Here is a 62,477-nt window from a genome sequence, read left to right as displayed (position 1 = left end):
AAGTAAAATAAAGGAAAAAACCAATGCTGATAGTTGCTTCAACTATTTTTCACCTGCTTCTGGTTTGATGACATCACTTACAAAGAGCTCTTTGTAAACTTCCTCAAGCCCAAGTATAAACTTTTACTCTTCTCAAAGCCTCTGTGGCCAAGCCTCACACTAACTATCCACTCTCATCCCACACGGAAACATCAGTTCTATCTACCACTTAGAAAGGGAACCATCACCTGCTAGTTCAGTTTTTAATGAAATGCTTTCATTCTTTCACAACAGATAGTTGGTTTTTGAGAGTACTGATTTATTAGCAGCCTTCAAAATCCTCTGTATTGTCTCCTTCATGAAGCTACAAAAATAAACAAACAAACCCACCCAGAATAAATAAAAATAACTCACAAAACCAACCCAAATCCCACAACACACACTAGCAGCCCATCTGCTTTGGTATTTAAAAGAATGCAAAAATCTCCTCGTTTCCTCATGTTTCTTCATTAAGCTCTCATTCATCTTTTACTAAAACTGTAAACACCTTATGGAAGAATCAGCCATTTTCACTGCATGCACTTCAGACATTCTGGTTGTTCAATCAGCAAGCAGAAGAACAGTAGCCATTGCTACCCGCCCACAACACTGACAGTCTTGCAGAACACAGCACACAGTTCCTGATCACCTGGGCCTTTTAGCCACTGTCCATTACTTCTTGCAGACTTCCAGAATAGAGATCTCTTTGCTATGTTCTGTAGCAAGTATTTCTTGAACTTGCTCAAGTTGCTCTTTGACAACGCAGTTCACCTGAAATGCTTTCACATATGAAAGTTTAAAGAAAGAACTGATGTCCTGTGTGTAGGTCCGAAAATAGTCAGTTTCCTAGGGAGTATTTCAGATCAAAGAACAGTTGTTTTATCTGATGTTATTTTGTTTGGTAGCTGGTAGTTACATAGCTGACCTACAGGATCACATCTGTTCAAGCTGGGAACATGTTGCTCAGAGTTTGTGCAGTTGCTGTCTGAGGTGGATTTAAATATCCAGCTGGATAAAGCCCTAACCAGCTTAGTCTGACCTTACAGCTAACCATTTTGAGCAGGAAGTTGAACTAGAGACTTTCTGACAGCTCTTCCAACCTGAATTATCATAGGACCATACAATCTTACTGTGCAGCTAATGCTCAGTAGTCCTACCAGCTGACAGTGATGCTATCATCTCATTGCTTCAATAGGAAGAAGTCAGACATGGTTAGAAAAGAGATAATTAACCCCGCTTGGATTTTTCAGTGCCATTCTAGACATAGCTTGTTTACTCAAGATTACATTATCACACAAATTCAACACAGACCACCCCATTTTTTCTTACTTTCACTTAACACACATTAGAATACAGAACCAAGGTAGCTTGTGCACATACCTTTTAGAAAAGAGTATTTCAGCTGGAAGGGACCTACAACGGTCATCTAGCCCAACTGCCTGGCCCCTCCAGGGCTGACCAAAAGTTAAAACATGTTGTCAAGAGCATTGTCCAAATGCTTCTTAAACACTGACAGGCTTGGGGCATCGACCACCTCTCCAGTAAGCCTGTTCCAGGGTTCGAGCACCCTCTTAGTAAAGAAATGCTTCTTCACATCCAGTCTGAACCTCCCCATGCACAGCTTTGAGCCATTCCCAGGCACCCTGTCCCTGGAACCCAGGGAAAAGAGCTCAGCACCTCCCTCTCCACATCCCCTCCTCGGGAAGCTGCAGAGAGCAATGAAGTTGCCCCTCAGCCTCTCTCTCTCCAAACTAGACAAGCCCAGAGTCCTCAGCCGCTCCTCACAGGACATGCCTTCCAGCCCTTCACCAGCTTTGCCCTTCTCTAGAGGCATCAGAGTACCTGAACATCCTTCTTGAAATTGTGGGGCCCAGAACTGCACACAGTGCTCAAGGTGAGGCCGCATCAATGCTACATACAACTACAGAATTGCCCCTCTTGACCCACTGGTTCTGCTGTGTTTGATGCACCCCAAGATGCAGTTTGCCCTCATCGCTGGCTCATATTGAGCCTGCCATCATCCAGCACCCCCAGGTCAGGTCCCTTTCTGCAGGAATCCTCTCCCCATTAATATTTTTGTCCAGCATTACTCTGTCCTAGGTACAGAATCTGGCATTTGGACTTGTTCAATTTCATGCCATTGATGATTGCCCAATGCTCCAGTCTATCTAGATCCCTCTGCAATGCCTCTTGTCCCTTGAGTCAACAGAACCTCCCAGTTTAGTATTATCAAAAAACTTGCTAACGGTACATTCAGCTGCATCCAGATCACTGATAAAAATGCTGAACAGCACTGCATCCAGAATTGAGCCCTGAGAAATGCCACTAGCAAACCATGGCTCTCTAATTTTCCTGCAAAGCCTGGCCTAGCTTCCAGAGATCATCCAAGAGGATTCCCTGTTCAGCCAAGCTGGTTGTCTGCCCCAATTCCTTTATTTTTGACACAATGGGATTACCTGATCCTGTTCAAGTATCTAAAGTTAAAAAAAAAAAAAAAAAAAAAAGAGGGGGGGTGTGTCGTGACGGAGGGAAGACACAGTCACTCAATATGAGCGATCAGCAGACTTCGTTTATTGTCCCTTACAGTCACCTTTTATGCCTTGTTATAATTAGCTCATACATATTACAAAAGTTAAGCTCATTATTGGTTAGTTGCCTAAATATCAAGCCCGCCCCTAGTTTCTCTTCTGTAGTTATCTGTTCCCACCAGCAACATTCTTTTCCCACCAAAATCTTCCTGTTATTGTGTAACAAGAACAGCCAAAGACAGTGTATTTTGCTTTACTTCAGATAAGCTGAGAGCAATGTGCATTTTTGTCCAGCCAGCTGGACTATGTCTATGTGAACTTTTTCAGCTAGCCAGTTATCCACAGGGGTGGTCTTAAAAAAGCTGGTTCTTAAAAACTGACCAACACTCATTGACCCCCCATGAGCCCTCAAAGGTAGTTTCTCAAGGGACGCTACTAACTAGCTCCCTGGTAGCTTAAACTTTGCTCTCTTGAAATCCAGGGTAGCAACTCTGCTGACCATTTTTCTTATTACAACAAAAACTTTAAAGTCTTCCATTTCATGATCACTGTGGCCAAGACAGCCACCTACCATCACAACTCCCATGAGTCTTACTCCATTCACAAAGAACGCATTTCCTAGCTGCCTCACTGAGTACTTGTGATGAGAAACAATCTTCAATGAACTTCAGGAATTTCCCAGACTTGCTTGTCACAGCAGTATGGTACTAGCACCTGGTCAAGTTGCTCACCAATCCTAAATTAAAATGGGACTTGATGTTCCACTAGCATTTAAGAATTGTGAAACAAACTGAATCTTTCTCCACAAGCCACTTAGTCTCATGATTTGCCCCAGAGTGTTTGTTCATTTACCTGAAGCTGGAACAGATCACTGGCTTACTGCTTACAGAAGGCTGATAAGAATGATTAATATTTAACATTCTCAAGTTCACATAAGTGAACTAGCTCCAACAAGATACCCAGGAGAATATTTCACCTTAATTCACCAGTCACACTGGAAACGCACATGCATTTTCTCCACCAGAAGGCATATTTCACAACACTAAAACACATGCTCTTCTCTCCATCAGTGACCACGCAGTCTTAGAGCATACCTCAGTTTAGCACACCATCAGTCTGCCAAGAGAGTCCGAGCAATCGCAGTTACAACCCCTTTTATCCCAGAGGTATCAAAGAACAGCATTGTGCTCGTAAAACCTAACAGCCTCAAACAGCTGCAAGAGAACAGGCTTCCAGCCACCCAACCTGTTGACAGGCATTGAAACCACAATGAATTTTTCTGGAGAACAGACCTTGCCAAATGCCACCCTGAGAAATGAAGCCCTATCACAAGGGTAAACAACACTCCAGACTGACAAGTCCTAGAGAAATAACACCCACAGTAGTAATCAAGTCTAAGAGAAGGCTTGCACTTGATACATTTCAGACCAAGTAATCTTTAACAAAGCCAGACTCGATGGAAATGGTCTGTTCTGGCCCCAGAGCAGCCCAGGCAATCTGTGACTTTGGCAGAGCAGATACAAGCACCACCTTTGTACAGTGCCATTCTGATCACACAACGCTAAAGGCAGCTGCATAACACAGACAGTAGGATAACATTCTAATGTAAGTTGGAAAAACATCAGTTAATACCTGGAGGAGATTATCCCCAGTAGAAAGTGTCTTAAGATTAAGCTTAATTTGTATACATGATATTTTGGTTTTTTTCCAGTGATAATACACTTCCACAGAAGAAAAACAAGTTTCCAGGAGTATTCTAGGAACAGCAGGTGAGTTCTAAATTTCATTTTGTAGAGAATTTATCCTGCAAGCATAAAATTAATTTTTTTAAAAAATGGTGAGCAGAGAAATTTCTGAAACTCTGAATAAGACTTGAAAGTATATAATGTTGAAATGACTGCAAATTGCACACTTTAAAAGGCTTCACTTGAACATGAAAATAACCAATTTTTACTTATCTTTATATGAACTCAAGCCTATCTTCTATTTAATAAAAATTCACTGAGATCACCAAAACGAGAATTGCCTGTGTTGACTTCATTTCCAATACAAACAGAAAAACAAGTGTTATTTTAGTGCCACTAGAAAGTTTTAGCTTTTAAAATTAAAAAAGTTAATAAAAAAAGAAAATTCAGGCTTCTTCAGCTGAAGAAAACTCCTCTGGGACTAAATGTGTATTTTAGAGTTCATGTGACAGAGAAAAATCAGTTTAGATACACGGTTTGTATTCCGAGAAACAACAGTAAGATGATAGCAATGATTCAGCAAAAGAGGGGTATCATAGCACATTATGGGGACTATACAGTGGCTATGAAATATAATCCCTATAGAAGCTACTATAGACTAATAGAGCAGATACCTTGGTCAAAAAAAATAATAATTTACGGAAACATCTCAGAAGTGCCTCCAAATAAAAATGTTCGAGACATAAAGTAGGCATTTGTTGCAAGCCAAAGAGAATTTTCCTCCCTCTTTCACAAGTGGATCTTCATGTCTCAATTTAAGAAAGAAAAAGAAAATTAGTTTGACCAGCAAATCAGTTCCTTCTTTCTCAAACACTAATACCAACACAATGAGATATTAAGAGAAGCACAGGAAAAAGGAAGTCCTAACTTCATTTTTCTTTAAACTGTATTCTGCGCACAACATTGTATAACCTGGAAAACTAGTGAGATCACAGCAATAGATTTAAAGCTCTGGTCATCTGAATTGGTATGTGATTACATAGACAGCTAATTTCTATTTGCATCCAAATCCTAACAGCTTCAAAAAAGGTAGGTGTTTTTCTTAAAGAGCTCATGCATTTGACCATTTATCTCCCCTCACCACCCAATGCAGCCATGAGAAACTCTTACACTGAGCTCAAGCGTCTTTTGAAAACAAGCCCACATATCAATGGTGTATTATAAGAATATGCACAAGGAACTACAATTATACATTATGGAATGTTCTTCTATCAATGCATATGCTAGCATAAACATCAAATGGGTATTTAGTATGGTCTTGGCACAGACAAGTGATTTGGGATAAGTCACAAAGAATCACCACCAATGGTATGAGTAAAAAAGTTTTAATAGGAATTTGTGGGAGTGTTCTATTACTTACACATAGATAAGTCACACAAAGAAGAATCAAAGTAAAATTAAGCTGGAATGATTTACACTGAGAATAAAAATTTTTAAAAAGGTAAAGGGAGACCCTCCCGTTGAGTCACAAGGTTCAGAATGGACACCCTTGCTTTCTAAACTCTTAATAGAATTTAGGTGCAGCTAGATCCAATCCTAGTCTCAGACATGGTCAACAGTTTATGTCTAAAGGATATAAGGAATAGTCACAGTTTAAGGCTGATAATAGGATTTTAGAGCAATTAATCATCAACAAATTTCTCATTTACAAAGCAAATCAAATAGGATTTATTTAAATTATAGAAGTGCCTTAAATAGGGATTCAAAATGGTAATACTTATACTATACTTATTATGAAGTTATTAAATCAATTCACACACAGAGAGATACAAAGGAATAGAAGTATAGAGATACATGTACAAAGACATACCTGTTAAAAGTTCCCCTCAGGTCAGTGAAATACTCATGTCAGATGCCTTCACATTTTTCAATGGGCAAAGGGTTGAGCCTCGAGAAGCAGGAAAATCAGCCCAGGCCCCGTCTCAGCTTTCAGCAATGGTCCCCCTCGTATCACAATTTGGGATTTTGCAAGCTCCTAGAGGCATCCCACTGAGGGAGATGCTGTTCACAGCCCACAGCAGTCCAGGAAAGCTTGAAGGGTCTCACTTATGACTGCTGTTTATAGGTTTGGAGATGACTGGCTTTAGTCACCTATGCTGGCTGCAGAGTTGGTAATTAATGGAATTTTTCTGAGAATTCCATTGACAGTAGTATTGTACCACTTGGAGTCATAATAAAGAGTGTTCTCCAGCTTGTCAGGGATCTCATGGACCAAATAAAGAGCCCTCCAAGGCTAGCAGGTGGAGGTGGTGTGCAGATAAGGGTTGTTTTTGGTACAGCCAATGCAGTTTCCCACCTCAGCCACACAAGAGCTGCTTGTATGGTCAAGGGACACTTAATCACCCAATTCATTACACAGAGGCTAAGGCCTAACAGGGATTCCCAAGATCATAAAGTGGCCCAGGGGAGGGGGCAAGGTGCACCACCACAGGCCTAGACCTTCTAACTTGCTGGGCCATGAACATCTCAGCCTAGTCCATCAGCACTGTCTTTGGGATTACACCTCAACAAAATATTTTGGGGAGCTCTGTGCCACACTACTTACTTCATAGACTGCAAACACACCCTTTTCCAAGGGCTGGTTTTGAAAAGGCCCTGTTATTCTGTCCTGAATGACCTCACCCAGAACACCCCCCTCCCACTCAGAACACAAAACCCACAGAAGTGGCAGGGACTCAGACACCATCACACTTGCTCAGGCCATCCAGAGGCCAAAACCCAAAGCCACCTCTGATTCCATGAACTACACCCATCTTTTATTGTACCCTCAGGGTAGCAAGAAGATTGAGGTTGGGGGGCAGGGGTACAAGTTTTCTGGCAATTTACTCCTGATCCAACTCATGCCCCATAGATGTCCATTCTATAAAAAGCATTCCCTCCCCCCCAGCCCAGGAACAACACCTCCTACTTTAATTGCTGAGTACTGGAACCTCAGTCATCTCATTAAAACCAAAGATTAGAAGTCTACTTACTTGTCAGTTGTAACCTTACTTGCTCCTCCTGAGTCAGTCTAGAAGAGCAGTCTCAAGAACTCCGAAGCCATTACTATCTAATAAATTTAATATCCAGTGCAATAGGTAAGCTTCTCCAATTTAGCTGAAACTGTTCTGAAGACGTAACCACACCAAGTCTCACTTTACAGACTGAAAAGCCTCTAGAACAGGGGTCCTCAAACTACAGCCCACAGACTGGATACAGCCCCCCAGGATCCTCAATCCAGCCCCGGTATTTACAGAACCCCCCCTACCAGGGGTTGGGGGAACCAGGCAGCTGCAGATGACTTCCTGCCACTTCATCTGTACGCTAGCCCTCTGGTTAAAAAGTTTGAGGACCCCTGCTCTAGAAAAGTCCCTGGAGCCAGCCTCACACCTGACCTTAATGAAGACTGACTGATTTCCTCTTTGGCTAAACACCTGTGTAACTCTCAGCACTGTTGCTACAGCCTGTAAGGCAGATTAATAATTCCTCAGTCAATATTTTTGTTCAATAATGTTGCAATTCTCAGTGCTAGGCCAGGAATTGCTACCACTTCACTTTATCTTGAGCTCAAGATGAGTATTTCCCTCACCTGTTGTTTCTATATGCAAGTTATCTGCACCACATGAACTGCTTGTAGTCATCACTAGCCGGTTAACAAATGCTACAGCCATTCAAGCTTACAGCTGCAAACTGGCTTCTGCTTTCCATAGCATTCTCCAGTTAACAATTTAACAAATTACATTTTCTTTTTGAAAGGAGAGAGTTCGTCAACTCTTTTACAGGACCAGCTGCCTTCCTTTTCTCCTTGCTTTTGTCCTCTCTCTTTTCACTGTAGAAACCTCTTTTAACACACAAATAGAATTTATGATGCCCTGATGCTCAGCACCTGCATTAATCTAAGCAAAAAAGACAAGATGCACCTGAGAAGCCTATAACCAGCCCTACAGACACATTCTATTGGCGTCTATTGCAGCCATTACCCATAGAAACAGACTAGAAAAAGAAACAGTAAATTCATTTTCTCCGAGGTCTTGAAATCAGGATTTTGTGAAAAACATTTCAGCAGAGTTACGGCATCCAGGACTGGAATAGCCATGTGAAATTCAATTTTGTGCTGCATAAGATAGTAAATGAGTTAGCAAACTATCTGATTAGACTAAGTATGCTATCTGTGTAAAGTTTACATTTAGCAAGTGTTACTGCAATGTCATATAAAACACTTGATAACTAATTTTTTGTCACTACTCTTGTCTCCAAAACATTGATATTATAGCTACACTATATTTCTGTTTAACTGGGAAAATAGGTGCAGAGAAATACAGAAAAGAAAAAAAAAGAAAGAAACCCTACCAAACTGTATTTAAGTAGCCTTATCTTGGCTAACTCTTAGCTTTTACTTAATGCACTTTTAGTGCATAGGCCAGCTGTAGGGAGCTCTTTTTCCAGTCAGCATCTGGCAAGAGCCAGGTCAAACTGGTTATAATCCTATGTTGACATGTTAAAAACTTTGCCTTCATAATTCTTCAAGAGGCCAAACCAATTTTTACATCTGCATTTTTATCAAAAGAGCTAAAAATAATAAAGCTTGTGGAAGTCTGTACTGAATCCCTTTTCATTGTGTAAGCTGAAAGGTTTCACCTGAAGCACAACGGGGGAGGGGGGAGCACATTGCAACTACTCGCACCTAGAATGAACTTCAGCAATGACTGAGGAGTTTAAATAGATAATGATCAATTACAGCTGGCTACAGCAAGCAAGAGGCACTGAGCACGGTTTCCACCCTACTTCCCACACTCTCTACCACAGCCTTTCCACTAACTGCCCCGGTGCTGGCTGCAGGTGTCAAACGCACGGCAGCAAAGCTGCATCCCACAGACAGCCTGACCTTCCCTTCCAGAAAGGGACATTCTGGCTTCAGCCAGGCTGGCAGAGACGGTGCTACCCACCCACCTTCCCACAGCATTCCCCGCTCCTGTCAGGACTGGCTTCTCCTCAGTGGCACCCGGCCCCTTCCAGAAGGTTCTGCTGACCCTGCCTGGCCTGCCCCCTGCTGCTGGGCACCGCCCACCTGCCGAGCCAGAGGCGGGAGGGGAGGCGGGGGGTCCCGCCCCGCCGGTGCCTGGGCTCTGCGGCCCCCTGAGGTGATTACACCGGTGGTTAAAGCGCTTCAGGCTGCTGGAGGTTCCTGGGGTCTGAGAAGAGGGCTTAAACAGCTTTTTTGCTTGTAAAGATAAAAAATTAATAAAGTTGCTTATCCTTGCTGTGCCAGAGACTCTCGTGCTGTGCTCCATCTGCTCGGGTTGGTACACAGCTGGCATGGCATTAAAGTAAAGGTGGTGGATGCTCCCCTCACATCCCCCTCAGTGCATCCATCACATTGTGGCTACTGGGGGGTAAATCCTGCAGGGAAAGCTCTGGGCACCCTCTACTGAATGCAGAGCTGCCACACAGATCATGATACTTGAACGCATAGGAGCAGAAGTTAGTAAGATATTAATTAATTAAGACCAGAGGAGGTAGCAAATGCTGAGTGGATTTTTTTTGTCTCTTCTGAGGCAGGCGGCACAGCTCATTGCTGAGCAAAGGTTTGATTTACCGTGGCAATTATGAGACAATAATACCTAATGGAGGTATGTGGACTCCAAAATGCTTTAGGGAAACAGTCTTAAAATGACTAGCCCTTATTTACTGTTCCAATATTAAGCTGTCTGTATCACACGTGTGTGTCATGTCAGCACCGAATGTGGTATGGAGAGACTGAAGTCACGGACAAGAGAGTTTGTGATACACATTTCTCTAGTCAGAGACCCATTTATGGCATACCAGCTGAATCCCGTGCATTTAATGGATGCCAGAAAACAAAAAAATCACTATACAGCAGCATATTAATTGCCCCAAATTCAGAAAAATACTGTATATACTGATGCCACTCAGCACTTGCAGCCGGCAATATGTGGAGAGGGAGACCTGTCGACCTCCTGGTAAAACATAGGTAGGAAGGGAAGTTACAAAATTCTTACGTTCTTTGTAAATGTCCATTACCAAGTAGTTTGCTTTGCTGTGGCTTGTGATTCATAAGATTAATGCTTTGCCTGAAGTGTGTAGGCTGCAGCAGCAGTTGACAGGAAGAAGGAAGTTCTGTGCCTTTGAGAACTGTTGATGGCCAGTCAGTTCCTCTGGCTAATGGAAGCGGCATGGCTGCCCTGGGCAAAAGGCTGGGCAGTAGGGAGCCAAGGAGCAGCGGCTGCAGAGGGAGTAGCTTTCCTGGGGAGTGGGGAGTCCCCACTAGGAAGAGGTAAGTAAACATAAAGTTTTACCTGCTAGCCATCTGCTTACACCAAAATTGCTTAAATTCTCTCCACAGCTATTTTTCTGGGGAAAGAGAAATTTCATGGATGGTACATTGTCAGTCAGACTTTACACCCTTAATCTGAAGATAATCCTTAACCTGAATTCTTTGTCAGGTTTGTCAAATGGTGAATTGTTACGGGGAATGCCAGGATGATCAAGAACTGTTATAATGAGTTTGATGATTGGGAAACTCAAATAAATTTCATTTACTGAGCCCCAATAGAAATCAGAAGAGATCATGGTTTCCAGGTTAAATACCTTTGCTCTACTTTATACTGCTCCAGGTTAATTTTTCTCTATCTAGTAGTTAGGATGACCAGAATAGGTAATCTTTAACCACTAGCCATTGACTTACAAGGGTCACAAAATTTTCTCTTCTGTGATCTAAATTATCCTAGCACTGCATATGCCTCACCTTTGTCTATTATACTATGGTATTAGCTCTGGTAAATGCGCTTCCCTGAATGTTTGTGAAGGTTGATGCCCCTTGAATACTGTAGTAATCTGGGATAAACAGATAAATACCAGCTTTGTGCACTTTGAGCCCAAGAATTCCTGTAGCAAGTTCCTCTCAAAAATTATATTGATCATACTCTAAACTGATGCATGTCAGCATAGATTCACAAAATCACAGAATCACTGAAATTAATAGGTCACACAAAAGGGATAAATTCCGTTACATTGTTGAATATGTGTCAGTTTTCTCCATAAAAAGATCCAGCCTAAGTCTTTGACCCAGATTTGTCTGAATGTTTTAAATTAAGTAAGCCCACAGCTGGTGGACTGTAACAGGATTTATCCACAGACAAAATAAATAACTCTGAATCAGTTTAAGAGTATTGATTATATGCTTATTAAAGATAGAGCTGGAGTAAAGCCTATAGATACAACTCAAGTTTGCCTATATGAATGGCCATCAGTGCAACAGTTCTGAGGCTGGAACCTAGGGAAGGAAAATCATTAAATATCAGGATTCCAGAGGACTGCAGAAGTGGGGTCTCCCTGGACTCATACCTCAGTAGTTCCTTTTTAAACCTCTGTACCTTATAGCATCAGATTTCTCAGATTGGAATCTTTTGTTCTAACTCCCTCCTCAGCTGAGGGTCTAGTTTCCCATCTCCCTCAAAACTGCAACTGACTTTAACCTGAGGTTTGTGATAAATTAGCTCTGGGTAATGTGAGGTCTTAGGCCATCCAAATGGGGAAGAGAAAGCTCTTCCTAATCCACTTGCTTCTCCCCACTTACTCTACATGTGCACTATGATCCTTCTCTGTGTTATTTTTCTTTTCATATATTCAATTTCTGATTTCAAGTATACAGAAAGAGAAAAAAAAAGAGAATGAGAACAAATTCAGGTGAGCCTCTTTCAGGCCATGTAAATGAACCCTGATTTGAAAGTCATCAGTCTGAACTGAATGGTGAAATTTGACTTTTGAAATCTACTCTAAATAAACTAATTGTGTTTTTTAAGCCCTTTCAAACAGGCTTTCTAAAAGAGCTTTGTTGGACATATAATGTATTCATGATCAAAACTAACCAGCTGCAAAGAGTGTTTATTCCTCCAAAGGGATTTATACCACTCACAAACACTTGTAGGCCTGTATCATTTTGAAACAGAGTAAAGCAATTCTCCTAATAAATTAATAAGATCTTTGTGCACAGAATATTTAAGCCCTTTTTTTGCCAAAATTGTTGTTCTTAATTGAAGAATTTAATAATTACGGTTTTGCAGAGCCAAATCATAGCTTCTTACTGTTCGTTAAATCTTCCCAGTGTGAAGAAGTTCCTTAACATAGCCTGATTTTTGCCCCTGTGGTAAGTTATTAGTCCTTCTGTTGTTCTTTCCCTTTTCCACACAGAAAAGACTCCATTCCTCAGATTTCTGTTTCACTCTTTGTATCCTCCACATTTTATATAAGAAAAATAGTAGGAAAGAACACTCATACAAATCAAATTTTGTCCTTTGTATAGTGGCACCTTAGTCAACAGGAGCTATGCACAGAAATCACAGAATCAGAGAGTAATTTAGGTTGGAAGGGACCTTTGGAAGTCACAAGACCCAGTCCTCTGCTCTGAGCAGTGCCAGCTTCAAAGGCAGACAATTTTGCTTGGGGTCATATCTACATATATTCAAGGGAAGAATTTGGCCCTCAGATGAATGTGCAACGTGTATTGCATTATGTGTCCTTATGTCACCTTTAGTAACATTTAAACAAAACAGTCCTTTTTTTTTTAGGCATTTCCAAATAATTTGGCATTTAATTTCAAAGAATTGGACCCAAACCAGTCTTCAACAGTAATGAATGTTGCAATGCTGTTTCAGACTCTCACCAGTGGCTTCATGTGTAGTGGGCAGTACTTAAAATGGTGATCTGCAATTATAAATTGAGGAAAACAGCTTTTTTCCAGAAACACAACCCCAGAAATACCAAGTGGTGTTTCCTCTGTGATTAAAAGTAGCACATTTTAGTCTTTCTCTGCTTTTTTTGGACATATGGCATTCTATGTTGTTGTTGTTTTTTAATTTGAGGTCTTTTGCCCTCTTTTTATGATTAAGCAAATTGTCAGATACCTTCTGTAGACTTAAAATGCACATCCATATTTTCAGAATGGCATATGGAGTTTGCACCCAGGATTCTGGTATACTTGTACAGGTAATTTTTAAGTAAATATTTTCCCCAAACCTTGTTCTACTAATATGGGCAGACTGAACTAGTAGTAGTAGTAACTGTCATCTTTATACTGTGTGCACATACACGTCCCAGATGAGACACTTTTCACCAAAAACCAGCAGTATCAACACCAATTGAAAAGCAGTCCCTGCTTCAGTAGGGTTTTCTAAATAGGTCGAGGGCAGAAGGTAACACTGAGGTTAAGAGCACCATTGGAAAGCCCTAACCACTGGGACTCTAACCAAAGAAAACAGCTCTAACTGGGGGTATATTCTTCCTAATATTAAAGGAAGTCTATTAGTAGTAGCAATCATGGCACAATTGGGCCCCACTGTGCAATATGTCTGCATACACTAAAAATATTCAGACATGTAATGCTATCCTGGTCTTTCAGAAGTCAGTGGAAATGTTTCTTTTGACTTCGATAGATCCTGGTTTTGTCTGACATGTAGTGATCAGGCAGACAGTGATTCATTCCAGAATTTCCCCAGTCATCTTCCTGTTAAGGTCTTTATAAGCATAATAAATGACACTGTATCAGTGCATCCGCATGGCTGCATAACCAGCTGAGATTGACACGTAGCCATGGTCTCCCTTCTTGTACAGCACCTGAAGTCAGGTAGCACAGACTGCTGGCACTTTTAACCTAAAAGCAAGTGACTAGGATTGTGTTGTTACAAAACCTTTAATTTCACTATGTTTCTCCAATACCCTGTTACACAGCACAGAATCTGAAAGTTAAAACTCATTCATGTGCTCTTTTTCTTTTCCTATCTCATTTAATTCCCTGCTTCCTTATTAAATGTTACCTGTTAGCATTATTAATTTTTGCTTTGTGCTAATTAAAGTCTTTAACAAAACTGGAAAGGGTACAGCGGAGGGGTTGGATCATCTACATTAGGCAAATAACATTGCTTTTTCAACTAAGGTTATAAAAATGTGTCTTTAAATCCCTGAGAATTATAAATTCTGGAGTTTTTCATAAGGGGAAAAAACTACTATTGAACTGTATATGCAGTGATAAGACTGCTAAGAACCTATAAATGCAGCTTCATTATTGCTGTTTCATGGAAAGCACAGTTCAGCGCCTTCTTTTATTCATGACTGCTGTCATTATTATTTGTATTACTGGTGCATTTGAGACTGGAGCTACACTGTGATTAGAAAACGGCATTTTAGGAAACAGTAGGTGATAGTTCTTGCCATGACAAATTTGCAGTCCAAATACATGACAACCTAAAGGAGAAAAGACATGCCATAAACTGGTAAAGATGAGGGTGTTCTAGTGACTTTGTATTTCATGGGTTTTTTTCCATTACACATTATTGTACTATGTGTTTGAATCTATTATGTGCAGGACCCTTCTCACAAAAGGGGAGCTCTGATTCTTGGAGCTGGCCTGTTTCATCTCCCCTGGCAGTGGTGAGGGAAGTCCTTATATTAACAAGGACAGAAGCTGCATTTGTGTTCTATCGAAGGTCTAGTCACACTAAAACTGGAAAATAAGGAGAGTGCAAGACTTATTTTTTTCCAGATTTGATTTCACAGTGGTTTTCTACTGCTGGATAGACGCATCCATACAGCCAAAACCAGTAAAGTGACCTGGTTCCTCACTTTTCTGAAACGTTACATTAAGAACTTTGCTTTTCAAAAAAAAAAAAAATACTGTTAATTAAGACCATTACAAAATATTTATGTTCTAATGGAATAGAAGCACAGTAATGGAAGTAAGCAATGAAATACTATTTACTTAACTATCAGGAAGGTTATTGTACTGAAGGTGTGACTTCAATTTATGTTCAGAGAAATCTCAAGTTCAAATCCCTTACTAGCCTTCACAAAAAATATTAAATTTATCATGCCCTAAATTTGGGGTTTATGCAACAGTCTAGTTGTTGATTTTCTGGATGAGGTCCTGAAACATGTGTGTAGTTCCTGGTTTTGCCATTGGTGTTCAGAAAGGCTTAACTGAAGTCCTACTTTTTCCCCCTTCTCATAGTTGTGCTGGAAAGTAAAACCTGTTAAAAATGTGACAGGATCTTTGAGAATTCTGAAATTTCCTGAGCAGAAAAGACTGCTAAAAAACTGAAAAATGAAAAAAAGATTGGTAAGACCCAGCAGTGAACAGTAAGATTAGCACTGTGATATGAGGAACTGATGAAATTAGTCTTGCTGGAAGAAGTAAGCAATTAATATGAAGACTCATCTCAGGGTTAAGCAGAACAGGCAGCTGAAAAAAACCCTATATTTTACATTACTCTCTACCCACATACGCTTTCTCTGAAGGGACAGAGAAAATTGAGATTTCAGAGCTTTTTTCCATTCCTTAGTCTGTTTGACTAAAGGTGACTGGTTCTGTGCAGTGAGGGCCATCTCCCTCCCCCAGATCAATATTTTAATATGACTTATCAGAAAGAGAATGAATTGTTTACTTTAAAACCCCAGGATCCCATAAAGGGCGAGGGAAAGGTGTCCAGTGGAAACAGAGGCTTTCAACAGCTGACCACTGCTGGGCACTCGTCAAAGCAATACAAGACCTCCAAAGATCCGAATACAGTGACATTCAGCAGAATGTCATGCAAGAGAATCTTAGTTCTGACAAGTCCTAACAACACACCAGAGGATCATTTAGCAGCTGTGTCAGATGGTAAGTGCTTTCCTGTGCTTGATTCATGTGAGGAAAAGGAAATGCTAAAATGTATTAACAAAAATAAAATAGTGTAGGTGAATTTTGAATAATACACATTTCAGCATACCAAAATATCCACCAATGCCTGTCACCTGCCTGTATAACAGGATTTAATGTCTTGTACATAGTGATCTCTGTCTGCACTTTTTTAAAGAGATAAGGCTTTTATTACTGTCAATGAGCAAGCCACCCTAAATTGTTTATTGTTTAAAAAAAAAAGGGGGGGGGGGCAGGAGGTGGCAAAGCTGAGAGTAAGTCTGGTTAGACTTCACTGGGGTTACTGGAATGCTTCCAAGTCCAGATACACAAAAAGGACAGGTTCTGTGATCCATCAAGATACTTCCTGAAAAACCCTCTTGGTTGTCACAATGATCTTCTGAACTGGAACATTCCAGTAATATTCTTTATACAAATGTCTAGCAGAAGAGAAGTAAAAACTGGATATTTTTTTTCTCTGATGTTTACACTTTGCTCTCTCCCTGTACTGACATGTAACTTTCCCATTGTTTCCATTACAGTATTAAAAATTAGTGGCCATTTCTCTTTCTTTCATTACCTTTTGTCTTGGAAATACTCCTGTTGAATTGCTGGAAGCTTCCATGTAGTTGTGGAACTATAGAACTACCTGCTTGCAGCTGCATCATTTGCCTGCCTATATACTGTCATATACATCTTACAGTAAAGTCTACAGGCACTTCTGCCAGGACACTACTGCTCTTTGCACTGTACCTGCCAGTGATTGTCAGATTTTTCCTCAGAGAGCTTAATTAGAGTAGGATCTTGCCTGACCCTTCTTCTCTGCTGCAGAGAGAAAGCTGAGTAAAATGTGCGTGGGGAAAGGTAAGGGGGGGAAACCCTAATATTGTGATGAATTGGAAAGCAATGTACAGCACATGTTCCTTTGGCATTCATTTCTCATTTTCAGCAGGTATAGAATAGGCACTTTTATTAAAAATAGCCTCATGGACCTCAGGTCTACAGCTGCAAGCTGCATCCTGTCTAGGCAGGTACGTTCAGGGTGTGACTGTGTACTTGCTATCATTATTTCAAAAGACTCAGTGCCACTTTGATGCACAGGGTGTGCTGCAGCTACTTTCCTTCCTTTAGAGATGTCTCCTTCATAGCTGTAATTGCACAGTGGCCTGACCTATGGATCTGCAAATCTGCCTGGCAGTTCTGTGTATGTGTTCAAATGCACAACTCCTTCCCTCTGCAGCACGTGCAGACTCAAAACACAGACAAAATAAGTGAAAGTTGAAAGGCACTTGGAAAAGTTTCAGCCCTGCCCAAGCACCTACAGGTTTGCTTCCTTGACAAGGGTGGGAATGACAGAGCAGTAGTAATAATCATGTTTGAAATACAGAACAGTCTGACCTGGTAACCAGTCAGTGAAGGTTCATTCGTCTGCTATTTACCAGCCAAGGGCCACTCAGGACTCAGCTGAGCTACTGCCAGTTCATACTTCCACTGAGGTTTGATTAGATGTACTTGCAAATGAGTAGTTAAATTGGTCCAGAGCCTTAATGAGTCTGCAGTGACTGATCAACACTGGTTGAATTAGATTACATTTAAGAAAAAGATCCAGAAAATACACAAAGTTGGATCAAAAGGTAAGGATTGGAGAGGAAATGCCTGTTATGCTGTGCAGGTATGCTGGTGGTTCAGGTGTATTCAGTACATGTAGGCAGTCAGCTCGTTTGTGTGCATTAATGTCTCCTCTCTCCTGGCACTTCAACTTTTGGTGCTGTAGAATAGAATGAGCTAAATTTCCCTACCTGATAGTCTGCATATAAACATCTGTATTCGAGAGCCCTATGCCTTTATCTGTAATAATTTCCTGTTACAGCTCCTTCCACTGTCTGAAACCAGAGCTGCTGTTTCTGCAGTTGCCCTCAACCTGCACCTCATCTGGAGAGCAGATTCTTCCCTGGATCATTTCCTTCAGAGAGCCATGTTCTACTCCCCACAAGCTCCAGTGCTTCAGCTGACCTAGTGGTAGCTGCCTATACACAGTCTCTTACTTTGGGGCATGCAGAGCTGCTGCACATCTCACAAATTGCAGCACGCCCTGACTCAAGCTAGGGACTGTATCTCCTACTCACAAAAGCTGGTATTTAAGATGGCAACCACTTAGTCTCAACAAGTACAGAAAGGTGACTTTCCTCCATAGCTGTACCGCATTCAGCATACATACCTGATACGTTTAGATTTTACAAACAGCTGATGATAGAGATTTGTGGCGCTCGCTCTTGTTTCTCAGCTTGAATGCATGATGGGAGTGCTGACAGCAGACTGAGAATAAAGCAGAGGCAGTAAGGCTATTAATGTGTGGCAGTGACACATCACCAGGGCAGTGAATTAGGGAAGATACAAAATGAGACTGACAGGAAGGCTAAACCCATAGGAGGAGCTCTCAGAGGATCTGAAAGTCTACCTTTTTGAATGCTTTAACTTGCTTAATAGTCTTTGCTAAAATGCAACCAGATCCAGAAGACTATTGGAGAGTCTAGTTTTATTACATATGGGTAGCAAATGCTCCCGAATATGTAAAAATGGGAGCTCATTTACTCAGCTTAAAAAAAAATAAATGAGAGGGATAGTTGAAAAGCGTTATAGCAAGACATTCCATCCTCATCTCTTGGCACAAAAAGACAAATCCATCCCCTCCCATGATGCTTCTAACCAGTCCATACAGCATTCTTTTTAAAGTCAGAAAGTTCAAGTTTTCAGTAGCTACAAAAAACATTTCAGTACTCAGTATATATAAAATCTACCCCAAATCAGGCAAAATGGAACATTAATGTTTAACATACTCTGCTCTCCTTGAAAGATTTTTACCAATTCCAGGGGAGTAAAGGAACTTCATTCTGTGGTCTGTCTCATGTTCTTTTTCTTTTTTTTCTTTCTTCAAGTTAGACAACTTCATTACCATTATCTATTAGTTACTAATATTATTTTGTCATTCCTATTAATGAACATTCACAAGCTGGCTTGCACTTTCACAAAGCTACATTCTACCTGCACAGGTCGGTGTTCTTCCAGTTAATATCCAATATGATCTTTTATAGATGATCACACTAGTTGACAGTCTTTATAGACTGAGGAAAACCCAGACACACGGAAGAGTAAGAGACAAAGGCTACTACTATTCACCCAAGCACCCAAGGTTTCTAACCTCCTTTGTTCCCTGTGCTCCCCTTTCTCTGTTTGCTCTGCTTCTCTGCAGCATTCAGATGTGAAGATGGCACATAACTGAATTTCCATGGCTTTGCAAATCACTGTGCATCATGGAATCCTCAGTTACCGTTTGTGCGCTCTTAGTCCACTCCTGATGAACAGGATCTTTTACAGATTTTTTTATACTCACTGAGGATGTGCAGAAAAGTTATTAGACTTGCAGACTAAACACAGAAACATGCTCTATCCTATTAAACTGAAAAAACTGTCCTGGGAAGAAATGAAACACCAGAGTGACATATGTTAGTTAAAGTGCTTAATTCACTGTCACATAGGTGTTGACATGTGATAGAAGAACTTGCATTGAATAAAACAGGTGAAGTGGGACTATGGGTACAGACCAACTTGCTGTAAGCAGGCTAGCTCTAGAATGCTGGTAAAAACAAGTATATGGAAAACAAATACAATCTTTAGCATCATGATTCCTCAGATCTAAGACAGCTCTATAAAGTCAGGCTGAGCCATCTCTAATAAGAGAAAGACACCAGTCCTTGCAGAGAATGAATTGTCCCTCCTTTCATAAATTTTTCCCTTAGGACAGGAACTGATTACTTTCTCAAGGTGCCTGCCCATCTCCTTTGCCTACTTAGCTTTTAGATTACTACAGCTAGCTGCAACAAAATATTCACCTCAAAGAAATTCAGAATCCTGTCTCCCACTTCCTGATGAGAATCCTGATTTCCCATGTATAAATATGCATAAACATGGTCTTTTCTCTGTGTTTTGCAGATCTTTGAAGCCCCCATGCTGAAGTCTGGAATGTGTGTATATTAATTCTTCCATGGACTAATGATCTACTACTACCAGAGCTGTGGAGTGTGACAATGGTGTTTGTGTCCAGTCTATCAAACGCCATTATCACACTAAATAGCTACAAGTAGACAAGACATCAAATCAAAAAAGTATGTGAACTGTAGCAATACGTTTTCCTACTGTGCTGAGTTATAAATAACCTTTTTACATGTATGTCCGGATGACTGCTCTGTCTTTTGTGAGCAAAAGCACCATAATATGTGGGAAATACATAGTCCACTACAAATGATTCCAGATTCCCATTGCAAAGCACGAGTCATCTTAAGGAATCATCATTATAATGTCATCATTAGGAACGTGGATTTCATTGGAATCAACGGGGTTGTGATTACCTCTGAAAAACAAGGCCAGCTTGGGGTTTTCTTTTTCCTGTTGAATTGATCAGGACAATAGAATACTGAAGCCAATTAGCTGATGTAGTGAAACTGGCTCTTATTTTGGCACCAAATTAAACTGTACGTTTGGAACATTAATTGACTGAGATGTCATGACATTTTTCAATTGGAACACTTTCCAAAGTTCTGATAAAAAGCTATTACCTCTAACTTGAAACATCATTTATTCAGGTTTCAACTGCATTCGGCTTTGCTCCCTTTCGTGTCACAACTGTATGTATTTGAGCATCACGCTCAAGTCCATTGTCTTATATTCTAAACCTACTACTGTTTTCGGAATGGTCACAATTTCCTCATAGAAATTCTTCTGAAAACTACTGTAAAAAATAGGAATCACCTGTAGGAACTTTCAAAGGGCTTAATGAAAGCCATGCACCAACACTGCACTAAGAAGCCTAAATCCCATTGAATAATCCAGGATTTAGGCTCACAGAATGTTGCACTCCGATTTGCAATGAGAGTGGTAACCTTAATATTCACCAGCACGTTCCAAACTCCACCTTTCCTCTTACTTCTAGTGCTAAGTAACCAGTCATGCATAATAAATAGAAAGCTTCCTCTGGCTGTGACATGTAGCGTGCTGCTGAAAGAAAGCATACACAAATATGTGAAATTTATCATTTGTAGATTATACAAACTGATTTTGTTACACAGTGTCTCCCACATCTTCAGTGAATTAATTACTTAATTTTATTCCCTAAACCTTGTTTTCTTCCATGAGTTATTGCCATGGAACAGTCATTAGCAATGTTCACTGCTGCAAATTAATGGAAGAACTACAGTGTTGTATATTAAAACTGAGTTCCAGTCTAGATATTTTAAACAGAATTCTCAGTACTTCAAATTATAATAACACAACAGGTCTTCACAGAGGAAGCCAGAATCGGTTTCCTAAACCTTGTATGTATCCTAATCACTCTTTGCATTCACAATTTCCTCTTGCAACCATCTGTTCTGAAAACCTGCACTGTCCTTCTGTGCAGGTATCTGATACAGCAATAAAAGGTGACTGAATAGAGAGTAATCCAGTAGCCTTGTGATAAATTAGTGCAGAATAGCTTTTGCAAGAAGAAGATAAAGCTCACTACCTAGAAAAAGTTCCCTCTTCCAACCCTGCTGCCCCAAATAAACATCAGGCACAGTAAGAGAGAAGGGGAAGGAGCAGGGGCAATGGTAGAGGAGGCGGAAGAGAGGTGGAAGTGCAACAGTGGACACATGAGCGCTGGGACAAAGCAAGTGGTATTGGAAGGTGAGACCTTGAGCATGGCACCAGCTATGCAGCCAGTCATTCACCTGTTCAATTCATCTCCTTTTTCTCAAACCCCTTTCTCTAACTGGGAGGGTAGAGGAGACCACCACCTGTGCTCCTGATCCCTTTAACATTGTTCCAAGAGACACAAAGTTTCTTTTGAGAGACTTGTGCCAGATGCTTATCCACCACTTTACCACTTCCCTGACCTCATCCTTCCAGTAGTATTACACCCATTCGCCTCTACTTCCCTGGTCCAGTTTTGCCTTCAGGAACAATAAATCTTAATGTTGGTTTGTAGATAAAGCATGAACGGATGGACAGAAACATCCTGATGTTATTCCTCCATTCTGATGTTTCCTACATTTTATAGGAAGCTCATTCAAACACCTTTCTGTAGGACCAGTACCAGCTTTTTGGTCTGTGCCATGAAGGCTTTCTGCTGGGTCCTGATGACAAGCCCATCCCTGTTATGTCAGTCAATACGGACCTGTCACATCACCGAATTGCAGCTGTGATACACTGTGCTGCCATGTACATGGCACAAATGTATCCAGAGCAAACAAGCAGCTCTCATCATCTGATCCCGTGGGCACCCATACCACAAGACCAAATGTATATCTGCTGTGTGTTTGGGGGAAAGTGAATATGGTCCATGTAGTGACCTTTTAGCTGTATAAAAAGAAAAAGGCTGCAGGTTCTTGTGAAAAGGGTGAAAAGGGAAGGCTGAGGGCTGGGCTGCCCCATAGCATAAGGTTGAGCCCTATTCTTTGTCTGAAAGGAGCAAATAAATGAATTGGAAAGAATGAGGTAGTGGGCCAGATCCAAAACATCTGGCACAGACTGGGCATCTGTAAGACCACTAAGCATGAACACTAACAAGGGACATTGTTCTTCCACCATTGCAAAACAAGCAGCCTCAGTCACCCATAAACACAGCCAGAATCCAGCAGCAATAGAAAGGCCCCCAAAGCCAATATTCTTCTGCTGTCCAAGACTCAGTAAATCATAGTAATTTCACACCCACAATATTTTATGGCAGACTCACAGTGAAATCAGCACAACTGCAGAGAATTGTGGCTTATTTTTCAAAAGGTCTTTGCTGAGAATGAGCTTCTAGCTGAAGGAATCTTTCTGCAGGTGAGTTGTGGGGCAGGGGTGGGCAAAAGTGCTGGAACTCTTTTCTCTGGCTTTGCAGGAGGAAAGCAAAAGTGACCTTGTCTGCAAGGACCCCTGTGGAATGTTTTTGGAGCAGCTACTTTTCTTCTCAACCTTTGATTAAGAGAGACATTGAGTCCCTTCCCTCCCTCACCACACCCACAGTGCTTTCTGGGGAGCCTGTACCAGTCTTGCTTGCCCTTCTCCTGATTGCTGGCACTGTGATTTTTCTTATTTGAAGAACATCTTATGCTGTTTCTCTCCTCCCATTCACTAAGACTCATGTGATGCTTGCCTGAGTACAATATCCATATTGTACCAACAGAAAGAGCTGGAGATCAGGTCTGGCATTTTGGACTAGCTCTATAATTTGCAATGTCGTCACAGCTTTTTCCATCCACATCATTCACTCTTTTAGAGATGCAAAACATGAATAGCCATTGCTGGTACTCCAGTGGTGGAATGGCAGTACAGGCTCCTCAGCTTCTACTGGTAACGTCATTAAAGCAAAATCCATTTAAAATATTCAGTAAAACTTCCATGTGGGCAAACAGTTCCTAAACTTCCCCTGGTGCTCTGTGGCAGGATAGCAGTGTAGATTAATTCTCTCTCCCTATTACTTTTTTACTGCTGTGCTCTTAAAATTAAAAAATGAAAGTTATTTACTGAAGCTTATATTGCAGAGCAACATGACCTTTACAACTCCCACATAAGTATTAGATACACTGAAGTTTCTTGAAGAGAAAAAAAAGAAATTAAGGCATAATGGAGCTGCATCCCTGCAGTTCACTGTTAGGTTAAGTGATGTTAATCTGCGGGAGTTATACTAAAAAGCTCCTCCAATAAGAACTGCATACAATTTTCTCTTGCTATGTGGTATAATTAATGGATTGGGAAACACACTGCCTGTTTTCTAATGGGGTCCTCCATCTTACTTCTCCTTAAAGTGGATAAATATTCAAGGCACAGCATTCAAAATATATCAGCTGCCTTCTGAAGCTGCACCCTCTGGAGACCTGGGGCTGAGCAATTTGTAAAGCAGGTGTATGCATAAGGACTGGGAATACGTATCATGGCGCTGCAATGATCTTCTCATCCAAGACTAGTCAGTCACAGGTTCAAATCCTAAAACTCAGAAGTCTGGCTTTTTTAATTTGGAAACTTGAAATGAAGACTAATCTAACTTCTGAGGCAAGGATCTATCTTCCCGCACAGATTAAAAAATGCTGCAGACATTTTGGTTAAAAGTTTCTCAGTTTTCCAGTTCTAGAGACAATCCTGCACTCCAGACACACCTCCTCATATTTCAGGACCAGGCTGACCGTTTTCTATACCCACTGACTTTCTCCTTGTGGGTGAGATTGTTATTTAAGACCTAAAGCTGGAACCAGAGTCTACAGCTGATTCCCAGCAACTGTGTACTGGTTTTCAAAACTGCAAGCTGTCTTCTTGAATCTGTGGAGGACTGATGTACTCTGATTCATTTACTGCTACTATTGAATACTTCCAAGTTCAGTTTGTCATTTTCAAATCTACTGAAGGTTCTGTTTCAAAAGGGACTGAGGATGCCAGCTTCCACTAAGCTAGAAGTTCTAAGGGTTACAGACAATTTTTTGAAAAAAGGTAAACTCAAGAGTTATGTGTCTAATATTTTGTGAGTATGGACTTACACACTGAAATTACTTAGGTCTTTTTGAAAAAACATTACCACTGGAGCTCATATGGTTTTTAAAGCACTTAGAAACTGTGAAAGAGTAGACACAATTATCAGTTTATATATAGGGACACATACATCTAAAAAGCCAATACCTATAGGCCATTCATGGGATTAGTTACTTTTGAACAAGAAGAAACATCCTGTAGAAGCTTTATTGACTCAATTCTTGAGTGTTTTATCATTGCTAGTCTGTGTAACAGAAATTAAATCACAAAGCATTAGTGCTTCAGCCTAAATTACAGTGGTGCCCTACGAAAAGCATAACTTTTTAAAATTGCTGTCAGGACACAGTGCAATTCATTCATTTTGTGTGTGCTTAATAATATTTATTAATATAATAACACAATTGCTAGCAGCAAGAATTAATCTCTAAGTGCTCCTTCAAGAAAGGGGTTCCAGTTTCTGCTTTGCTGATGTGTCTGCTGAGATTAGAATACATATTTATTTGACTTGTTCACAAAAACATGCTTTGGTTCCCTTACATAAAAGGCAAAATCAAACTTTGGCTCAGATTAAAACACTGTCTGTAAAACAGGTAGCTGTTTCTCTCATTCATCTCAGTGCACCATTAAATCTAGAGCCCAGTGAGAATAGTGTTTACCCTACTGATAATTATTATTTCACTGCTTATGATTTTGCAGACATCCAGCTGATGCATATTGGTAACACAGATACAGCAAGGAAAACCATAGTTCTACCAGGTGAATCTTTCTTCTGCCATTGAAGTCAATCAACAAAAATAGGACCAAACTTTCTTTCTACCAGTCTGACTTTGTATGAAGTTGAGTTTAGATGCACTCAGCTTTCATTTTTTTTCAGATAACCAGGAAATACTTCCTTATACAGTGTATATACATATTTTCTGTAACAGCAAGACTAAGGTGGGTGAAGTGGCTAGTTATTGGTCTACAAAGAATAGCAATTATTAGCAAAATATTTTTTTTTAAATTATGACATGAAAATTTAGACATGGGCAGACAAACAGTCTGTTAATCAGCATTTCCCATCAGTTTCTGTCATGCACACTGGAGCTCTCTCTCTGTCACTATCAGACTATATAAATTTTAAATTCTTTCTATGATGGCTCAGAAACATCAGTAAGGAATTGCAGATGTTTTTGAGAGGGACCTGCATAGACATGATATTCCTCCCACAGGGTCCCTGCATGTCAAACAAGACAGACAGGAGGGCAGAACAGACAGCTCAGCAAGTATAAAAGAGGATGGGGCAACAAGGAAACAAGTAAAAGGCAAAGACTTGATTCTTTACTTCCCTTAGATATGCCAAAGAGCAATCATCTGAGTACCACAACTGAGCAAGGTTAAAATTTGTCAAGATGGCTTTAACCTGAGGTAATCAGTCAAGCATTTTCTACTTTTGATAGCTATTTATGTATAATTATTTCAATGTAATTGCACATGTAGCTGAAATCAAGGGCAATGACTGAATTTTAACAGGATCATGTGACATTATTATAATTGAAGCTTTTGTTCTATTACAGAAAAATGACTGCTTTAAACCAGTGTATTTCCAGGGTTTCCTATTATCATCAGTTAGACTTTCTACTGACAGAAATTCAGGAATTGTGACTCACACAGTGTTGTAATATATCAGCAATGTAATATGTCTATTAACAAACAAAATATGTTCAATAAAATCCTGAGCAGTGGAAAAGCATGCATTTTATATGGGTCTATGTCTATTAAATCCAAACATGATATCTTGTTATGATATAATGCTCCAGGTACACATTTACCCTGTGAGATCAGTAAGAAAATTAAAATTAGCTTTTGAGTACAGATCTCAAGTCTAGTTGAAAGATGAATGAAAAATTTTAAATCCCTCAAAACAGGGTTGAAAGGGACCTTAAAAGATTATCTAATTCCAACCCCCTGCCATGGGCAGGGACACCTTCCACCAGACCAGGTGGCTCCAAGGCCTGTCTAGCCTGGCTTTGGACTCTGCCAGGGATGGGGCACCCACAGCTGCTCTGGGCAACCTCTGCCAGCGCCTCATCACCCTCACAGTGAAGAATTTCTTCTTACTATCTAATTTAAATGTACCCTCTTTTTGTTTAAAACCATTTCCCCTTGTCCTATCACTACATGCCCTTGTAAAAAGTCCCTCTCCAGCTTTCTTGTAGGCCTCCCTTTAGGTACTGGAAGGTCTTCCTGGAGCCATCTCTTCTCCAGGCTGAACAACCCCAACTCTTTCAGCCTGTCTTCATAAGAGAGGTGCTCCGACCTCTGATCATCTCCATGGCCTCTTCTGGACTCACTCCAACAGGACCATGTCCTTCATATGTTGCGGGCCCCAGAGCCAAACACAGTACTGCAGGTGGGGGTCTCACCAGGGCAGAGTAGAATCACTTCCCTCAGCCTGCTGGTCACGCTTCTTTTGATGCAGTCCAGGATATGGTTGGCATATATGATGAATAGTGGCTTACCAACTTCATCCACCAGTTCCCTCAGGACCCATGGATGCGTCTCATGAGGTCCCATGGACTTGTGCACCTTCGGCTTCCTTAGATAGTCACAAACCTGATCTCTTACAGTAGGCAGTTCTTTGTTCTTCTAGTCCCTGTCTTCACCTTCTGTGACTTGGGCGGTGTGGCTGGAACATTTGCCAGTAGAGACTGAGGCAAAAAAGTCATTAGTTACCTCAGCCTTCTCCATATCCTGGGTAACCAGATCTACTGTTTCCTTCCAGAGAGGGACCACACTTTCCCTAGTCTTCCTTTTACCACCTATAGAAGCTTTTCTTGTTGCATTTGATGTCCCTGGCCAGGTTTAATTCTATCAGGGCTTTAGCTTTGCTAACCTGATCCCTGGCTGCTCGGACAATTTCTCTGTATTCCTCCCGGCTACTCTTCTCTGCTTCCACCCTCTGTAGGCTTCCTTTTTGTGTTAGGCTTTGTCCAGGAGCTCCTTCTTCACGCATGCAGGCCTCCTTTTTGTGTTTGGCTTTGTCCAGGAGCTCCTTCTTCACCCATCCAGGCCTCCTTTTAGTGTTTAGCTTTGTCCAGGAGCAACTTCTTCACTCATGCAGGCCTCTTTTTGTGTTTGGCTTTGTCCGGAGCTCCTTCTTCATCCATGCAGGCCTCCTGGTGGTTTTGCCCAACTTCCTCTTGGATGGGACACATCTCTCCTGAGCTTGGAGGAGGTGATCCTTGCATATTAACCAGCTTTCTTGAGCCCCTCTTCCCTCCAGGGCTTTATTCCATGGTACTCTACCAAGCAGATCCCTGAAGAGGCCAAAGTCTTCTCCCCTGAAGTCCAGGGTAGTGAGCTTGCTGTGTGCCCTCCTTGCTGCCCTAAGGATCTTGAACTCCAGTTCTTAATTAATGCTCCATCAGTGAGCTTGGAGGACAGTTCCTCACAGAGGAAGATTCACTTATGCTCACTGCCAGAGGACAAGAACATCATCATATTTTCTTTAGAGGGCAAAACAGGGCACAGAGCCTTTCATTGTATTGTGTTCCATGGACACATGGAGCATAAAAATCCTCATTCAGATCTATGGTTTCTGCTGTGCTTATTTTGGCCAACAGGTGTAAACTACTTCTTCTCCAAGTTTTTGATTAATGAATAAAGATTAAAGTTATGACTCGATTCTGCAAACTGCAGGGATGGAATATGGTCACAGATGGGTGCTCTGCTCTGAGAATCGATCTGAGCTTAGTCCCTTGCATCATCCAGACCTCCATCTTTCCAGACAAGGATAATATTCATTGTCAACAGTACTGAATACACTAGGTTAATGGAGTAAGGTGATGTTTTACACAGGCATGAAATATCAACAAAACTAATTCTCAGGAGTTGTGGGGGTGGGGGACCATTGGTTTCCCAATGCCCTGTCTCTTAGAGATGAGAAATATCAGGAAGCAGAACACTTAACAGGGGAAATGGGAGCAAATTTCCTTCCCAAAGATGCTATGTGCCACTATCAAGAAACTTGGTATTTCTTGAACAACCAGAAACTGTCTACTTCAAAAAGCTAGGGAACCACTTTTCAGGTCCCACATGACAGACAGACAGGAGTACCTTATGTAAAGTAAGGGTGGCCTGCAAACATACATACATGCAGCATCTACATCAGGAAATAATCCCCAAGTGAGTCTTCTCTAGTTTTAGCGTTTTTTGATTTAGAGGGAATTTGAGTGCAATAGCTACACCAGACCTCACTTTTTTTATGCAGGCTTCTTACACCATCCCTTGGCTTTGATGAGCAAGCAGGCTCATAACTGGGGCGTGTTACATTGTCCAGCCCACTACTGACATCCATGGCTACAGAAGAGCTGGAAAGACCTGTGGTAAACTGTCCTTCCCATATTGGCACTCTCCATTGATGGAAAGCTGTCAGGAGCAGAGCTGTTGTAGAGACCATCTGTTGCAGAATGGCTGTGTGATCATGGCCATGACTCCCTTAAAGATCTTTGTGAAACAAAGTTAGCGTAAGTTAGCTGAAGCAGGCCTTGCAGCTATGCTGAGGCATGCTGATAAGGAAGCTGAGAAAAACACTGACCTTGTGCCTAATGTTGTAAATAACTTTGAGGAATTCGCGTAGACAAGAGAGGAAAAAAAAAATATGTAGCTAGCTATCCGCAGAAACCGCAAGTAGGAGGACGTATGAAAATGTAACCCTTTAGAGCTTAGCCAATCAGCAGATGACTAGTAGGCATAATTAACTGGAACTGTATATAAGACATAATCGCGCCATAATAAATCGAAGCTTGCTTTATCACTCATATTGAGTCAGCCGCGTGCTTCCCCTCGCTCGTCAACCATCTCCCACCACCACAGAAGAGGAAAGGACTACTGAGCTAGGCCCACTGACCCACAGTGTTGGCCTAACAGTCTCCCAGGCTGGGTGGCCAGCTTCATGCTGACTGCCTGGCACTGATGTTCATGCCTCTGACTGACACAACAGTTCCAGCTGCAATGTGACGGAATGCCTGATATGCCCCATTCCTAACATCTTCTCTTCCCCACCAAAGCTAGCCAGAAGTGCAAGAAGCAATAAGCATCAGCAGAGTACAGAATCTAGGCTCAAATAAATGATGCACTGATGATTGTCAAGTGGTAGTGGAAACTGGCTTACTGCCATCCCCATCGTGAGGTGTGCTGTCTGGCCATGCATGGTGTCTTGTTCTCTCACATGCAACAACTTCCTTTTGGCTGAGCAAGAGATGTGGGTAAACTCAGAGTGACCCTGGTTTGAACAACTGAGACACCAGAACAGTGGGACTTCCCTGGGGAAACCTCCTCCCTACAGCACAGCCAGTATCAGCAAGACCATCTGCTTCATCTGTGCCACATCTCCTTCTGCCTGCTTTTTTTTGATAACTCCTTCAAAACTTCTTCTCTGTATACTTTTCTGCTTCCGTTCTCTCATGATACTTCAGATTCTCTGCAGCACCATGGCATTGTCATTCATTTTTATTTTAAAATGAATGGCTTCCCATCCTCAGTACACTGTAAGTGTTTTGTAAAGGTTTCATTCTCAATGTTTTGACCCAGATTTCAGTCACACTCAAAGTTTTCACCTTTCTTTGGCATTTTCTAATTAAAACCTCATATTTCAAGTAGTCTTTCAAACATTTAATTTTACTTGGACTACAATATCATCCTAATTTCTGCAATATCATTTTGTAGTTAGCCTCCTCCACCTAAGTTAGCAGGAAACTATTAAAAACTCAAATGCTTCTGAACAAGTTCGGAGTACTTCATCCCATGTAACAGTAGGAATTTAAAATGCAGATGTCTGTCTGACACTGCTTCCTTTTCCCTCAATGGAGAGACATAGGCCCTTTTTTGGCACAGTTAATCTAACCTATTTCTAAATGTTTGTTTTTCAGATGACCTGCACTTTGCTCTAAATTCCATTGAGAAGACCTCCATTAGCTGTAAAGGGAGCCCAGGATGACAAGCCTATATGTTACATCAGCATTGCAGTCAGATGACTTTCTGTCCCTAATGTCAGCTAGTCCCCAACAGTTTATCTCTTATTTGGCACCCACTGCTTATCAGTACAAAGCAGAACCTAGTCTGAGATCACTTTTATCTTCCTTAGCACTGAGGGGACTCTTACACACAGGTACTGGTTTCTGGCACTACCTGTTATTTAGTAATCACACAGGGATAAGAAGTCAACAATGTTCAGTGTCTGTATGCTGTGTTATGCACTGCAGGTTGGGTTTTCAACTACCATCTCCAGTAAACTTGTTGCAGCCCTCTGACATGCCTAGTTCCCTTCTCGGGCTGCAAATTTCCACATAAGCTACACTTAAGTTTAATAGAGGACAGTATCTTTTTTCAATTTTTGCCCTGCCTAGCCATTTTGGATAAATCAGGACTCCAGTAGACAGGTACTGGCCCAGGGCACCTGTCATGTTCCTTCAAAAAACAAAGCTATGCTACACAGACAAGTCATTGTACTTATTCTAGTTGAAATTGCTGCAATGTACTGAAATACCCTCTGTATGTAATGGCTTATTTCAGATGATAGCTGTTTGGCAACATGCAAACTCCAAACCTTTATACTGCAATAGGATTGGTGCAAGCACAACAGTACCATGCCATGGGGTTAACTGTAGATTCAAGGAAGCTTGTGTGGAAAGCAAGGAAAGCAAGAATCACACAAGTTGCCCATCTTTAAGCTGATGGCATCCTTTTGTGAAGACCTTAAAAGATGCTAGCTAATTTTGTGGGGGGCAGAAGATAGATATGTCCAATCATGAATGGTCTTGTCCTGTATTAAAAGACATGTAAGTGGGAGAAAAAAACCACAAGATTAGGATTATAGTAGGATCACAATACGCAAAAATCTGGGAAAGAAAACAATTTTTCTATAGCAGCTTGAGCAAGAACACTGCAAAATTTTTAGTAAGTGGCATCTTAAATATATTGATGTTTACGTAGCAGCTGAACCCACAGGGTCACAGGCACAGAAACATAGAAGGGATGATGTTCTCCAGTGACCTGTGGGGTACTCAATGTCCATGACTCAAAATGTGCAGATACCGGTATATAGAAAGGTTGTAAGATAATCCAGGCAGATGGTTGGCTTTGTCTTCAAAACCTTGTCCCAGTGTTAAATCTCAGGTACCAAGACCATAGAATCAGCTCCCTTTTTTTGTTGCTGACATCAGCATCAGGATGACTTCAAAATAATGTCATAAGGCAAAAGACTAAAGTTATCTCCTCACCAGGTCGCTGGTGCCTATCACTACTACATGTCCTTGAGAGTTTCCACAAGATGGACAGTGCAACTCAGTACTCTGAAGAAATGAAGTCTCTAGGTTCTCTTGCCTTCTTGGGCACTGTTTTCTTTACAGTTGATGAGTTTGGTGGATTTTTGCTTTTCATGGATGTTGCTTTCTTCTGTTTTTGATGAGTGGTTCGGAGACATTTCAGCCCCAGCATCTCACAGTACTTATTGCACTGGTGGAGGGCTCTGAACTGCTCAGTGAAGGATATTGAGCAGTTGCCTTTAAAACCTTTGTATCTGTAGCAACAAAGAAAAAAAAAAAGCCAAATGCAATTTCAAGATTCATTGTCAGCATAGGGAGGCAGAGTATGACTGTTGACTCCTAAGCAATTTGAAAACATTAGGCAAGTCTCTTCTATCCATGTTGTTTTGAGAAGCACTAACTGTCACAGAAAATCAAACTGAGCCATTCAGAGGTCTAGGAAACCAGGTAATAAGTAGTGATAGAAGAGGGAAAAGGGTTAAAGAGGCATAGTTCTGTGGTCTGTGTCCTGGCTACTATTTTTCATTTCATTTAGTTGGGAATATAATTGCCTGCTGGCTCATTTTGTCTCAATAATACATGAACTAAATCCACTCTACTTCATTCTCTATAAGCAGTTCTTTACCATGAAGAGTCAAGGTTGCCACATGAGGTGTTGTCAAAACCAGAAGGGGTTTTCATCCAAACACATACAGAGAAGCAAACTTCTGTGCTACACTCCTCCCTCCCTCAGGCTTACAACATCTCAAGGAACCAAGCCTCTTGGGGAAGAAGATGTAAGGACCATTCCTGAGGAAGGCAGTCTCACCCAGCCTTCACAGCTCCCAAGCCACCACCATATCTCCCACTGCTACCTCCCCCTTCTTCAGTGGGCTAGCAAAGCCAGGGAATAGGCAGAGCATGTACATCCCTCTTCTTCTCACCATGCCACTGGTTGCTGACATTCCTTCTGGTGCTTGCTTTTTAAGCTGCAACAGCTTTTTTCAAAAGCTGCACCTGCTTTTTAAAGAAGTAATTTTTGGTCAGATTACTAGGATGGAAGAGTGAGAAGAAAGGCCAGGGTGCTCCTCTCCTTTTTCGGTAACCTTGATAAGTGCATGTTCTACCTTATTCTCTTGGTTCACTGGACATACAATGTCCTCAGATGTGAACTGTGAGTTATCACTGCATGAAAAACAAACAAGAGTTAGCAGTGAAATTAACACACGTTCGTTGCACAGCATTCCAGGGAACATCTTTCCTCATGCAGATTGCACAGTGCTAAAGAAAAACACTGTTGCTCTGAGAAGGTGAAACTCAATTCTAACAGATAAGCATCTTTATTGCAACATGGTTTGCCAAATTTTCTTCTACAAAAGAATGGTGCCAGTGGTGAAAATATAACAAAATCCTTGCAACAAAAGGGAAAATATCTGCCCCCATTTATATCTAACTGTCCTATTTTGCATCTCTAGTGTTCCTCTACAGAGAAGAAATAGAAAAGTTGAAACCTCAGGCTGACTGCTTTCCTAGTATCAGTAATTCCACCCTAGGAGAAAGAAATCTCTTTGGTAGATAATGCGAATCTGAAAGTTTCTCTAATATATCTAAAAGGTAATATTTATTGCTTATTCAGGCACATACCAAAATGGTAACATACATTGTTAGTCCTCCTTACAGCCAAAAAAAGTCATCTATACATTTTGCTGCTGCTTTTAAACACTGTCATAATTGCCTACCCATGGAGGATGGATCCCAAATGATTTCAGGCAAGCTATTGCAGCCATGATGATGAAGCTCTGCAGATAAGTGCAAGGTGAACAGCAGACCTTAGTCTTCTAAGGAATGAAATTATTGCTGTTGGTTAACTTCAATAAGGAAAACTACTTTGGAGTTCAACTTTTACATCATAAGTATTTAGCAGTCCTTTTTATCTTCTCATACCAATATTTTATTTTCAGATTCTTCTTTGAAGTCAGAGTTTTTGAATGTTAATTATGTATTTCAAGGAAATAAATCTCCAAAGGTATTTTATTATTCGTCATGTGAAGCTGTTCATACCAGACAAGGTTACCCTCTAAGTTAAATAGGTAATAAACCTGCTCTGCTCTAGAGAAACCATTCAGCTAGCTTGCTATAAACAGCCAGATGAACCTCAAAGGGTTAAGAATTTTTTTCCTCTCCTTTCCAAGTAAGTTATGTGCTTCTTTACCCAAAGGAAGTTTATGAGGAGTGCCATTGTTACTTCAGGACTATACCCTGAAGCTCAGTAAGATAATGAACTGTTCTCTCACTCCTTTGGAGAAACAATAGACTTGAGCTCCTTTACCAGAGCCAATGGATGTATGCTCCAGACACATTGGCAGAACATGTTCCACAAGCAAACATGCCTGTCCTCAGCAAGAAAATCTCTATATCAAGCATTGATCCTGACTCCAGAAACTAGTTAAAGCAGAGTAATGCACTGCCAGGAAAGAGCATTAACTTCTACTGAAATATTTTTATTAATTTATCATGACTATTCACTTAACCATTGGAATTTCCCAGTGAATGCCGGTGGCAGCAACAGCTGTTTTTGCAGCACTTTCCACTGTCACGGTGCATCACTGCTGCAGCAGTGTGTGTAACACAGATGCAGCTGCTGATGTCTGAGGAGATAGGTGCAGACAGCCTTGAAGTAGCATCTGCTTACTCTGGTGTCTGAACTTCTCCATTTCTGCTGCAACACTGATTGAGAGGCTTTTCTCCTGCACATTGGGTGAGTGTGTTCTGGCAGAAATATTAATGATAAGTAACCTCCAGGACTATCAATTAGGTGAGAAGTTTCACTGCACTGAATGCTGACTATTTTAATTCGTGGCTGCAAAATGACCGCACATTCTTTCTCTTGCTCTCGTTCTCTTTTTCTCCCTAGGTAGCCATTTTGTTGCAGCTAAAGAAAATTTCGTGTCTTTTTCTCATGCTATAAAAGTCTGATAATACTCATTTCTTTGTGGAAATAATCTTGGAATGAAAAAGTTGAATAAAAAAAATCCACTTTTCTCATGAAGTAAATAAAAGACTGTCTAAAAGGCTTTCCTATCTGTATTTGATATTTGTCACTTACTGTATGTCTTTGAAGGAACATCTGAACAAAGAGCAGAAACAGTAGCATTTGCTCAGATGATACTACGAGTAAGAGCCACTTTAAATGAATAATTGAATGCTCTGCTAACTGTAGCTTTAGAATTCACCAAATGCCAGATATGTTTGCAGTAAAAATAAGAGCATAAATTTCTTGTGAACAGGAGACAGAACATTTACATTAAAAACGTGATTTATTTATATTTTACTAGCTTTGTTCCTAAATCAAGACACCTTTCCCTTCTCTTAAAATAATAGGTTTGCATTTGATCTTGTGGCTACAGATGTGGCCTAGGTGACACTCCTTGTCAATTTTGGAAGTTGAGAAGCATGAATGAGCCTAGTTTGGGTCTGCACTGTGCAGACAGCCCCAGGTCTTATAGTGGGCCATAGGAAAACTAATCTACAGATGTGAGACCAAAATTTTGCATCAGAGTTCTCCCAGCTGTTTGCTGTTTGTTCATCACTGCTTCCACAGAGCTCCCCTTGTGTGCTTCCAGACTGCATCATTTGTTCTGGACAGACCTAATGACCACAGCTATGGTGTAATTTGGCAGGACATCTGAGCTTAATTCAAACCATTTGGTGCTGTTATAGCTTCTGGTACGTGTAACTGAGGGAAGGTCTCCATTATGATTGGTTTCTAAATTTTACAGTCTGTATCACTCTCATATGTTTTGTGTTCAGTAATACCAAACTATTGACCATTCCAAGCCTTGAAAAATATAAACCGTTTATTTTGCACAGCATGCACTACTAATTCACTGACTAGATAACTGGTAAATAAAACCAAGACAGAATTCTATCTGCCAAACGACAACTGGGACTTGGCCCAAACCAATCTTCCTTAAATCTGAAGGGGGAATGCTGCATTTGTCCCCAGCCCTAAACTCCCCGATGCCTCTTGTTGCCATGTTGAGTAAAACTAGATTTCTCAATGCCCTGAAACCAGACAGACTTTCAGCTCCACGTTTGGCAAACAGCACTCCTGTTCACCACCATGACGGTGGGTCACAGCGTTTCTGATTCCTTCATCTTTGTGTTTACCATTCTTGCATAAATACCTGGGCACTTGTGCACCGCTTCTAAACTGGCTCACTGTTTGCACTTAGAAGCTGTAGAAGAATGGCTGCAGAAGAGTAGCCTTAGAATCTCTGAAGATCTGCACAATCCAGGCCTGGTATTAGAATAGGCCTGTAATTAGAATTGTGCTGAAGTTGCTGTGCTGAAGTTAACAAGAAAGGTAGCCTTGAGCTATTCTTGAATCCTGAGACCAAGTAATTATGTTGTGCCAACAGGCCGTGGCTGTAACAAGCTACAGCTGCTGGGAAAGCAGGTGCAAGGCCAAGAGAGAGAGGGAGCGGTATGGGAATATAGGGAGTAGCAAACTGCAAGGCTGAAGCATAGTAATGCAAATAGCTACATGGATAGAATGCTTATTTTAGTCATGATAATTAGGGGCGTGAGAACCGCACGTGCTTAGAGGCTAATAACCAATTATATTTTTGCTTTACGAATATGCATGTGTATCGAGTCTATATAAGTAGTGTTAGAAACTAATAAAGTTGAGCAAGATGCATAACTCATATTGAGCGTCTTCTTGACTCCGGCGAACCCTTCTCCCCAACAATTGGCGCCCGAACAACGGTAAAGCTGGAAAAACTGCCTTTGCATTGTGACGGTGGGCTTTGCAAATTGAGAGTCACTGAGAGGAGTTCGAGCAGGAAGGTGTCCGTAAGGAGTAAAGACGTCTGAATCCGGCAGTGAACGCTCCTGCATGGACCTGCACCAGTAAGACCGTTTTTCCCTCGATAATGGAAAGGGAGGCGGCACTCACGCTATTAACTGATATTCTTGCTAAGCGAGAGGCTAGCATGAGCACAAAGAAGCTCCATGAGCTCTGTAGGTGGGCGAAGGAAAAAGGACACTTAAAAGACCCGCAACTGATGTTTAGTGTGACTGAGTGGCGAAAGGTTGGGGATTCCCTTTGGGATGAGATCCTTAGCGACAGCAAGTCGGCCAAGAACTTGGGATCAGCCTGGCGGGAGGTCATAAACCATTTACGATCAATGGTTGCGGAGAAAAAAATGGCTATGGCTGCCTCAGACCTCCTCGGTCGGGAAACTGAGTTGGAGTCTACCCGATTATTTGGTCTAGGCGTTCCATCTGCAAAAGGCATAATTGTGCTTATTAAAAACTCTGCGACAGAGCTATTACACCCGACACCGATACCGGAGGGTGCCACCGCAACGGGTGGTCCACGCCGCCCTGAAAGCTACTGAGAGCTGCCCCCCCTGTTAGATGAGGAAGAGGGTACAAGTGCGGGTCCGAGCGCGCCTCTGAATGAGAGCGCAGAGTCTGATAGAGAAAATGAGCCCACCCCAGCTGCACCTGCCCCGATCCCCCGTCCCCAAACGAAACCCTCCGACCGGACCCTAAACTGCTTGCAGCAGCAACTGAACGAATGCCACCTGCCTACTGGCGGTCGTGATGTTCAAGTCCTGACCCAGGAAGGCATTATCCTCCAGCCTGTCGCTTCCCAAAGTCGTTGGTCTGGGGTTATACGAGACGCTATATTGGAGGGAGAGTGGCAGGCTGCCTCTGCTGTTGCATGTCTGGTGCAGACCACCACGTTACCAGACGGTACAGCAGCCGCAGCGTGGAAACCTTTTGATTGGAAGTTTATGCAGCAGCTGCGACAAACTGTTACACAATATGGTTTGCAATCAGAACCAGTCAAGCACCTGCTGAATTACTTGTTTGACTCTGAAATCATGACACCCAGTGACTGTACTTTGCTAGCCAGATTGCTTCTTACACCAGCACAGTTCCCCGCGCCCCGCCAGCGTGCCGTGCCGTGCCGTGCCCCGCGGCTCCCCCCGCTCGCCCGCCCACCCACCGCCACGGATCCCCACAGCTGCTGGCGAAAAGCGGAGTCCAGAGTTCGGTGTAGAGCTGCAGATCGCACCCCCGCCGGTGGTAACACCGCGTGGAGTAAATCGCGGCAGGGCTCTACGCTAAATTTCTCTCTGTGAGAGGGGGGGGAGGGGGCACTACGGAAGGCCGCGACGAGTAAATCGCGGCAGGGCTTCTCCGCGCTGATATCCTTTCTGTGAGAGGGGGGAACTCTGAGAAGACCGCGATGGAATTAGACGCGGCAATTAAACTGTTAACTGGCATTCTCCTTAGGAGAGGGGAGGGCGTTAAAGAGACAGAAGTGGAGACCTTAGTTCGCTGGGCACGGGGAAAAAAAAAAAAAAAAAAAAAAATATCCCCGAGCCCGCGTTATTGTTTAGTATTGCGGAATGGAGAGAAGTGGGAAATTGCCTCTGGGGTGGCGGTCAATAGTTAACACTCTGGAAACTATGAAAGCGAAAAAAAAAAAAAAAGTAGCGGCGGCAGCCATAGAAGCGTTGGGGAGAGATGTGGTAGAAAAGCCGGTGGAGCAGAAGGGTGATTCACCTAAGCCTTCTCTCTTGGCTACACTTTTCGGAGTTGGGCATACTCGTCCTATGAAGGGTACGTCCGCCCCTGCGTGTTCAACAGTGCAGGAGCTTTTAGATAAGACAGCGGACAAACCGAAAGTTACTCCTCGGAAGCCTACTGTAACTGAGCCGAACCCGGAAGAGGCGGCTGAGCCTCCCCAGGAGGGCGGGGCAGCGAGTCCTGCTGCACCAATCACGTCAGGGCGGGCAAAAGCGCCGTCCGACGTCTTGAAACATCATCTGACGAGTTTGAGGAAGAAGGCGGGGAGAAGCTTTGTGATAACAATACAGAGAAATCCTTACAGGAGGTAATAGATAAATTAAGAAACCTGGTAAAGCGAGTTAAAATGAACCTGCCTATTACTTCAATACCTGTAATTCCTCCAGTTAGCCCAACCACCCCACCGATGCTGAACTCGAGAAAAGATCCAGTTCTACAGCGTTGGTCTGGTGTTATTCGTGATGCTATTTTGGAGGGTGATTGGCAGGTGACCAGCTCGTTAGCTTGTCCAGTACTGATTAATAATCGTGATGCACATAACTGGGACATGATCTATGGAAGGTTAATGATCATATTTTAGCGATGGGAGTGTTGCAACCTGCTCTTCCACCTTTTATGATGATCCCTCAGAATTGACAAATTGTTGTGATAGACTTGAAAGACTGTTCTGTCTTTTTCATGATTCCCTTACACCCTGATGACACACAAAGAGACTCACTAACGATGATTTGCAACCGTTCCAATCCTGGTTGCATGGCACCGAAGCCAACAGTCCTCGAACTTGTTCACCAGAACAGAGGGCTGCCCTGAAAGTTGTGTCCCGCATGATTCAGACTAGCTGGTGTGGTCACTGAATGGCAAATCATCCGTTATCTTTTTTGGTTTGTAATGTTGCCACTTCAACTTTTGCCCTTATTTTGCAATGGCAAAAGAAAAAGGGGGAAAATACGGCGATCGTTTTAGAGTGGTTGTTTTTGCCATTGCAACCCAGACATCGCATTTTAAGTCATCCTGAAGCAGTAGTGGCCTTGGTGAGAAAAGGAAGAGACAGGATTGTTGAAATTGATGGGACTGAACCGGCAGATATCAGTATTCCAGTCCGTGGTGATGATTATGAGTGGCTCCTGAGACATTCAACAGCCATACAGGAAGCCTTGATGGGCTATACAGGTGTTGTACACAACAACCGGCCAAAAGGACCTCTCTGGAAGATGTTAGAACATTATCAGTGGATTGTGAGACCATTATGCTCAAAAAGACCAGTTGACGGGCCAACGTGCAAATCCTGACGAGTAATTGCTTGAGCAAGTCCTTGGTCAGCATGAAACTCATTAAGTAGTCTCCCCTTCATATTCAGGTCTTCATTCACACTGGAGTCACCCTTACAGTCATTTTGATCAGACAGAAAAAATCCTTTATCCATGACAACATTAACTGGATCATTCTCCTCTTCACCAGTCATTTCTAGTTTTTCACAGGACCAGAAAGAACAAAGCTCTTCCTCCCTTAATTGTTCCCCTCCTTGGAAACAGAAGTGTGTATTCTTTACTACACCACTGCTCCTCTGCATTTCAGGCCTATAACCCCCACTGCATAGGCCAGTCTTCCAACTCTCCACACTTGAAGACTGGTCTTTTTCTACACCAGCAAAATCTGCAGGCACAGCTGTAAAACATTCTCCACTGCGTTCTGAGCTGTCTTCATCTCTTTGAGAAATTAATTGTCTGACACAATCTTCCAACTCACTGCAAGAAGTTCTGTGTTCCTGAGCTGCTGCATTTTCCCTTAGGTCTATTTCTGCATTCTTCTGATGACCTTCATACTCTTTTGAATCAAAGATAATGCTAGAACTCATTTCTCTGATGCTTCTGAAGGGACAGTCAGCATAGCCTCGACAGACTTGGGGAAATACAGCTGGTCTTGAGGAACCATTTTCTTCATCATCATTAGAGATGAGATTCTCTCTCTTTAACTGGTTTTCAGTGTATTTTATTTTAGGTCTCACTGCTAGCTCAGACGAATTTCCTTGGGCAGTGTTTCCATCATTGACATTCGGGCCAACGGTGTTTACAGATGCAGGACGAAAGATGAAGAAGGCTGTATGTGTTTGGCAATCCGATAATCAGTGGCAGAAACAAGTGATCACTGGTGAACCACAGGACAGCCTTCAAACCTTAGAACTGAAAGCAGTTGTTGAAAGGGCAAACTGTACCCTGAAGGATTATCTTCAGAGACAGAAAGTATCGCAGGACAGAGACGTAACTAAACGGTTGTCTAAGGTGTTGTTTACCTTAAACTATCTCTCCCTTAGGGAGGGTAGAGAGGGACCACCTGTTGTTATACATCACCAAACAGCATGAGGGAAGCAAACAGCTGCAGTTCCTGGTTTGAATGTTCTGTATAAAAATATGGCTTCAGGCGTATGGGAAGGACCATCCACCTGATAGAATGCTTATTTTAGTCATGATAATTAGGGGTGTGAGAACCGCACGCGCTTAGAGGCTAATAACCAATTATATTTTTGCTTTACGAATATGCATGTGTATCGAGTCTATATAAGTAGCATTAGAAACTAATAAAGTTGAGCAAGATGCATAACTCATATTGAGCGATTTCTTGACTCCGGCAAACCCTTCTCCCCAACAAGAAGCGAGTTACTGTGTTGCATTATTTTTGTTTATGCTCCCCAAAGAATCTACTAAATAGCTTATTTAAAGGATTGATTGCCTGACTCTGATGCGCCCCAGTGGCTACAGCAAAAATACTTTCCAGGCTTTTCGGTTTCTAGTTCGCCTTTGCCCTCTACTGACATAAATTGCTCTAGTGCAGCTACTTCAGTGCACTGAATAAATTACCCTTTGCTTCGGGTTCGTTTGTTTCCAATTCACTGGTAAAACAGACATAAAAAGGATAAAAGATCAAAATTACTTTGAAGATTGTTAGTTGTTGAAAACATCAATCACTGCACAGCTTCTATAGGAAGGAGGGGAAAGATGAAGACAAAGGATACATAAATGCTCATCCACAAATGGTAGCTCAGACTTGGAATATGAGTCGGGACCCCCAAAAAAATCATTAACAGCAATAAGCCATGCTGAATATAGGTACCAATTTTAATATATGCTGTTTATTGTACTTGGTTTACAAGAAACACTGGAGGACAAATAATGGCCATGAATAATTTATGACAGTTGCTATATTGGCTTTTGCAAAATCATCCATAACAGTTTTACTATGACATTAGATTATTTGAAAGCTTGACTATACTATGAGCATGGCAGGGGTGGGGGAGATGGATTTTTTTTTCCCCATTTTTTTTCTCCCCTGATCACAGGTTTAATCTTAGAGTGAAATTAGTATTGTATTTAATGTACATTCCATCCAGGAACAATATGAATGTTCTCCCATTCATCAAGGATCACAGGATTTACCAAGGATATTTTTGGTTTGCCTTGATATGATTGGCCCAGGCTTAGAAGAATTGGAGGCAGAGGAGCTGTCTGTGACTAGTGTGTGTGTGTGACTAGTGAGATCATTACCTCTGCAAAGAGTGGTTGAAGAAACTGGTAATTTCTACAAGCAATTATACCAAAAAATCAGCTTTCTATCTGCTCTAACAGTACAGTTAAAACCATATCATACTATATGTTTCAGTTAAGTAGAACTATGTATGTTCTCCCCAACATGCGAGATAGACAATCTCTCATGAGCATGGCTGCACACTACCAAAAGTAGCAATAGCCAGTAATATAGACAAATTCTGTGTACTTTTTTGTTTTTCCCACCCAGGCTCATGGAATTAAAAATCAAACTGTAGATACTAATGCAGAGCTGTCCTTTCTGGGAAAGAAGCATGGAAGAAAAATACAGAACCAAGAAGTTGTCTTGTAGCAATATCATTAGCCCAATGACACACAAAGTGATACTCAACATTTTTAAGAGATTGTTCATGAAGAGAAATTATATTCCTTTATATAACTGAGGTGATCCTTACTACAGCTTGTGTTGTATATTCATTTTCTCACTTCACCATCCTCTTCCCTATTCCAATGTGTTTTTACAAGTGTAATTTGCCATAGTAAGCTGGACAACAGCATACATTAAAGCTCTTCTATAAATCTTCTGATTCCAGTGAACAGTATTGCCTAAATAAAATTTTTATGACTCCTTTGTTTTATAACAGGATGATGTAACTTCATTTCAACTGATTTCATTTTGGATACACAGCGAAAAGAGTAAATCAACGTAAGTTTTGAATGGATGCCAGCCTGCATCCAATCAGGATTTTCCCAGAACATTCTGGGGTCAATTTTTTAATAATTTAAAAGATACTGTGAGGGTTTTTTTCTGTACCATGGGTATATAGACAAGCTCCAGTTTAATATAAAGACTAAATACATGTGATTGGCTCTGCTTTTTCTGGTCAGTTTTGCAAAGGAAAATATTAGTTTAAAGCATTGGTCACAGGCATTTACACCCATTCCCTTTCCAGCAGCCACCTGATCTGAATGACTGCCTATACCCGCTATTCCTATCCATGGCTCTTTTGGCCTGTGGAATAACTAGAAGCTTTAACAGAAACTTAAGAGAAATGGAAGAAAGTTAGAACACTAAAGGCCTATATCTTTAACAGGCATGCTTAAGACTCCCCAAAAGACCTGAAGCCATTGCAAAGCTATTAGGAAACAGGCTTCTCTATGAACAGATCTTTTGTTATAGTTCAGAATTACTGCTTCTGAGAAAGAAGGGAAAGAGATACCATCAAATCCCTTAACACATTTCCTTTTCTATCAGCTGTGGCCTATACAAAGCTGAATAGACATCTTCCCTCCACCCATGCAGCTGACAAGAACATCCAGCTCAAGAAAAGCTTAAGGTTGCTGCCTGCTATAGGAGGAAAAAACTGACTCATAGAGTTCTAAACTGACAGAAGAGTCTTTATAAAAGCTTGTGGCATAAATGCATATTCTAAAGCTTTGGCACTTTTGCTGGCTGCAAGAAGGATTTAAGCTGTGTTCTCTCATGCAGTCCCTGCACCATCCCTTTAAATTCTTTGCAAAAAGGGCAATAAAAACTTTGGCCCATTCCAGGGCATCTCCTTCCCTAGTTCCCACAGTACTGTGGTAGATACCATCTCTTCTTCCAAGGGAAGAGTAGGAGGGGAGAAGGGTCACCTCCGATACTGGTAGCAGGATCTAGTAGTAGGGCTAGATAGGTATAAGCATTTATATTTGCATTTGCTGGGGCAGGTACTAGTGAGTGCAAGCCCAGATGGAGCTCTGCCTTCAACAGCATGCTGTGTTTGAGATACTTCCTCCATGGTCAGAAGCTCTGGACAGCACAAACACCAGGTTTTTCACTGTACCTCAGGCTGTAGCGAGTGTTGGCCCTGCACTTTCAGCCCTACCTTCCTCCAGCTAATATACCACCAAGTAAAGTGCCTTACTTGTTTGTAAGTCCCCAGACACCTTGATTTCACTCATGAAATGCCCTTTGAATAAGCCTGTTTAAGGGAGGCATGAAGGAAAAGCAAATCCCAATCTACAGCATAGCCCCATCCTTTTAGTGTTGCAGAATGGATGAAAGAGAACGGCCACGGTTCCATAGAAGGACTGTGTGATACAGCTTTTTGACATAAGTCTGGAGTGAACCAAGCTAGGCCGCAGCGAGAAATTACCAGACTTGCTAGAAATGGAAAATTACCAGGCTTGCTAAAAATGGAAAATTACCAGGCTTGCTAATAAGGGAAGAGAGATAAGGTTATGCTGACCTTGTAAATAACTTTGAGGAATTCACATAGATAAGAGAGAAAAAAAAATATATGTAGTTAGTTATCCGCAGAAACCACAAATAGGAGGACGTATGAAAGTGTAATCCTTTAGAGCTTAGCCAATCAGCAGATGATTTGTAGGCATAATTAACTGGAACTGTATATAAGACATAATCGCGCCGTAATAAATTGAAGCTTGCTCTATCACTCATATTGAGTCGGCCGCGTGCTTCCCCTCGCTCGTCGCATTTTAGAACAAAATAAATGTGTTTTCCTTATAGGTGAGTTCCCATAAATATGAATAAAAAGAATTTAAAAGAGACAGATGAGGACTGTTTTCTTCCAAAGTTAAAGCAAGAATAAATTTCCAGTGCACCCTCCCCCAACATATTTACACTGTGAAGACTGATGTGTAAAGCAAAATCTATTGAGGCTATTGAGAAATAAGTTTTCACTCACCCTTTGGCCAGTGTTGCTATGCCAATGTCAGTTAACTTCATTCCTACACCTACAAGGCACCAAGGAAACAGAGCTTATGTTACACTAGAATTTCTAGAAATATCTTCAGATTCAGAAGCATCATATATAAAGGCATTAAATATCATTTATTGATTCCTGGTTTTAATTTTAATTATTTGTCACCATTTAAAAAAACCATTTTAAAGTATTTTAAAAAATACGATGTTTGTGCTCTGTATCACTAGCAATTTCTAGAAGTCAGTCTCATACTAGTGGTTTACAGGTAGCAAGGTGATAAAAAGAGCATAGCTTGTTTACTGTGCTTGACAGTCAGTGGTGGGGAAGGAGCAGTTACACTTTGAGGACAGCATTTTAAGAAACATACCAAATCTTTGCTTATGCATCTGCCCTGAGATGTGTATATTTATGGGTTTTGTGGGTTTGATGCTTTGCAAACCTGGACTGCAATGTTTATCAGCAGGAATCGTATATTTGCTTTGCTAATCAAATACCAATAAGTCAGTCAACCTTATTTTTACTTTCTGGGTGAGAGATCCAAAATCCTTTTCTCATTCAGTATTTCCAAAAACTTGGGGGTTTTAACCCGTCCCTTTGCTGACTTGTTTATAGGCAAAATCCAGCCCCGCAGGGTGGGATTTTTTCTGTACAGGAAAATGATGGTCTCAAGTCCTTTTTCCTTAGAGAATAATACTCTCAGAAATTTCAATTAGTATGCCTGAAAAATGCGGCCTAGATACTCAAATGAGAACATGATCAGAGAGGAAGGATGTTTCTCTTCAACAGCAGCAGTTATATTGTCCTTTGTAGCAGCAGTCATTATAGAGGCTCAGATACCATTTCTGCCATTGTGCTTCCCTCAGGCTAGGATTTTGTTCTTTCTTCTCCCTTTAAGTTACTTTGAGGGTCTTGTTTAGATGTCTTGTTGCTAATTTTCCTGCCTTCTCTTGTTAAAAAATATGTGATATTTCCTAAGATGCCACTTTTTGTTTTGTTTTGTTTTGTTTTCTTTAACAATGGTCTGTCTTTCCCTGTTTCAAATACATCTGTGTGTACTATGTTGGGTACAGGCACAGCATTTCAAGCAGACCAGAGGAGTCACGCCCACAAGAGCATAAGGGGAGCATTTAGTAAATGCAAGGAGGACATTTCCTCCCCATTATTCTTTATTTTGAAGGAACATGTTTCTTCAAATCTAGCCAGGATCTGAATGTGGAGCATTCTACAGTTGAGAGATTGCAGGTAAGTATTTAGATACAAGAAAGAGTGAAAAATGAGGCTGTTATTAACAACTGAAGTCTTTCATTCACATGACATTTCCTTAACCTCTGGGATGTGAGACAATAAGCCAGATTTGATTCATATTGAGTGTTCTGATTTACTAAAGGGATATGTAGAAGAACAACTCTCTCATTAAGAGTGTAAGATTTGTTTTTTTTCTTTTATAAACTGTCTTCTTAGAAGAACATAAGCTAGGTAAAAATTTCCTTTCTCTGCTGATTAGATAAACATCATAATACTGCATAGGTTAATACATGGTAGCCCCTTCTGCCACAGTAGGCAATTAATTAACGTCTTTCTGTTCCCTAGCATAGTGCACACCACACACAAATAAACAGAGTGCACTTAAAAGAGGCTAGAAAATCAACCTAACTCTCTCTCCTGTCATTCTGATCTGCATAAGATGCTGTATTAAAACAGACACTGGGCCGTGGTACTGTCCACATCTGGAGAAGACTTTGCCCATTACAAGGTTATGGAAGGAGCACATTCAACATTGCCAATAGGACACAGAAAGCCAAGAATAACATAGCTCAGAAACAAGTCTCTGGAAGTTCCACAGGTATGAGGATTGACTGTGAGTGGTCACCAGCCTGTATCATGGGAATGCCATTTTATTGCCCCTACTCAGACAACTCACCTTGCAGGTCAGTGACAAGCAAGCTCCCATTGGTCTTTTCATACACCCAGTGCTGGAAGGTGCAACACTTCTGGCCAGCCTCTGAGTCTCTTCTCAGGAAATTTACTTCCTTGCCATCCCTGACAGTGTATTTCACAAACTCCCCAACCAGCTCCTCCTCCACTGTCGCATAGGGGATGTTATTAGCAGGGCGATGAACAAGAAAAATAGGAATGATCCTGAAATCAAGGGATAAAAACCAATAAAATCCAGACAGTTCTGTCAATGAAGGACTAAGAAACAGGCAAAGTGGCCAGTGATCTCAGAGCATGAATGAACAAGATCTATGAATTAACTCAGTCTAAACAATGCCAGGAGACATCTGGATAAGATTGGGAACTTCTAGGCAGCTCTAGAACATAATCACATTATCCTCTATGTGCTCATTTCTTTGTATTATTTATTCAGGTGTAAACTTTTTCAAAGCATGCTTTCTGATGTTGTCCTATTACATCCCAAAACCCAAACTGCATAATAAAGAGTGCTTGCTTATCTTGGAATATCACTGCTTCAACTGCTCAGGCTGACTGATTCAGTCTTGGTGAGTTGTTAGGCCTGCAAATTTGATCCTCTCCAGAAGGAGCTTTGCCCAAGACCAGTCTAAGTGGAGGATTTCTCAGACTAGACTTCTAAAACCTGATGCATCCAAAATTAGAAAACACTTTTGATAATGAAAATACAAAGCAACTACTTTACCAAAAAGTAAGAGGAAACAAGAAAGTGTCTGGAAAGATATCAGATTCTCAAGACAAGTTGGCTCAAGTGAAAATCTAGAATCTGGTTTCTTGGACTTTGGCAGAGTCTGGATCCAGATCAGAAAAATTCAGCTATTTCTGTATGAAGTTTTCAGGAAATTGCAAACTTGAAAAAAATTGTCTTATTTTATGAATTTAGAAATTGAGCTAGTTTAGCCAGAAAGACTTACAAATTTTTGTAGGAAACCAGGCTAGGTCCATTTATGTCTAAAGATGCACTATGCCAAAAACTCATGTCCAATATCAAATAAAATTGGAGTCTCATGGTCTCCCCAGAGAGAAAGACTGAATGTGAAGTGATAACGACAATGGTCTGGAATGAAGTATCTGTCTCACTAGCAACATGAACTTCTTGGTTACCAAAGTTCCTGCTGTCTGGAAAGCAGTGTTCTACCCCATAGGCAGTCTTCTTCTGTTTGTTCTTACACTGGAAAAGCTCAGCATATTTGTTAAACAGCACTCTGATACCACAATGTAAGTGTTCAAAATTAAGACCTTAGAGTAAGCAAACAAGTGACATTAGTGTATATTAGAGTGGAATTTAATACTGCTGTGAGATAAGGTCATTTTGGAAAGCCATTCAGCTTCAGCTGATAAAAGAATATAACTGTATTTTACCAGCTAGCTCACAAGAGCTCCTAGCTGGTAAATGTCTTTCCTAGGGAAATTACTATCACCATGGAACAGGTTTCTGGTTACTTGCTTTCTTATTGTGAATTGTGAATGTACATATGTGCTCTATACACACTGAAAGGAGGTCTAGAAGAATTAGTCATGAGACAGAGAACCACATCTAACCAGAGCACTTCTGTATTAGTCTTCCAGTCCTAGTCTACAATTAAGCTTTATTGACAGCATTAATTTATTTGTTGTTGTGATATTTTACCCTTATTGTTATAGCACATGCAGTTAAAGTGGTACAAATGGCCTTTACCCAGTAGTTATTCTCTTTCTAAGGAACAATCACTGCAACTGTAGGCACTTGTCTAGTTCTAACCTAGTCACTAAAGGTATGATATCATCTTAACTTGACCAGTATCATTAAAGTGACCAGCTTTTGTTAGTATATATGGCTCCATAGTTTCATATTACTGCACATTGAAAGGAAAATAAATGGGTCACTGGTTAATAGAAATGTTAGTACTACACCATTGTGGAAGCATCATAAGTAACCTCAAGACCACAGAATCTCTCTCTCTCGGTCGCCTCTGCCCTTTTATAAATGTCTAGCTGCCAGGCCACTGACTATTATAGGGCAGTGCTCTCTATCATTACCTCAGCTTTCTGTTATGGTCAAACATGTGCAGACAGGCTAAGGCTGTAGTTTTAAAGCTAACTGGAAAATGTGTATGACCTCTCTTGCTCTCTTTAGTTTATAAAATGTTGCAAGGAATATACCTTCTTTTAAATACAAGTTTGGACTGACAAGGGATGGCTAGAAAAAGGAATTCAGCCTTAAAATTTTGAAATTAAAAAGTAGACCAAAGCATACTCACATCATCTCTTTTTCCTCTTATCTGATGTCTTCTGGCCAATTGTTTAGAATAAAGCACCAAATCTGAACCTTCCATGTGCCTGTTATTTGCACCAGACTTGTAGTTTGCATAGGCTACATGGTCTCTCTCTTGTGTCAAAAACTAGAGGTTATATCCTGTGCCTAGAGAAATTTCTCAAACACAAATTTTATCAAGAGCAGTAGAAAAGAAGCTGACTTGCACAAATATTTTCCCTAAAAGATTTCACTGCCATTGTTTCAGAAGCTGTGCTTTAAGTGGTCCTTTTCTTCAGGGAATCAGTGCAGCTGAGCAGATCTTGTGTTATCTAAACAGAGATGGAGATTTAGCCTCCTGTCAAGCATGTAGGTCTTATCCTTGAAACAAGGCAGATGGAATGTCAACCATTCACTGCAAATTCAACTCTATGCAGTAGCCTGACACTGGAATAACAAATCATTTGAAAAAGATCTGTTACCAAATCTTTAAGGTGCCACTTTCCAGCCTCAGAGGCAGAGATGAATACTTATTGAACTACTGGCCTGAAAAGGAAAACTGCTGAAATGAAGTAACCCAGTCTTTGTGAAAACCTAGAATCAGAGTTGGGCTTTCAGGCATAAGACTCTCTATACATAAAAAACTTGCCAAAGGAGTGACTTCATACCATCTTCAGAATGATCATGATTTCTCTCAAGATTTCATTTTTAATGGAAAGTTGGAAGACCTGACTAATCCCACACTGCTATTGCTAAACAATACTAGTATTATCACCTACTGATGTTACTTCACTAACATTAATATTTTCCTCTAAATTTATATCAAAAACAAGGTTTTTACCTGCTATTTACTGTCTTTACTCTTTATTAGCCTTCTCTAATGGAAATGGAATCTCTCTCACCATCTCGATACCTAGTATTATTTAGGACACAACTCCAGCTGTAACACTGTTCTCACAATTCCTGTTTCATTTTCTTCTAGCAGTCAGCGAGCAGCTGTGGCACAAGACAATATATATATACATACATGTATATGTATATTAAAAAAATTACATATATTATATATATACTCACTCTGGTACTTCCCCAAAGCCTTCCAAGGGTTCAGCTTCAGCTGCATGTGGATAACTGGCTAGCTGAAAAAGTTCATATAAACATAGTCCAGCTGGCTGGACAAAAATGCACATCTCTCAGCTTATCTGAAGTAAAGCAAAAATACACTGTCTTTGGCTGTCCTTGTTACACAATAACAGGAAGATCGCGGTGGGAAAAGAATGTTACAGGTGGGAACAGATAACTACAGAAGAGAAACTAGGGGCGGGCTTGGTATTTAGGCAACTAACAATAATGAGCTTAACTTTTGTAATATGTATGAGTTAATTATAACAAGGCATAAAAGGTGACTGTAAGGGACAATAAACGAAGTCTGCTGATCACTCATATTGAGTGACTGTGTCTTCCCTCCGTCGCGACAAATGGCGCCCGAACAGGGACCCTAGAGAGGGCTGAACCTGCGAGCCACGGTTCGACGGAGATTCGGGTACCGGTCCTGAAAGCAGCGCAGGAGGCGGAAGGGCACAGTCCCCGCGCCCGGGAGCACCTACAGAGGGTCCCGCCGGCCACGCGTCGCCGGAGTCTCGCAAAGGCTGCAACAGCGCTGACGAAGGTATGGAGAGACAAGCGACGTACGATTCGCTCATATGCTTTTTAGAAAAGCGGAGCGTTCGGGACATAGATTGTAAAAAGGCATTACCCGGGTTATTAGCGTATGGCATAGCATCCGGGTCCCCCGCGGCAGCGGCGAGCGGCGGCGCAGCCCGGCAGGCCCCTTCCCGGCCGCGGTTTCTCTCCAAGGCGGCACCCCCCGCCTCCGATCGGCGCCATGGCGATGCAAGCGGCCAAGCGAGCTGACATCTGGCTGCCCCCAGAGGTCAATCGGGTGCTTTATATTCGGAACCTGCCGTATAAAATCACAGCGGAGGAAATGTATGATATATTTGGGAAATACGGACCTATTCGACAAATCAGAGTTGGAAACACTCCTGAAACAAGTGGAACAGCTTAAGCTTCTCAAGGAAAAATACGGACTTGATTACAAACCCACCAAAAACAAACAAACAAACAAACAAACAAAAAAAAAAGTGCTTCAGATGTCACCTACAAGAAATGGGTTTCTGCCTTGAACTAGCAAACATCTCTGTGTTTAAAAAGAAGCCTTTTTGCCTTGACGGCGATAATTTATTCTGTATTCTGTATTTATGCTGTATTCTGAATGTGGAAATTGGTTGGGACTAGGAGGCTGGCTTAAAGGCATTTTGCAAACGGGATTATTATTTTTGATCATTATTGTAATAATAGTTTTTTGATCAAAACCAGCCAAAATTATTTGTAAGCATTAGGCATATCTGAAGAGAATGCCTTTATTTGAATCAGCAGTTAAGGTGTAGTTTAGTCTGAGGCTGTGGTTTTATCTGCTTCTGGTGAATTTTTGAAGTGATGAAATCAGAGATACAAGGTATACTAAGAGTTATGAGGTAATAAGGTAATAATCTAAGTAAGGGTGCTGTCTTTTATATCTACAAGTGCAATATGCTTTTATGTAGCAGAGAGAAACTTTAACAATAATGTTGCTTGAGCAAGATGTGCATGTGACAACTTGGGAAAAGGGATATCACAACTGGAGTGCAACAGTGTTTCTACGTCTGGCAGAGTGAAATCTTTCAAGACCTGAGTTTAGACAGTCTAAAATAAATTGTTAGTATTCAGAAAACCCATCTTAAGCCTCTTTTGCTTACATAGTGTTATGGAAGTCAACTGCTATTGTAGAGAATTAATGATTTTTTAATACATATTAACAAATACTACTATTTTAACTTGAGGCAGTTGAGTGAGAAATTCTCACGTGTAGCATTTGAGGGAATGTCAGCATAAATCGCACTTACAGTAAGACTGCATTTTTAATTACTGTACTCGTTAAGATTCGATGATGCCATAAGGCTAAGGCCTTTTACCACAGATCGGTTCTGAACTAAAAGGTGTGTGCACATGTAGATATGCACATCTGTGTTATTTTCCTTAATTGGCTACAAAATAATATAATTAGGTTGGGGACTAGATCTTGGGAATTTGTCTATTATACTTCTGTTTGTTAAGGAACGTGCATAACACACAGCACCCATGTAGGCTTGGCTTGTGGCATAGTTGTCAAATTTAGCATAGACATTCAGACAGATAAGCAACGTACTCTTCTTGTGTGTATCACCTACAAGCCATTATGGCTTAGTGTGTAAATCTGTATGTAACTATTGAAAAATCCCCTTATGAATGTATATAGCTTAGAACTAATTTTTTCCCTTTGTTAATTCTTTGATATCAATGAGGTATTCTTCAGAAAATGTATGGACTGGTTGGTTGCATAAGGGCAGTTGTTATTTGGACAGAAAATTGTTAATGGTCAGGGATTTTCCACTAAAATATTTGCAAATATTCCTAGTCAAACATCAGTTTGGTTTCTTTTCGGGTTTTGAGCTTGCATTAGTCCATGTTCAGAACTTTAAAATTACCTTTGAATTTTTTAAACTTTTTATATCACTGGAACAGAAAGAGCATCTAAATTAAAGCTTCAAGCTAACTTTATTTTTCAAGTATTTCAGGAATTATACTTCTGAACTGAGATTTTATAAGTTGGCTGTGTATTTTCCCGTGTTAAAACGCTGTTATTGAAAATGGTCAACCAAGCCTATGTCGCCCAAAATAAAAACGGGGGAATTGTGGATAACTGGCTAGCTGAAAAGGGTCACATAGACATAGTCCAGCTGGCTGGACAAAAATGCACATCGCTCTCAGCTTATCTGAAGTAAATCAAAAATACACTATCCTTGGCTGTTCTTGTTACACAATAACAGGAAGATCGCGGTGGGAAAAGAATGTTGCTGGTGGGAACAGATAACTACAGAAGAGAAACTAGGGGTGGGCTTGGTATTTAGGCAACTAACCAATAATGAGCTTAACTTTTGTAATATGTATGAGCTAATTATAATAAGGTATAAAAGATGGCTGTAAGGCACAATAAATGAAGTCTGCTGATCACTCATATTGAGTGACTGTGTCTTCCCTCCGTCGCGACAGCTGCATATATCTTCACATACTCCCTTGCAGTAATTTGGACATAGCATTCCTATATTGCAAACAAATATGCCTATGGAATATTACTAAAAACACTTAACAGATCATCTGTTTGAATATTTGCAAGACAGCTTTTCCCCACAATTCTTGCTTACAAAGGACAGGGGAAACTTACCTGCAGCGCTAGTTTGTAATTCTTTTGAACTAGGTCATCCTTACTCTTGGTCCCATATGTGATAGCATTGTGCACTTTGAGAACACAGGTGTGGCCAGGACTGAACACTGGCACGAGGCCTTGCATCACTTTACTTCGGAAGGCTTTCCGGTGCATTCCTTCACCAAAGTGAAGCTCTTCTGTAGCTATTATTCCATGCAGATTCCCTCCAAAATAGCTGTCACTGGTGAAATCTTCTCTAAACATGAGCTGCATGAATTCAATTTCTTCCACACCTGAAACACAATACCGCTTTGTTCTGCACAACCTTCTGCAGTCACAGGGAAAGGGGTGGACATGGGGGAACGAATGCATCTCTCCATAGAGCAGAGGTTCTCAAACTACGGCCCGCGGGCCGGATATGGACCCCCAGGGTCCTCAATCTGGCCCCCGGTATTTACAAACACCACCACCACCACCACCACCCCCTGCCGGGGGTTGGGGGGGGAAACCAACCAGCCGCAGATGACTGCCTGCCACTTCATCCACGTGCCGGGCCCCTGGTTAAAAAGTTTGAGGACCCCTGCCATAGAGTATTACAGAAAATGCTCAATAGAAACAGAATACTAAGCCTAACTTGTATTAACATGGGCTTGGGACCCTGCTTCTCTAAATGTAGCTCGCTGCCTCTACTGTCTAAAGCCAGCATGGAGAAAGGTGGCAGTTCAGGTTCATAAGGAGAGAACACAGAGTGTAGCAAAAACAAGAAATAAAGGCAAAGATCACAAAAGCTGGTTTTAAACCTATTAGGGGAGTTGTAAACTGGAGCTTCAAATGAATGTGAGGTCAAGCTGACTGAGAACTAAAGAGGCATTGAGGGAATACAGAGATCCTGGTAACTCTGCTTTTTTGGGAAGACACAGACAGTAATAAAGCTAATGTTCAGCAATGTACATAGATATGAATTTAAAAGTAGAACACAGTTCTTTGCCCCATGTGCTCAGAGCACATTCTTCTGAAGCTAGCCTGTCTTTTCAGAAAAGCCAGAAGTTTCTGGTATAACCAGTGCTTGTTTCAGCTTTCAGCTTTGAATCTTTTCAAGGAAAGATTCTGCCAACATGTTCATAGAGGCACTCAGCTGAAAGAGGTCTCAGTCCTTATCCAATATGACCATGATGGAAACATGCCTTTCCTAGTACCAACCACATGCGCTACACCAGCTCCAGTGCTGCAGACTGGCACGTTAAAGTGTTTCTTTTCAATCTGGCAAGCACAAGCTTAAAAACAGGTTTATTAGCAAAGGTAGAATAAAATAACAAGATTTTTTTCTTCATAAGCGATTTTGAATAAGAAACACATTTCTGTAAATGACTGTGTCACTTTCAATCAAAAAGCAAATACATCCATTTTAGTGATCATTATATTCAAGAGAAATTGGTACAATATTTATCTTATCCCCCCACTTGTGGATTTTGAAATTACCAGTAGCATAAGAATGTGTTCTTAAGTTTGCTACAGCTGAAATCAAGCAGCATTATGGATTTCACCCTTTTAAATGATCACTGGAATACAAATGGAAGAAAAAATATATAAGGGGGGAAAAAGTGGTAAAGGTTAAGAACTGAGAGAAACTAAAAAATTGTAACTGCACCTCACGTCTCTCAGCATTACATTTCAAGTAATATCAGTGAAAAAAATAAAGAGGAGAAAAAAGGTGTCGACTACACAGCCATGAAGTCCTTGCAGCTCCTCTTTATAGTTATCTCTGGTTTAGATTCTGCACACTATTGCCTCTCTTTGAAGCACAGAGGAAACAGTGCACATATAAAGCTAGAATTAGAAGGCTCCTTAACTCCACCTAAAATTCTCAGTTGATCAAAAGTTATACAGTGCTGTTACATGAAATTTCCTGCCTTTATTTTAACAAGGAACTAAATGCTTAATTTTATTCTTCTAAAAAAAGAAAGAAAAATCAATTGGCGGAATGAAGTACTTTATTAGTACAGTGTGTTCAGAAATGATAAACCAATTTGAATTGACCTGTCTATCTTTAGCTGCAGCAGAGCAAGACATATGCCAAGTGTGATTAAACACAAGTTAACATATGGGGAAAGCATTCCAAATCTTCATGCCTGTCTTTCTCTTGGAGTAAAGTTACATAGCAGGTGACTTGCAAAGACCATGTGTTCAAACACCAAAGGCAAGTTTTTCTGCCAAAAGAGCTTTCAGTACTCCATGTGTGTCTATGTCTCTGTATGACACATGCGATGTTATTTCTCTGTTTACTGTATGTGAAGTACTAGTGCAAAGAGGGTCCCCCATGGAGAGTTGGCCAAGTCATGACAATCACACCAATATGGCTACATGGCGTCCTCACTTTATTAAACAAACAGGTCATATTTATAACTTAAACCGACCGCTCACACGACTTTACACACAGGTGATTGGATAAAGGTTTCTGGTCACGTGGGCATCCGTGTCGCTGACTGGTGAGCATGCTGCAGGCGCCTGATCAGAGTGTGCCGATGAGAGTGCGTTGATTCCGCGGTTCCCAGGACTTGCTCTGCACCTGGCTTCTTGTTTGTGCATAGCTTGTTTTCTTTCTCACACTGCTTGTTCCAAGGATAATATAAAGTTGCTCTGCAGCTTCAACTAACAGGCCTGGGTTGTCCAACCCGGACAATGGTAACATATGTCCTCGGTCCTTTAAAAATCCCTCTACATATCCCCCTTTTTCTTTTTGGACAACCCATGTCTGTTTCACAATATATGTTAAACCTTTCTTCAAACAAGAAGATAAACAGCTAAAACCTAAAAAAGTTACAACAAAGATTATAACAAAGCGTATTCCTTCCATCAATAACGTCTTTAACCAACCTGTTATCCCCAATCCTCTCAACCATTCATCGAAGGGATTATCATCAGCAAGAATATGCTTCATGTTTCCCTGCAGTTGTGACAACTTCTTGTGCATCGATATGGAATGATCGGAAAGGTTCATACAACACATCCCTTCAAAATCCTCAGAACCGTGTCCATGTGCTAATAACAAAAAATCTATTGCAGCTCTATTTTGTAACATAGCATGCATCAAGCAATAAAGAACTTAAAATCTGTGACGTAAGATTAAATTGTTTCTCTCCCCAGCACGCTAAACCTTCGTATATTCTTAGCATTTAATGCTGCCATTTGGACTCATACATGTACCATTCTGATTGGAAGTCAGATTCACTGCTTTAACATTCCAAAAACCATCAAATTTTTTTCATTCTCTTGCAGGGGAATACCAATTAAACAAGTTCTAAAGGGGTTGTCTGCCTGTTGCAGACTTAAACAAAAGTCTGTTATTACCATGAAATTTGCCCATGTCACCCATATGTTTGTCCTAGGCAAGATGTCAAAAATACTTTGGCCAATGGGTAAAAATTTCAAGACCGTAAACCAAGTCCACCACTCAAACATGTTTACTCCTACAATTTCCATAATTTTTTTCTCTTTATTTTTTTTTTTTGTTACATTCCACCCCACAAATCTGTGCTTTCACAGATTCTGATGATGTATACTGTCTCCAATCAGCATGGTATTACACTAGCCGTATGTTTTCTCCTGCTTCATGCCCGGTTACCAATCAAACACATACACTCTTTACACCATTTACATTTAAGCTTTGGTTTACAGAACCGTTTTACCCGACATAGCATACATTGGCATAATACCCACGGGTTACATCCCTTACAACATAGACAGTTTATTCTGTCTGCTTGCTCTGAGTCTTTTCTTCCATCTTCTGATCTTGACATACAGGTCGCACAAACTTGCTAGGGACCCATATAGGTCCTTTATCTGTGGAAATACAAAAATAACCTCTACCGATAAATAACACCGGATTAGGTCCTTCCCATACGCCTGAAGCCATTTTTTTATACAAAACATTCAGACCAGGAACTGTAGTTGTTTGGTTCCCTTGCGCCGTTTGGTGATGTATAACAACAGGTGGTCCCTCTCTACCCTCCGTAAGGGAGAGATAGTTTAAGGTAAACAACACCTTAGTCAACCGTTTAGTTACATCTATGTCCTGCGATACTTTCTGTCTCTGAAGATAATCCTTCAGGGTACAGTTTGCCCTTTCAACAAGTGCTTGCCCCGTTGGGGAGTGAGGAATCCCTTTAACATGCTTAATTCCACAAGTTGTCATAAACCTAGAGACTCATTGACTACTATACGCTGGACCATTGTCTGTCTGTATTTCTACAGGTACTCCCATGACAGCCAAACAAGACATTAAGTGTCTCTCCACATGTAATGCCTTTATCACCGGTTTGTGCAGTGGCCCATATAAAATGAGAATAGGTGTCAATTGTGACATGCACATACTTAAGCTTCCCAAAGTCAGGTACATGTGTTACATCCATTTGCCAAACCTGAAGTGCCTTCAGACCTTTTGGGTTAGTGCCCACCCCTAAACCAGGTCCATGATGACTACATTGTGGACAGGAGCAGACAATACCCTTTGCATCTGCTATGGGTATTTGATACTGTTGATGTAAAGACTTTGCATTCTGATGAAAAATCTCGTGGCTGTTACGAGCTTCTTCAAACTTATTTGTTGGAGGGGTTATTGCCAGAGAGCTGACTGCTGCATCAGCTCTAGCATTACCTTCGCCCAAACCAATGGTCCACTGATGACTTCTAATATGCATAATACAAAATTCATGTTTTCTCTGTTGAAGAGTACTATGCAGTTGTATAAACATTTCACCAAGATGTTGGTTCTTTGTCTCTCTCAACAAGGCATCTTCAATACGCTGTACTACACCAACTACGTACAATGAGTCTGATACTATGTTTACAGATGTGTCGTTCCATCTTCCCAATGCCCAACACACTGCTTTCAGTTCTAAGGTTTGAAGGTTGCCCCATGGTTTGCCGGTGATCACTTGTTTCTGCCACTGATTATCGGATTGCCAAACACACGCAGCCTTCTTCATCTTTCGTACTGCATCTGTGAACACCGTTGGCCCTTCAACTGGTCTTTTTGAGCATAACGGTCTTGCAATCCACTGGTAATGTTCTAACATCTTCCAGAGAGGTTCTTTTGGCCGGTTGTTGTGTACAACACCTGTATAACCCATCAAGGCTTCCTGTATGGCTGTTGAATGTCTCAGGAGCCACTCATAATCATCACCACGGACTGGAATACTGATATCTGCTGGTTCAGTCCCATCAATTTCAACAATCCTGTCTCTTCCTTTTCTCACCAAAGCTGCTACTGCTTCAGGATGACTTAAAATACGATGTCTGGGTTGCAATGGCAAAAACAACCACTCTAAAACGATCGCCATATTTTCCCCCTTTTTCTTTTGCCATTGTAAAATAAGGGCAAAAGGTGAAGTGGCAACATTACAAACCAAAAAAGATAATGGATGATTCGCCATTCGGCGACCACACCAGCCAGTCTGAATCTTGCAGGACACAACTTCTAGGGCAGCCCTCTGTTCTGGTGAACAAGTTCGAGGACTGTTGGCTTTGGTGCCATGCAACCAGGATCGGAATGTTTGCAAATCATCGTTAGTGAGGCCAACTATATTACGAACCCACTGTAGGTCTCCTAAAAGCATTTGAGCATCATACAGTTATTTATTTGTGTAGTAAGAGTTATGAAGAGCATGGCCTCACCTGGAGCCTCTGGCAGAAAACACCTGGAGAAACCCAAGTTCAACATCTAGGGTTCTGGAGCCAGGGGTGTAAGGATCAGAATCCTACTATACCCTGACTGAATAAGAGATACTAGCAGCCTATGAGGGGGTTCAAGCTGCTTCAAAAGTTGTTTGTACAGAAGCACAGCTCCTCTTGGCACCAGGATTGCCTGTGCTGTACTTGGATGTTCAAAGGAAGGTTCTTCTCTACACATCATGAAACCTACGCTACATGGAGTAAATGGGTAGCGTTGGTCATGCAACGGGCTCAAATGGAGAAACCCAACCATCTGGGAATCCTGGAAGAGATCATGAACTGGCCAGAAGGCAGAGATCTTGGAGCATTGCCCAAGGAGATGACCTGTGCCCATGTAGCACCACCATATATTGAGTTACACAAAGATGGAAGGCATCATGGTCTGTTTACTGATGGATCCTGTCATGTGGTAGGAAACCATCAGAAGTGGAAAGCTGCTGTGTGGAGTCCCACACCACAAGTCGTTGAAGCCACTGACGGAGAGGGTGATTCAAGTGTCGTGGTTTAACCCCAGTCGGCAACCAAGCACCACGCAGCCACTTGCTCACTTCCCATCCCCCCAACCCGGAGGGGTGTGGAGGAGAATCGGAAAGGAATGTAAAACTTGAGGGTTGAGATAAGAACAATTTAATAATTGAAACAGAATAAAAAGGAAATAACAATAATAACAGCAACAGCAACAACAATAATAACAACAACAAAAACAACAGTAGTTATAATGGAAAGGTGGGGGAAAAGATAAAATCCAAAGGAAAAGGGAGAAAGGGAAACAAATGATGCACAATACAACTGCCCACCACCCGCTGACCGATGCCCAGCCAGTCCCCGGGCAAGGATCCCCAGGCCCCAGCTAAACCTCCAAGTTTATATACCAAGCATTACGTCCCATGGTATGGAATACCTCTTTGGCTGGTTCAAGTCAGCTGACCTGGCTTTGTCTGCTCCCAATTTCTTGTGCCACTCCAGCCTTCTTGCTGGCAAGGCCTGAGAAGCCAAAAAGTCCTTGACTTAGTATAAACATTACCCAGCAACAACTAAAGCACTGTACTAGCTACTAAGAAGAAAATTAACTCCATCCCAGCCAAAACCAGGACAGTCAAGTCAGTTTGCCGAAGTGAAAGCCATCCAACTAGCCCTAGAGACTGCAGAACTAGAAAAGTGTCCAGTACTCTATACTGACTCCTGGATGATGGCTAATGCCCTATGGGGGTGGCTACAGCAGTGGAAGAAGATCAAATGGCAGCACAGGGGTAAACCCCTCTGGGCTTCTGCATTGTGGCAAGACATCATTAACCAGGAAAAAAAGCATTTTGCTGTAAAGGTGTGTCATGTAGATGCTCACATGCCCAAGATCTGTGCCACAAAAGAATATCAGAACAAGAAGCAGGTAGACTAGGTCTCCAGAATTGAAGTAGCTCAGATGGACCTGGATTGAGAGTGTAAGTGTGAGCTATTTGTAGTCCATGAAACATCAGGACATCTAGGGAGAGATGCAACATACAGATGGGCTCGTGATCGAGGGGTGGACCTGACCATGGAGGCCATCACACAGGACATCCATGAATGTGAAACATGCTGCAATCAAGTGAGCCACACGAGTAAAATCTTCCTGGAATAGAGGGTGGTGGCTGGGTTTTCTATATGGTGAGGCCTGACAAATTGACTACATTGGACCACTGCCACGAACACACCAAGGGCAAGCTCTACATACCGTGGTGGAAGCGAATATTGTATGGCTAGAAATATACCCTGTAAACCATGTCACTGCCCAAAGCACCATTTTAGGCCTTGAAAGGCAAAGTTTGTGGTGACATGGTACCCCAGAAAGAATTGAATCAGACAACGGACTTATTTCCAAAATAACTTCATAAACTCCTGGGCCAGGAAACATGGCACCGAGTGGGTGTATCACATCCCCTATCACTCAGAAGCCTCTGGAAAGACTGAGAGAGATAATGGACTGTTAAAGACTATGTTGAGAGCATTGGGCACCGGAGCATGGAAGAACTGGGATATAAATTTAGAAGAAGCTACTTGGCTGATTAACACCAGAGGATCTACTAATCATCCTGGTCCTGCTCAAACAAACCACCTAGGAAATAAGGTCCCTGTAGAGCACATAGGGAATTGGCTGGGGAAGGCGGTTTGGGTTCCTCCTCCCTTGGGAAAAGGCAAACCCATTTGTGGGACTGTTTTCGCTCAAGGACCTGGGTGTACCTTATGGGTAATGTGGAAGCATGAGGATCCACAAGTTTTTTTCATCTTATTTTCTCACCCCCCTGTTCCACAGAGGAGGGGAGTGATAAAGAGGCTTGGTGGGCCAGCCAAGGGTAACCCACCACAACTGTGATGATCAACATGCGGGTTTGTCCCAGATTTTGGCATTTATTTTCTGAAACACCAACAGCACAGTTTTGTCTGGTAGCATTTCCACACTTGTATTGAAAAGGAATAAGGCCTAAACCCCTGAAGATCCACCTGAGAAGAGTCTCAGATCTGTAAAAGCCCCATTCTGCCTTTCAAAGTTGCTCAACATGGTTACTGAGGAACCATAGCATGTAGTGCTTAATCGCCCTGTTCTTGCTCACTGTACCCAAGCCTAAGCCATTGTTGGAAACTGCTGTACCAGGTACTAGAAATCATGAATTAGGTAAAGTTAGACACATCAATAGAAGAAAATGGTAGCAAGCCAAGATTTACGTAAAAGATCCTGGCAGGGTCACTTATAAAAGAAGGTTGAAAGGTTCAACTCTGAGGAAGACTGAGTGGGGCTGAAGGCTGGAACAACCCTCTCAAAATTGATGCCAAGAGAAGACTCCGGCCAGGCTCTGCCTAGACTCTGCCTATCATTAATATGCAATGAGATGTTGTAATTACATGAATAATGTATGAAGAGATGTTGCAATCATGTATGTCAAATGTATAAATTAGCCTGTTTCGCACCGGTGCTTTGGAGTGAGTTTCTGTGGTGCGAACCACCTCCTCCCCTGCACAGATAATAAATACCTTGCTGCTAAAAGTACAAAAAGTCTCTTAGCAGTTTTCTTCATTCCGAGGTTTTTCTGCATCAGTATGCCTTTTTTATTCCAGAGTGCTTATCTTTTCTGGCATCATTAGGGAAAAAATTACTTTGCAGCTTGCATATTACCTCTGCCTTGCTCACTATATTGCTGTAATTTGTGTGTTAACACCTTCTTGTAAATCTTTTCATTCTGTCCAAATTACCTGTTTCCTGCTCTTTTGTGTGCTGAAGCACGTGGTCTGTTCAATGGGGAGGAGACTGAAGTGAGGGGTGGTGAATGGAGAATGGGTCAGGTGAATTGCTTTATGGATTAAAGGGGAGGATACTTGACAATGTCTGGGTTGTTACTATCATCTAAATTCAGTATTTGCAAGTTGGCAAATATGGATGAGAGCAGACTTCTTGGTAAATGTAATCTGTTGTGAGGTTCAGGCTATTGTTTGGAAAAAAAACCAACAAAGAAGTGTGCTGAAGAAGGGACACAGCCTTTGAAGCCATAAAGAGAGGAGCAGGACTGGGCGTGTAATAAGTAACTAAGGGTAATTTGCTGATCAAACAAGTTAAACAAGAGGAATGAACCCATTGTGGTGGTCTTGAGAA

General features: G+C 41.4%; 1 protein-coding gene and 2 long non-coding RNA genes across 3 annotated transcripts; 2 read left to right on the top strand and 1 right to left on the bottom strand.

The window, feature by feature from the left end:
* The first annotated feature begins 3,549 nt into the window (after window positions 1-3,549).
* On the top strand, window positions 3,550-4,371 carry LOC130142081 (uncharacterized). The gene is made up of 2 exons (XR_008819293.1): window positions 3,550-4,151; window positions 4,258-4,371. It is a non-coding gene; the product is annotated as an uncharacterized LOC130142081 (long non-coding RNA).
* An 11,338-nt stretch (window positions 4,372-15,709) lies between these two features.
* LOC130142085 (uncharacterized) lies at window positions 15,710-26,226 on the top strand. The gene is made up of 3 exons (XR_008819295.1): window positions 15,710-15,941; window positions 19,950-22,817; window positions 23,783-26,226. It is a non-coding gene; the product is annotated as an uncharacterized LOC130142085 (long non-coding RNA).
* Window positions 26,227-31,637: 5,411 nt separating this feature from the next.
* LOC130142127 (alpha-protein kinase 2-like) lies at window positions 31,638-53,497 on the bottom strand. The gene is made up of 5 exons (XM_056323568.1): window positions 53,144-53,497; window positions 49,918-49,979; window positions 46,561-46,778; window positions 44,622-44,670; window positions 31,638-32,058 (listed from the first exon to the last, which is right to left on the bottom strand). Exons 1-5 carry the CDS (start codon window positions 53,495-53,497, stop codon window positions 31,824-31,826), a joined length of 918 nt encoding a protein of 305 aa, XP_056179543.1. The 3' UTR covers window positions 31,638-31,823.
* Between the last annotated feature and the right edge of the window lie 8,980 nt (window positions 53,498-62,477).

Source organism: Falco biarmicus, chromosome W (genome assembly GCF_023638135.1).
Source record: "Falco biarmicus isolate bFalBia1 chromosome W, bFalBia1.pri, whole genome shotgun sequence".
Lineage (NCBI taxonomy): Eukaryota > Metazoa > Chordata > Aves > Falconiformes > Falconidae > Falco > Falco biarmicus.
The sequence above is the reverse complement of the archived record's forward strand: the minus strand, read 5'-3'. Positions and strand labels throughout refer to the sequence as shown.

Coding starts and splice junctions, on each gene's coding strand:
- LOC130142127 (XM_056323568.1), bottom strand. CDS start 53,497: ATGCATTCGTTCCCCCATGTCCACCCCTTTCCCTGTGACTGCAGAAGG. Junction 46,779..49,917: donor GGCTTTGGGGAAGTACCAGA/GTGAGTATATAT, acceptor CCTTGATTTCAG/GATCATTCCTATTTTTCTTG. Junction 44,671..46,560: donor GCTTGTCACTGACCTGCAAG/GTGAGTTGTCTG, acceptor GGTGCCTTGTAG/GTGTAGGAATGAAGTTAACT.